Here is a 72089-nt window from a genome sequence, read left to right on the forward strand (position 1 = left end):
TAAATGTTGAAATGAATGCTCGCCATAATTTGATGAAAATATTTCATCAAACGCCACGCTAAATAATGGTAGAATGTCTGTCCCGCGACGGCACGTGAAAATACGACAATACGCAAACTGAAGCTAGATAATGAAAGTCATCCCAGAATTAACACTTCACTTGAAAATGATTTCCTGGTTACGCGCATCTCTAGTAACTTAATACGGCACCCGAGGCTGTTTGTAGCAGTGATACCGACGCGACGCGACTCCCGACACAGATGGCGTGTTATTCAGCGTCTGGAGAGAACTGGGGCCTTCTTCCTCGCGCAGCGTTCTTATATATAAAGCCGCGGTGCGGACGGCTGAGGGAACGCCTGATCAAATCGGCTCTCCCGACTAGCCGCTGGGCTAGTAATGTACCACATTAAGATACATAATAATTCATAGCTTCTCTTGCTGATGGCCGATGAAGCTCTTAATTTAAATGTGCACTCAGCACACAGGTAAGTATTGATAATAAAATTTTGACGTGGCTAAGTTAAATATTTTGGGCGAGAGAATTAATTTAATTATACTGCACGCAGTAGATGAGCTCTGAACTGGCCCTTTTTAGATCCGCTATCGCTATAATTTTATAGGTATTCAAAAGAAACTTTTCACATCTTCATAGTCATAGCGGACCTCCAACCTATTTAAATCTAAACATCTTAGCTTTATTTATTAGCCTACTTAATCTCTCTTGCTTCCTTCAGTTTTGAGACGAAAACCACAAAATCATGAATTTCCACTAAAATCTTAATTTGTGAAATCCAAAGTACTGTTTTTATTAAATCATTATGAAAGATGAATCTAAATATAAATTTTGAAGTCTCTAGCTCTTTTCTGTTGCGCCAATGATTTTTACAGAAAAACGTCCAAAATTCAAAATTGGCTAAAGTTATCGAACTGATATTCAACACATATTAATTTAGTATTACTTCTGACATACTAGAAATGTTTCAGGTTATTTGCTTGATTTTTAAAGTATTGCGCAACATTTATGACGTCAGAGCTAGTTACAACAGACTGGCTGGCATACAATTGCAAGACTGATATGAATTTACTACAGCGTGAGTAGGCTGCTTCCCTACAGCTTCCTGGAGGGCAGTAAATTCAGGAACTTTATTCCGAACACTCTGAAAATTTACTGCTAATATCTTGATAGCTGAAGTGTCTTTACACTGAGCGCGTCCTGATTTCCCTGCCTGCACGTCGACTGGTGAGTGTTCATCAGGACGCCTCGCACTACTGCCTAGCCTAAGGAACCCCCATGTGCACGCCACAAGTACTCTGCTACCCGAGTAGCCGCTTGCTTTGCGTAGAGCAATGGAACATCCCACATTGGGACATTTCACATTGTATATACTGATTTATGTAGAAGTGACATCTTAAGATCTACTACACAGCCAAAATTTAATCAATCAGCGTTGTAGGAATCCTCTGCGTACATATTAAATTAGTGTTTTCTAAGGATGGGTCTGTATCAGGGGTAAACACCGGTCAAGAAAGAAATGTTTTGTAGATCCAGTACTGCCACTGCCACAACCACCGGCGTTCTGCAAGTTGTATACCTCTGCAGTCGCATCAAGCCAGTCGGCTGTTAACTTGCTTCCAGAAAACCTGTTCTGTTGCATGAGTTGAACAAACGTTTGAAATAGTTTTCCTAACCCCATTCTCATACTGTGAAAGTCAGTATATATACACATCAACAAAAGTTTTGTATAACCTCGATATGCCGTGCAGGTGTGCTGCTAATGTGACTATTTCTGTTTGGAATGTCACCCCTGACATTGTTGGTAAACGTCTACACAATTACCATGAGCGCTACCTGCGGGTAGAACGCCGCACCGAATGGACTGGATCATGTCAGTTGAAAGTAAAACTGAACGAGGGACACATTGGAGACGTCTCTGGAAAAGCTGAGTTAACATCCATTTCGTCACGAAGGACAGTCGTGATCAGTGATTGGGTCAGCATCATTAAGCTACGCACAGAAGGCTTGTGAACCAGGGAAGTTGGTGTACGTGCACACAGGAGTCAAAGTGATGTGATGTCAACATGGAATTGTTTACAGTTGACGGTTAGTGTTGCGGGCGTACACCGCACAGACCGTCAATATTAGAGAGGTACACGGTTTGATGATGATACGTGGTTTGTGGGGCGCTCAGTTGCATGGTTATCAACGTCCACACAAATCCCCAATCTTTCCACTGTCCAGTTTCGCCACTTACACGATTGATGTTGAAATGATGAGGACAACACAAACACCCACTCCCTGGGCGGAGAAAACCCAAACCCGGTCGGGAATCGAACCCGGGACTCCGTGATCCAGAGGCAGCAACGCTAGCGACTAGACCACGCGCTGCGGAATTGAGTCAACGGAGCAATGTGATGGATGCTCCAGCACGCCTCCAACACTGTGTCCCACGTGTAGGACAGTGGTGGCGGAGAGATGTTCTGGAGCCACATTACATGGGGTCATGTGTTTGTTGAGGGTAATCCCACGGTAATCTACTGTACAGTGACGAGATTCTGCAACCAATAGTCGGACCGTATCGCCAAAATTTTCCTGACAATTTCACCTTGATGGAGGGTAGCTATTGCGCTCACGGTGTTGTTCCCGTGAATACTTTCCTTCGGGATGCTAGGATCATAATAATGGAGTGGCCTGCCTATTCCCCGGAAATGAATCCAATAGAACGTGTGTGGAATAGATTGAAACGGTCTGGCTTTGAACGTAAACAACCACCGCTTACTCTGCGCGACTTACGCAGAATCGCTGTTGAAGAGCTGAACAACTTGGACCTGGCTTGATGATCTCATCTGTGGTATGCCACGACTGATTCAAGTCTGCACCCGGAGCAGTGGGACGTTCCACCACGTGTCGCCATTGCTCAGGAGTGCTATACGATCCTCCTATCCCCACCCCTAGGTAAACAAACGGTTCTGTCATTATACATATTTTTTGTTTTTAATTGTCTGGACACATTGTAAATGAAAAATACGCATATCAAAAAAGTTTTGCATCACCCCAGTTCCCAAAACTCCTGCAGATAAACGCTGTATCACAGACACAGTCCGTTTGACTGTTCTGAGTTGTCACTAAACCCGCCCAAAGGTGTAAACAACCATGCATTAGCAGCGCCTATTAAACGGAGGGCGTCCGATAGCCGATCAGTTCCAGTTATTCCACCAGGAAGGAGGTATACGGCGCGTGTTGTCTGTAGTTCAACCATGCCTAGAAGGTCAATAAAGCGGTTCGATAGCGTCCGCATTGTTACTTTGTGTCAGGAAGGGCTCTCAACAAGAGAAGTGTCCAGTCGCCTCGGAGTGAACCAAAGCGATGTTGTTCGGACATGGAGGAGTTACAGAGAGACAGGAACTATGACATGGCTCGCTCAGGTCGCCCAAGGCCTACTACTGCAGTAGGTAACCGCTACCTACGGATTATGGCTCGGAGGAATCCTGACAGCAACGCCACCATGTTGAATAATGCTTTTCGTGCAGCCACAGGACGTCATGTTACGAGTAAAACTGTGCACAATAGGCTGCATGACGCGTAACTTCACTCCGGACGTCCATGGCGAGGTCCATCTTCGCAACAACGGCACCAAGCAGCGCGGTACAGATGGGCCCAACAACATGCCGAATGGATCGCCCAGGATTGGCATCACGTTCTCTTCACCGATGAGTATCGCGTATGCCTTCAACCAGACAATCGTCAGAGACGTGTTTGGAGGTAATCCGGTATGGCTGAACGCCTTAGACACACTGTCCAGCGAGTGCAGTAAGGTGGAGGTTCCCTGCTGTTTTGGGGTGACAATATGTGGGGCCGACGTACGCCGCTGGTGGCCATGGAAGGCGCCGTAGCGGCTGCACGATACATGAATGCCATCCTCCAACCGATAGTGCAACCATATCCGCAGCATATTGGCGAGGCATTCGTCTTTATGGACGACGATTCGCACCCCCATTGTGCACATCTTGTGAATGACTTCCTTCAGGATAACGACATCGGTCGACTAGACTGGCCCGCATGTTCTCCAGACATGAACCCTATCGAACATGCCTGGGATAGATTGAAAAGGGCTGTTTATGGATGACATGATCTGCCAACCACTCTCAGGGATCTACGCCGAATCGCCGTTGAAGAGTGGGACAATCAGGACCAACTGTGCCTTTATGAACTTGTGGATAGTATGCCACGACGAATACAGGCGTGCATCAATGCAAGAGGACCGGCTACTGGGTTTTAGACGTACCGGTGTGTACAGCAATGTGGACCACCATCTCTGAAGGTCTCGCTGTATGGTGGTACAACATGCAATGTGTGGTTTTCATGAGCAATACGGAGATGATGTTTATGTTGATCTCTACTCGAATTTTCTGTACAGGTGCCGGAACTCTCGGAACCGAGGTGATGCAAAACTTTTTTTGCTGTCTGTATATAAACATGTCACAGATCCAGATTTTGTTTTCTGTGCATGAATTTCGAAGTAAAGCAGAGATGGAAAGTTTGGTTGATGTATGTTGTTCCACTTAACCACACTCGTAGCGTTGTTGTTGTGGTCTTCAGTCCTGAGACTGGTTTGATGCAGCTCTCCATGCTACTCTATCCTGTGCAAGCTGCTTCATCTCCCAGTACATACTGCAACCTACATCCTTCTGAATCTGCTTAGTTTATTCATCTCTTGGTCTCCCTCTACAATTTTTACCCTCCACGCTGCCCTCCAATACTAAATTGGTGATTGCTTGATGCCTCATAACATGTCCTACCAACCGATCCCTTCTTCTAGTCAAGTTGTGCCACAAACTCCTCTTCTCCCCAATTCTATTCAGTACCTCCTCATTAGTTATGTGATCTACCCATCTAATCTTCAGCATTCTTCTGTAGCACCACATTTCGAAAGCTTCTATTCTCTTCTTGCCCAAACTATTTATCGTCAATATTTCACTTCCATACATGGCTACACTCCATACAAATACTTTCAGAAATGACTTCGTGACACTTAAATCAATACTCAATGTTAACAAATTTCCCTTCTTCAGAAAGGCTTTTCTTGCCATTGCCAGTCTACATTTTATACCCTCTCTACTTCGACCATTAGCAGTTATTTTGCTCCCCAAATAGCAAAACTCCTTTACTACTTTAAGTGTCTCATTTCCTAATCTAATTCCCTCAGCATCACCTGAGTTGACTACATTCCATTATCCTCGTTTTGCTTTTGTTGACGTTCATCTTATATCCTCCTTTCAGGACACTGTCCATTCCGTTCAACTGCTCTTCCAAGTCCTTTGCTGTCTCTGACAGAATTACAATATCATCGGTGAACCTTAACGTTTTTATTTCTTCTCCATGGATTTTAATATTCGTAGCGTACATAGCACTTATGTCGTGAGCCAAGTGCGAATACATTTTGTCTTGTCTGCGTAGGCCGACCTTCTTGCTGTATTTAACGATGGAGCCTGGCATGAGAGATTCCCAGTTGGCGGAGTTTACACTATAACAGCCGATTACGATCGATTTCCCTTTCAGTCTTAGCACATTTCTGGAACACTTCTGCAAAAAGCTTGGCTTTGCATAAAAATTTCTTTTACAAAAGCTGTACAACTTGACTAACATTTTTCTGTTTTTACTGTGAAATGTTGATTTATTCTACACGACATTGAGAAAAGGCTACCATAATGGTAATTTTTACACTTGTAAAAACCCGTATACGGTTTTTAAACGTCCATGTCATGCTGCTTTGGAGGGTTCTTAAATTTCTAGAGATATTACGCGGAATTTATTATTTGAAATGACTACTGGCAGCCTTTGGTAAGCGTTTACCATCAGCTTTGTAGAAGCAAGTAAGCTAGGGATCTACGTGCTTTTAACATGAAAGTGCGCTGTCTGTAGTGGATGTCGACGTAAGTAGTGTCGGTGTCACGTTTTGTGGCTGCTACCTACCGCTCTGCATTGCTTAACGTCTGACGTTGTGCTCTGCATACGGCCTACCTTTCAGGAAACGATTCATCGACATGGACCGCTACGACAGCAATTCTTCTCTACAAGCAAGTCATCGCACTCCATTGCCAAAATCTGTGGCTCACTTACAGCAACCGTAGTAATTTTATAGACAGAATTAAATCGTGGTTGCAATAAAGAACTAATAAATCCGTCTTTATTACAACCACGACTGGATTCTCTCTGTATCCTCTACAATCAGTTGCCATGTTGGTAATATCGGTTTTCAGTAACTGCTTTATAATGTAGGTTTTACGTATATATATCGTAACCGGTGACAATATTTATGACTTCATAATGCTATAACATTAATTGCGAAGCGTTTCGGGCCATTGGTGCTTGTCATCAATAATCAAGGGACGCAAATATTTAAATACTGCGAATGAACAGAATTATCGCTAGTTGTTATTCAGTTGCGAGTGTTTTCATTGGTTTGTGAACGTATGCTTCCTCAAATAGGAATAGGATAAAAACTTTATAAGCTACGAGGCTTGCCCAGAGACTAATGCACCGCATTTTTTTTCTCTGCTGAAAACTATTCTACGAATGCGAAAAGTCAAGTATGTATTATTTGAAGTCTCCTGAGTGAGAGCGCCAAGTTTCCGTTCCTTCTGACAGATGGCGTAGCTGCAGGACAGTTTCAAACTGGCGTCTGTAGGTGATGTGCGTTACAAGCGACATGCCGTCATTGAATTTCTCACTGCAGAGAAAGAAATTATGGCGAATATTCAGAAACGCTTGTGCAAAGTCTACGGAGCATCTGCTGTCGACTGAAGCACAGTTACCGGCCGCTGTGGCCGAGCGGTTCTAGGCACTTCAGTCCGGAAGCGCGCGACCGCTACGGTCGCAGGTTCGAATCCTGCCTCGGGCATGGATGTGTGTGATGTCCTTAGGTTAGTTAGGTTTAAGTAGTTCTAAGTTCTAGGGGACTGATGACCTCTGATGTTAAGTCCCATAGTGCTCAGAGCCATTTGAACCAGTTTTTGAAGCACCGTTAGTGGCTGAGGATGGAGGGTGAGGTCATCAGAAGGCAGTTCGGCGGAGCTCCACTACCTGCAGCGATCGGGAAGACCATCCATGGCTGTCACACCTGATATATTGCAGCGAGCTGATGTCATTTGTCATTAAAGGGTGCCATTCCCGGAAGACATTTTGAGGACGATGAGGAAGTGATTCACACAATGAAGCATTGGCTCCATGAGCTGATGTCATTTGTCATTAAAGGGTGCCATTCGTGGATGACATTTTGAGGACGATGAAGAAGTGATTCACACAGTGAAGCACTGGCTCCGCCACCAGGACAATGATTTGTACGGACAGGGCACACACGCTCTTGTTTCGCGCTAGAGGAAGGCCATGGAACGGGATGCAGATTACGTGGAAAAATAGAGTGTGTAGATAAAACACCATTCTTTCGTGTGTCTAATTCTCATTATGTTCAATAAAGACTTGTTGAAGAATAAAATTAGCGATAATTTTGTTAATATCTGTCCTAATAACGTAAGTAATATTTAATTACTTTGTATCTCTTGACCCCTGAAGATAAGCACCGGTAGCTCGAAAGGCGTCGCAAATAAATTAATGCCGGCCGGTGTGGCCGTGCGGTTCTAGGCGCTTCAGTCTGGAACCGCGTGACCGCTACGGTCGCAGGTTCGAATCCTGCCTCGGGCATGGATGTGTGTGATGTCCTTGGGTTAGTTAGGTTTAAGTAGTTCTAAATTTTATGGTACTGATGACCACAGATGTTAAGTCCCATAGTGCTCAGAGCCATTTGAACCAAATAAATTAATATTATAAAATGATTAATCCACAAATACTGTGAGTGCTTGCTGCATGTGCAGCTAACTGCTAGTACTTCCTCTCTTTGTGCAGCATGACGGCTACCTTCCAGGAACGCCTTTGTGATACACAGCGAGCAGCAACTACCAGACTTTCGCAAAACTTTACTCTCTGACAGACGAGCGTATGAGAAGAAGCTGAGCAAAGAGCATATATGTTAACGTCACAAACCATCGAAAGATATGTGGCCAAGTAAATGAAGGTTTGTCACAAAGTTTATCATTATCATCTCGAGAAAGTAAACTTAAATAATTGATTTATTGTTTGTTAGCAGCTGCGTGTGTGCAGTATCTGTACATCTGGAATCCTCACATCTCAGTTTAGTAGCACGCCGCTAGGGCAGACAAAACGAAATGGCACAATCTACTCATAACGTAGCATACACTCATGTTCAGAAAGAAAGAACACCTTGAACGACTAGAGATAGGACGTTCATGTTCACAGGACTTGTACATTAGTACATTCTGAAGAAACGATTAGCATTTGACCATGTCGAATAAATGGCTCCGAGCACTATGGGACTTAACATCTGAGGTCATCAGTGCCCTAGAACTTAGAACTACTTAAGCTAACTAACCTAAGGACATCACACACGTCCATGTCCGAGGCAGGATTCGAACCTGCGACCGTGGCAGTCGCGCGGTTCCAGACTGAAGCGCCTAGAACCGCTCGGCCACCGCGGCCGGCGACCACGTCGAACCCCCGACTAAAAGTCAATATCGATATCACGGCGCAACACCACGTGCCGGTAAAATGAACCTACGGCTCTCGTTGTTGCTGAAAACTGAAGGTAATAGACCAGTTTGACTTGAGCAGACGTGCAGGATGCCTCGCTGGAGTATGCGCGAATCATACAGTTAAATCAGTACCGTCTTTCATTCTGCTATTGGTCTTTACCAATTCTCGAATAAATGCTTTCAAACGAGACATTCAAAATCGTGCCTCAGAATACGGAAGAGATTCGCTTATTTAGCAAAGAACGCACCCATGAAGCCCGATTTCTCTTTTCGAAGTTAACGTTTTTCCATGTGAATGCAAATGCGGTAGAGATTCGCCCACTTCCACTAGCTCGTTTCAGCGGCAATACTGTGGCTCGTTAAAACATTCTGCCACTAAAATGAACTGCTCCAAACATCATCCGGAAAAAGTGACCGGCAATGTTGCCGAAGATATGTCTGCAGTCCGTGTGGCCGGCAGCGTCTCTCGGCAGCATTGCCGGGCTATGCTGTCAGCAATACATTTTTATGCTCCTTTAAACGTGCTTTAAAGCAGAAAAGCTGAATAGATGTTCTAACATCGACTCACCACCGCTTGTCCTTCTCCGTTATACGTCTTGCAACAGCCTCTAACAATTCCTTCGAACTGAATGCCACGCAACGGATATCTAAACGTGAATAATGCTTTAAAGAAGCTTTGAAAAGATAATACGTCGTCACATATCGACATTCAGACTAATCGAAACTGTCAGTCTCAGAGAGCGATAGAAAGCGCGTTGTGTTGTCAGATGACTGCCTGTCGGCGTCTTGTGTACCGTACGACTGTGAAGAAGGGCCGTTTTAGTTCGTTGCTGAATATTCGTACGAACCGCCCCGTGCGAAATAATGAACTAAATGTGACCCTAAATCCTACACTCACTGCCCCCTAGCAATGCTAATTACTTTGGTCGACGTGTGTTGAACATTCGCCACACTTTTGAGTCCTTTGTGTCATGCCATTACACTCCCGATTCTTTAAAGAATCGAACTCACACGTATAAAACGTTTTGAAACATCTGATTGCTTTACAAATGGTTAATGCGTTAAGCATGTAAGGATGTAAGCGGGTAAGCGAGTAAAAGTTTAGAAAGGGTTTGAAATTATGTTTAAAGTTTGTGGGAATTCGTTTTTTGCCGTCATTTGAAGCGCTGGAAGAGTTTAGTCTGCGCTCAGTTTTAAGTAAAACCTAGTTTTTCGCACATCTCGATGTTCATTATCTCCTAGATTATGTATCATACAATGGTTGCAACCAGTGGGCTGTCTTCACTAAAAAATAATAATAATTATATATATATATATATATATATATATATATATATATATATATATATATATTCACGGTTGCCGCACACATCTATGTTTAAAGTTGTATCATACAATGATGTAATTTTGCAGGGACGTTCAATTGCATATGTAGATACTGTAAAAATTGTAAATTTGTGGTAAGATCTTATGGGACCAAACTGCTTAGGTCATCGGTCCCGAAGCTCACACACTACTTAATCTTACTTAAATTAACTTACGCTATGGACAACACACACACCCATGTCTGAGGGAGGACTCGAACCTCCGACGGGGGGAGCCGCGCGGACCGTGACGAGGCGCCTTTGACCGCGCGGCTTGTAGATATTGTCTGCAAAATGTGTTGCGAATAGAATTAGTAGTAAAGAAATAATAAAGCGTAACGCCTCATGCAGAAGACTTACTGCATGAACAGCGAAAATCTAGTAAGCGATAAGCTTTTACCCTTTAATCATTTTGCTAGAGTTGTCAGCTATAAAAAGTTTCGTGAAGGTTTGAATTTATTAACAAAGTTTGTTGGAAATCGCTAAGTGCACTCATTCGCAATTTCTGGATGAAGACGACATGGATAGTCGGCGCACAGTGAATTACGCTGCGTCAAGACACAAACACAGTTTCTAGCTATTGTGACGTGTGGTGTAACTGTGCGTGCGTTGTGATGTACAAGTTCAGTTAGATTACAATAAAGTTAGTTACTTATTATTAATTTAATATGAGGTTTTATTTAATCACTGCTTTTCGCAGCTAATGAACGTTATTTTGTTAAAGAAATCTTCACCTGGGAACATGTAGCGATGATGTCTGTCAAGCAGTGTAAATGTCACTATGTTCATTCACAAAAGTAATCATTTATAACCAGCAAACAAGCTAAATGTATGATAAGTAATCTGAACTAAACAAGATTAATGATATTTATTAGTTTCAGTGCTGTTGTTGAAAAGACTCTTTGCTAGTTGCGGATCTTTTATCAAATTTAATGCTACTGTTATTCGACGTGGCAACACTTTTCTCTAAGCAAAATCAACACTCCTGTCACACAATACCACACGTACACAACACTAATGTATTTTCCTGTCAAAATATTTTATAAAAGTTGTTACGAAATTACCAGGCTCCATACATGAGCAGATAAGAATTTATGTGTAAGATGCTATTTGCATTCGTAGAAGTACAATGTATTCACAGTCTAACTGGGATTTATTACCTTAGAGTGGGTCTTCGGCTACCAATACACAATTATTACCGCAATTATAACCAACAACATTTATGTCTGTATAGAAAATCAATTTAAAACTGCCGTTGCAATATTTCACTATGATGGCAGCTGGCATAAAGCAGTCACTTATCGATTCTGCTTCAGGCTGTGTTTTATTTGTAATAAATAATATATATTAAATCTTTTCTCGCCTTCACTATATGCATTGACATTTGAAAATTTTCTCATTGTTTATTTATTTATCGTATCCAAGACATCACCATTTTACAAAAAAAAAATTATATTACAATGCAAGAGAAGCAGTTATAATACAATAATACATGGTTATAAGGTAAATTAACTACAATAATATAGAAAAGTATGTAACATATAATGATAATCGCTAAGGATGCGAAACAGAGCGATTTTCATATCCCACGTGAAGCCCAATACACTGCAGCTTGAATAGCCTTGTCATTTGCTTCAAATAGGTTTTGAGTCGAACACGGGTTGTTTAGTTTCCTGCAGACCAGTAGATGTTGTGGGTCTTGCTGTTCTCCACACTCGCAGGGCTCGTCTGCACTGATGTAGCCACATTTTTCCAAGTTTGCTCTGCATCTTGATACGCCTGTTCGTAGTCTATTCAGGGCTTTCCAGGTCGTATATGGGAGTTCAGAGCCAGCTGTGGGTTCTTCCCTGGGGCTATTCCCTGGTCTTCCTGGGTCCACATTGTACCACAGCTCTTCTCGTCGTGCTCTAGGCGATAAAAGAGTTGTTTCAGTTGTTCGTAGGAAACTCTTCCTTGATTTAAGTCGGCGAGGTTGAAGATTGTATCCGAACATTGGATGCCTGGGATCTGTCTCCTGTTTATGTTTCTCGATTTCTGCGGCAGTCCTTCTTCTGATGTCTGGCGGGGCTATGCCCATGAGGTGGTACAGCTGTTTTGTGGGAGTTGGGCGGAGGCATCCTGTCACGATGCGTCCAGTCTCATTCAATGCTATATTTGCTTGTTCAGCGTGGGTGGAATTTTGCCAAACGGGTGCCGAGTACTCCGCAGTGGAGAAACATAAAGCTAAAGCTGACGTGCGGAGAACTGTAGGTTGCGCTCCCCATCTGCTATTTGTTAGCTTGCGGATGATGTTGTTCCTGGCACTCACTTTCATCTTTGTGACCAAACAGTGTTCCTTGTAGGTGAGAGCACGGTCAAGTTTAATCCCAAGATATTTTGGTGTGTCGCAGTGAGATAGATGTTGTCCCTTCCAGCTTATGTTGAGTTTCCTCCTTGCTTCCTTATTACGTAGGTGGAAAGCACAAACCTGGGTTTTTGCTGGGTTTGGCTTGAGGCGGTTATTATCATAATAGTCACCCCGCTTTTCAATCGCTAAAGTTAATTTACTTTCTACCTCTTCAAAGGTTTTTCCCTGGGTGGCAACGACTGTATCGTCTGCATAGATGAAGGAGCGAGCGTCCATGCTGATCGGTTGGTCATTGGTATAAATATTATACAGCAATGGGGCGAGGACGCTACCTTGAGGTAGGCCGTTTTTCTGGGTCCGCCATCGGCTCTTCTTCGACTGCAGCGTGACAAAATACCGTCTATTCTGCAACAGGCACTGGATGAATTGCGCCAGTCGGTAGTCTTTTGTGGTGTTATATATTTTTGATATTAACTTAATGTGGTTTATGGTGTCGTAGGCTGCTGTAAGGTCGATAAAGGCTGCACCTGTAATTTGTTTCCGCTCGTATCCATCTTCTATGTAGTGTGTAAGGTTGAGGATTTGTCCACAGCATGACCATCCTGGGCGGATTCCTGCTTGCTCTTTAATTATATTCTTGTCTACGTGTTCTGAGATGCGGTTAAGGATCATTCTTTCTAAGACTTTATAGAGCTGACAAAGCAGGGAGATAGGCCGAAAATTTTTAGGGTCTGTGGGGCTTTTTCCAGGTTTTGGTATAGCTACTATATTTGCCTTCCGCCAAGTCTTGGGGATTTTCATTTCAAGAACACATTTGATCGTCATATCTAGTAACCACCGTCTGGTAACAGGTCCGAACATTTTTATTTGTTCTGGGCGTAGGTCATCTAGGCCAGCGGCTTTATTAATTTTCATTATGGAGATGGAATCTTCTAATTCTTTCAGAGTAAAGGGGGTGCCTAGGTGGTCTTTTTCTTGAGTGCCTCTCTGTAGTTTCTTTCTTGGGTGTTTCCTGTTGGTTTTACCATTCAGTAGAAGTTGATTTGCTATTTGATTTGGTGTGACCTTATACAAATTTTGTGTATTAGATGAGGGGTCATTATTGATGTTTTTAAGAAGTTGCCAGGCCTTTCGGCTATTCTGTTTCATGTCTAGGTTTGTGATTAGATTACACCATTTCATTGCTCTTGAGGCCGATATGGCCTGGAGGAGTTCTTCTCCCGCCATAGTTGTTTCCTCTGAAAAAGGGTTTTCCTCGAAGAGCTGTTGGTAATGTTCCAGAAGAACCTTTGAGTTTCCGTCAAGTCCAGGGATATAACTAGTTCTGCAGCCTCGGGGGATATTTCTTCGGGAGACAGTTTTAACTAATTCAATGAAAGTGTCATATTTTTCCGGGCTAGCATCAAGGTTCTGCACCACTTTGTCAAGTTCTTCAGAGAATTTGTCCCATAGGGCACGTTTAAAATTAAAACGTCTTTGGAAATGGGTGGTTGCTGGTTTAACAACTGCTTCAACCAGACATAATATAGCTCGGTGCTGTGTATGTGGGAGGGGTTCTCCCACATCCTTCCTGGTTTGATGTGCTACGTTTTCGCTGACAAAGATGTTATCTGGATTGTATCCACGGTTCCACCTGCTGCTGTTGAAGGAATATGGAAGTTTGGGGTCGTGTATTAATTTAAGGCCAGTTGAGTCTGCCCAGGTTTCTAGGTCGTCCCCACTTTTGTCTGTGTGCCTGTACCCCCAGGCTGATTCATGACAGTTGAAGTCGCCCATTACTATTTTCGTTGGTTGTGAGTTGAAGTTGGCTGGCTCACTGAATCTGAACTCCCTGCTCGGTGGCTTATATATAGACGTCACAGTGCAGGACTGTAACCCTACAGTCAAGATTTCGATGTCTTCTTGAGATGTCAGTTCTGCAGATATAATACCTACGCCCATTTTGGTGAAGATTGCGCTGCCATATTGCTCGTGTGGTCTTTCAATTACTAATTTCATTCCGTGGATGTTTGGTCTTCTATTTGTGGGGCCAATGTGGGTCTCTTGGATTAGTAAGAGATCACAGTTGTGAGTTTTACATGCTACAGCAAGTAGCACTTCTTTCTCATGAGAGAGCCCTTCAATGTTTATAGACATTATATTTAGCGCTGGCTTTGATACAAGCCTTTTTGTGGTGTCTTGGTGTTGAAAGGATTGGCCGTTAGGCACAGGCCTAACGTTGCCCAGGGTACGCCCGATCGTTGTCATGATCTTCGGGGAGGCTCCTTTCGTGTACCCCTTCTCATTGTTACAAGACACATTAATATTCATTATTTACCAATAAACTGCGCTGTAGATCAATAGCGCTGATAGCTGTGCTCTTTGGTGGCTAAGCAGGAAACTTAACCCTTATACAGGGCGAGAATTACAATGAAATAAAACTCCAAACAAAGAAGATTCATTTCAATAACACATAAAAGCTATTTTCATATATCAGTTAGCAACATAACAATACAGGGTGATTCAAAAAGAGTACCACAACTTTAGGAATTTAAAACTCTGCAACGACAAAAGGCAGAGCTAAGCACTATCTGTCGGCGAATTAAGGGAGCTATAAAGTTTCATTTAGTTGTACATTTGTTCGCTTGAGGCGCTGTTGACTAGGCGTCAGCGTCAGTTGATGCTAAGATGGCGACCGCTCAACAGAAAGCTTTTTGTGTTATTGAGTACGGCAGAAGTGAATCGACGACAGTTGTTCAGCGTGCATTTCGAACGACGTATGGTGTTAAACCTCCTGATAGGTGGTGTATTAAACGTTGGTATAAACAGTTTACAGAGAATGGGTGTTTGTGCAAAGGGAAAAGTTCTGGACGGCCGAGAACGAGTGATGAAAATGTAGCACGCATCCAGCCAGCATTTGTTCGCAGCCCAGGAAAATCGACTCGCAGAGCTAGCAGAGAGCTGCAAATTCCACAATCAACTGTATGGAGAGTTGTACGAAAAAGGTTAGTTATGAAACCTTATCGTCTGAGATTGGTTCAAGCACTGTCTGCAGCTGATAAGATTAAAAGAATCGATTTCTGTGATTTTATCCTTGCTCAAATGAAAACAGATGAATCTTTCGTTTCAAAGATTGTGTTTAGTGATGAAGCAACTTTCCACACTAACGGGAAAGTCAACCGTCACAATGTCTGTATATGGGGCACTGAGAATCCGCGGGAAACAACTCAGTATGAACGTGACTCGCCTAAGGTGAACGTTTTCTGTGCCATTTCAGCCAATAAAGTTTTTGGTCCCTTTTTCTTCGAAGGTGCTACTGTAACTGGACTACAGTATCTGGAGATGTTAGAGAATTGACTGTTCCCTCAGCTCGAACAAGAAGAACAACAATTCATATTTCAGCAGGATGGAGCGCCACCACATTGGCACTTATCTGTCTGTAACTACCTGAACGTCAACTACCCGAGGCGATGGATCGGCCGCCAGGCAGCCCGTGACAGAGCACTTCATCACTGGCCTCCAAGAAGCCCTGATCTTACCCCCTGCGATTTTTTCTTATGGGGGTATGTTAAGGATATGGTGTTTCGGCCACCTCTCCCAGCCACCATTGATGATTTGAAACGAGAAATAACAGCAGCTATCCAAACTGTTACGCCTGATATGCTACAGAGAGTGTGGAACGAGTTGGAGTATCGGGTTGATATTGCTCGAGTGTCTGGAGGGGGCCATATTGAACATCTCTGAACTTGTTTTTGAGTGAAAAAAAAACCTTTTTAAATACTCTTTGTAATGATGTATAACAGAAGGTTATATTATGTTTCTTTCATTAAATACACATTTTTAAAGTTGTGGTATTCTTTTTGAATCACCCTGTACTTTAGTACAGTTTTTTACAGACCTCTGTGTTACGAGACATCACATCCTGTCAGTACCACAGTTAGAACAAGAAGAACGATTTTTCTACATAAATCATAGTTAACGAAAGATTTTTATTATCTTTTTACATGGGCATTGTCTGAGATAAATTTTTTTACAATATATTAAATTATGTAGTTGACAATAATTATTCATTATTTTATTAACGATGAAGTCCTTTTTATTAGTATTACGGGAATAGGGTAAAAGTTCAGTCAGATTTCATGTACAATGTTGTCGTGAATATTATTTTGAATAAAATATAGGCCTGGATATTAAGCTATGAGAGGCCTAGTTGTCTTGCTGGGTTAAGCCTTTGACACAGATTATACCTCTTAATGAGCAGATTATGACAGCATTTAAATTTTTTCGAATTCGGTTCATAATTGTACGAAATACTGAAAATCAAATTTTTGTTGCTCCTCGAACCCATTAGATAGGCAACCTCGCTGTTGAACATTACACCGTGAACCATGAACCCAGAGTCGGGTTAGCAGTTTAGTAATATAGGTAGCGCAAACAAACCACTATACCTGATCACTAAATTAGTTATAGATGCATGGCATCGACAGGAAAATCTGTGCCAACCGTGGACTGGATCACTTTTATGCATTTCAATGAAAAAAATGCTCTTTTAAGAATAATTGTGTTACTGTAATGTCAGGCGGTTTACATTTCATTGTTCTCACTGTGGCTTCCATTTTGCCCCACAAAAAAAAACCTGCAACTGGCTTTTCTTCACGTCTGGCTTCTGTTCATACATGAGGAAAGAATAATGACTCGAAACCAAGACATGAATTTTTACTGCGTTTAATTTTTTATACGTCACCTGCTGTCTCCATCTCGATTATTCAAGTTGAAGGTCACACTTTTCTGAATGGCTTTTTCTACATAAATCATAGTTAACGAAAGATTTTTATTATCTTTTTACATGGGCATTGTCTGAGATAAATTTTTTACAATATATTAAATTATGTAGTTGACAATAATTATTCATTATTTTATTAACGATGAAGTCCTTTTTATTAGTATTACGGGAATAGGGTAAAAGTTCAGTCAGATTTCATGTACAATGTTGTCGTGAATATTATTTTGAATAAAATATAGGCCTGGATATTAAGCTATGAGAGGCCTAGTTGTCTTGCTGGGTTAAGCCTTTGACACAGATTATACCTCTTAATGAGCAGATTATGACAGCATTTAAATTTTTTCGAATTCGGTTCATAATTGTACGAAATACTGAAAATCAAATTTTTGTTGCTCCTCGAACCCATTAGATAGGCAACCTCGCTGTTGAACATTACACTTTTATGCATTTCAATGAAAAAAATGCTCTTTTAAGAATAATTGTGTTACTGTAATGTCAGGCGGTTTACATTTCATTGTTCTCACTGTGGCTTCCATTTTGCCCCACAAAAAAAACCTGCAACTGGCTTTTCTTCACGTCTGGCTTCTGTTCATACATGAGGAAAGAATAATGACTCGAAACCAAGACATGAATTTTTACTGCGTTTAATTTTTTATACGTCACCTGCTGTCTCCATCTCGATTATTCAAGTTGAAGGTCACACTTTTCTGAATGGCTTCCGGCAGTTTTACAACGTAGAATTAAGGACGTAATTGTTTTTGGCTCCGAGAGCTTATTCATTGTATTATTTAGTGCTAGTCGCCAAAATTAAATGTTGCATCAGTCGTCATTAAGTCGTATGTTTGCACTAACTGCACACTTTACGCTTTGATCTACTCTGCTTTCTATTGTGTACTCTTCATCAAGAGACTTAACGGGCTATCTCGTTTTCTTCATTTTATCCTTGTAGCTACTTTCCAGTAGTGAGTGCATTAATAGCAAGATAAAGAATTCGCTAGCCTTCATCCAGGACAATGTAGTCCCTATTCGCTTACAGAATCCATACATATTATAAAAATACGCCTAGTAATTTAGTAACTAGGTAGCACCGGGTCAGTTGTAATGAGCATTTGCTGTGACGGAATTTTGTGTGGATGGTGACCGTATGACTGCTGCTCGATGGGAATTTATACATCGTTGCACTGTACAACGTGATGGTCGCTTTACATTTAGCCACGCCATGGGTTTAGCACTAATAAAAATAATCCAACAGGAGGTAAGCGCACCCAGTGAAGCCCAGACAAATTGAAACACTTTGGACATCTCTCTGAAGGAGGTTAGGAAACGCGAGAAAGCATTAAACCGTCTGCCGAATACTTGACGGTGATTTGAAGTTCCGCCTTTACAAAATTGAAATTGTCAAGGAACTGAAACCTTCAGATTAATCTGCGTGAAAACATCTTTCTGAAAAAAAAAAAAAGAATTATGGATGGAATAAATGTGGCCCTCTCCAATTTTGTTGACAATCTATTCGTACATCATTAGGCGCATTTCATGTCATCAGGTATGTAAACAAGCAAATCTCAGACTCTGAGTACCTAAAAGCCCTTGTACGTTGCTCGAACGACTATTACGCGGCACAGAATTTTAGTTTGGTGGGGCATGTCAACGCTAGACCTGCTGAGACGTTACTTCCTTTAGGGGATGCAACGCCGTTAACATTGGAGCGATATGTCGATATGCTCGAGACTCTTGCTTCAGAACAGCTTCAAAACTTTGCCGCTCTTCATAATCTTAGGTTTCAGTTGGATGGAGCCATGGCCCGCTGATAACCGTTCCACAAATCTTTCGCAATTACGTAGTTTCACGATTTTGTGACATTCGTTGGCCATCGAGGTGGGTGTGTGATTTTTTCCTTGTGGAGTCACCCCATAACCAAGGTGTTCACCACTCGTCCTGAGTTGAGAAGAAGAACTAGAAAAAAACACTTCAGTTTCGGTGGGTAAATGTTCCAACACCCCATGCAAAATCTCAGGACTGGCTTACAAAAATGCCTACGTTTGAGTTGTCTGCGTCTCATAGACCTCATTTCCGCACAGTAATTTTTTGTTGTTGTGACACCAACTGTAGGTGATTTACTGTTTCGTTTCAACAATAAAACTTATAAATTGACTTTCTTTACTTTTGTGAGTGGCACTTCAAATTTTCGCGTTTCCTTGTGACATCTCGTATATCGTTCTCAGCTACAGCTGACAGGACCGTAGCTACGAGTGCAGGAAATGGAACGGCAGGTTATGACAGCAGAGAAGCTAGCGCGGCAGTGCGATCACACGGCCGTCCAGATAGGAAAAACGACGTGACAGAGCCGCCGTGCGTGTGAATCGCAATTTATGCGTGTCAGCTCGCGACAAATACGGTATGCGCGGCAGTAAACACCGGCGAGATTACGTGAAAACAGTTTGTCACAATCAGGCGCCGCTCGCCGTCCATTCAGGCCGTATTTACCCTGTCTGCTGTTTGCTGCGAGTTGATACATACAAAAAGTACACTGGGGCGCTGCGAATGAACACGGGATCACCATTAAAAAGGATTATCAGAACAAATACGGCGTTTACCCAGCGCTCCTAGCTCGGCGCACCGCTTTTGTTTCACTCCCTCCTCCGCCCCCGCCCCCCCTCCACGCGGCCGCCCGAACCCTGCCTCCCGCCCACGCGTGCGTGTGTGTGTGCGTTAGAGTGGTGCGTGTGTTTGCAGCGTGGCACGCATCGATACTCTGCAAATTTATTCATAGCGGGCCGCCCCGCAGTTTACCGGGCGCGACGCGGCTCGGCGTGGTGCTCCGCCAGTGACGGGACGACTCTGCAGACTTTGCACGCTGGTGATGATAAATAGGTTTTCAATAAATCCGTCATTAAACGTTCGTGGGCGAGAAGATGTATGGCGGCCCACGGCGGCGGAAGCCGTCGCGCTCCAGTTTCTGGCTGTCCGCCGGCGAAGAGGCGAGTGCCGACACTACCTAGTCGATGGCTGTCTGCTGCTGGAGCTAGGTCAAGTCATGTTTAGCTACAAATAGTAGAGACTGCACCTTCCGGAAACTGCTACCTGCGAACGACGTAATTGGCCTCGTCCCAGTATAAGAGAAATTCGAGAGAAAAAAAATAAAATTAATCTGCTAAATACTAGTGGACAAACGGAACAGCAGCGAAGTATCTGATTTATCAAAAATACACAGCTCAGAATAAATACTGAATCAATGAAGACGTATACAACACGTAATAGAGGTGTTACCTGAAGTTGCAATTATTCCTCCCAGCATTATTGCAGATCTCCGGATTAAATCGATATCCACTGTTTTATAATTTGTAGCCTCTTTACCTCTCACTCAGGAGCAATTCAAGAAGTCGGTCAAAGGGTGGTGCTAATCGCGGGGGGAGGTGGAATAACGCTAACAAAAGGAGAGGGGTCCTCCACCGACAAAACGGCAAAACTTGGTGTTGCTTAAAGTAGTTTTTGGTAACTGTTTTGGAGTTCAGCGTAAAACCGTCTCTACAGAATGTGTGTGCTCGGGAAAATAATGCGATTTGACCTATATCTGCGGCGATTTGCAAGTTTTTGTTTGAGGTCAGCAATTTGAGTGTTGGTAGGCATAACCGGCAAATTTAGCTTCCTTGATTATTGTAAGTGGTACTCGTACATTAATATACATCCAGTGTATATTAACAAATAATAAGACGCCCATTTTAAATTAAATGATATTCATTGGTTTAGATAGCAAGCTGTTTGCCGCTCTTATTCTTTTGTTAAAATGTCTTTGAAATACATATCAACCTATATTGTTACATAATTATGAAAAAAATTATTGTATCTGTTGAAGTAATATATTCGCTGGTTTCTGAAGTCATTTTATCCACGTAATATGATACACCATTAGGGGGGGGGAGGGTGGCTATAGCTCCCATAGCGCCCCCCCCCCCCCTCCCCCCGACACCGCCCCTGCTCTCACTCTTAAAGTCTACTTATTATCAAAACTATGTACCCACAAATTATTAACCAACTTAAACTGGTATGCTAATCTTTGACTAAACAGAACGTAATTTGAACTGAACTGCAAGTGATCTGAAAGCAACTGGCCTTTCTATTAAATGCGCAACTCAAGTAAAACAATTATCTGGCCCTAATCAATATTTCCACTTATCTCACGTCTTGACAACATTGTTGGAGATTTCTCGAAAGCACAACAGCAAACAGCAAGCAGGCAGCGGCTAAGCTAGACTTCTCTTTCTAAATAAAATTTCCAAACTATAACCAAACTGTTGCATACCACATGGTACAATGGGGTAATGCGCAATGATAAACAGTGGGATGGGCAGAGTAGCTATTCCTGTGAAATGATATTCCAAAAAAAGCTTCAAATGGCTCTAAGCACTATGGGACTTAACATCTGAGGTCAGTCCCCTAGACTTAGAACTACTTAAAGCTAACGACATCACACACATCCTTGCCAGAGGCAGGATTCGAACCTGCGACCGTAGCAGCAACGCGGTTCCGGACTGAAGCGCCTAGAACCACTCGTCCACCGCGGCCGGCATGATATTCCAAGACAACGCTTTTAGAATGACGTAAAACTTCGCGTGATCTTCACACGTAACATTGGTCTAAACAATACTATGCTTAACAAAGTTAACAATAGTTCAAAAAGGCTACATTATTAACAGAGATTTTCTGTTTGATAGCTGAAATGTTAATGCATGATTCAGGGAAGTGTAGAGATCTTTGAGCAAGTGAACAAAGTTAACTAGTTGCCAATAACCATCCCTACAAATCAGGTGCGCAGTGCTGCAGTCTTACCTCAAACTTCCCCTGTTCAAAAAAAAGTTACATCATCAAAATTTATATTACTTTCACGTTTCAATGTATACATCATATCCATCCTTGCTGTTCTTTGCAATAAATCTTTTTTAATCTAACAGATATCACCACAAGTCAACACAACACTACTGAATACGTCCGTCATCTGTCACACTTCAACTAAGAATATATTAGACGGCGCACAGGCAAAGATTGTACTACGACAGGACCAAAGATTGTTTAACAGTAATGTAATTTGCTCTCTTTCTCTGACATGCACATTGACAACAACAAAAATCAAAATGGCTTGTCCACTTTACAAATTAGCTTTCTCTTAATCATGAACGTAGATTATTGCGAGTAACTATCAGTCCGTTGCTCTGGAGAAGACTTCGTGAACGTAACACTCGATAATCGTACCACAAAATACCTCAAAACACTTTTACGATATATTTATCGTACTACTAGATATAATTGTATACTAATGTGAACTATCTGGAATCGACGGCCTCCCTTTCTCCTGCCAGTATTAATTACCAAAAATAAGTTTCGTATACAATACGTGACTCAACCAGTTAAGCTAATCTCCGATACGCTCACAATAGCGTCACTAGCACCGGTCTGTACTTCAGAATGTCTTTGACGCCGAAATAAACAATTTTCACATAACGTAGGCTACTTACAACTCCAAAATTATCACGAAATTGTTAATATAGGATATTAATGGATTTAAAGAAACAGAACTTGACGTCTAATCCAGAGATGTAATATGTTGTTAAGTCAACGGCAATAAACTTCGCTAAACGCAACCTCTGGTATTCATTTATCTTCTTATTCCTTACTTATTACTGTCTTCAGACAGAAAATTAAGTTCAGTCCTTTTGAAAATTGTTTAAAATGTTCTCAAATAATATCCACCTTTTACGTTAAGTCAATACTTCAATGAAATATCTTTTTTCTCGTTTAATGACTTGTAGCATAGGATCTATTAACTGCTTCTTTGCGCTTTAATCTCTCTGTATCAACAACTGTGAGTTCGGAGTCAATATCTCACCTCTGACTTTGGCGAGCTTCTGCTACTTGTAAAACTGAATTGCATTAAATTCTTTCCTTTTTGAAATGAGTTATAAAACGATTCATACAGTTGAATGGAAATGAAAACTCGTGAGACTTTAGATTTTACGTGCTATAGTTCACTTTCTCTCTTTTTCAGTATTATTTTTTTTTTTTTTACAGTAAACAAACGTCGTAATATGAAAGAGTGACAACAAAATTCTATCCCCGGCCTAAGTGGGATGAGCAATCAAAAAAAAACATAATTAAACAAAAAACCTACACACCACCAACACTTTAATTCTCAACTTAAAAGCAGATGTTCAAAAATTCAGCATTCTCAGGTGTTGTTTTATCGCGTCCCAATTACAAAATTCTAATTTAATATCTCCCGTCACGGTGAACTTCTAAAATAATGGTAACAGTTTGGATTTCCCCGTTAGAATGGTTCAACTAGAGTACAACTACAACAATTGCCACGTCATCATTATTCTTAACGGGCGAAATACGCTGACTATAAGCATGAATTCCGGTACGCTTGTTTCTGTGCTTGATGCACTGATCAATTAGAACTCGAGACTACAGCTAGACAAACCACCACTCAATACACAACAAATGTTACTACCTTGTAGTACAAATTTAGATAAAAATACGCTAACGGCTAACACTCAACTACCTCAGAGCGTGCCTTTCTCAACCGTCAGTTACAGTTTGCAACTACCAATCTACTGGCGTGTGCACAAACAAACATACCAACCACAAACAGACTCAATCAGAAACATACTGAATTCAAAATTCAAGACTGTCGTATCTCACGATTCACTAAATTTCCTACCAGGTACCAAAATCAGCGGACCAGAACCACCGGATTAAGCCCGTACACAATCTCACGTCATATGACTTTCCATCATACACAAAATAAAATGCGAGGAGCCCAACTGTGAGTTAAATTTGTATATAATTCCAGTTGCACCCAAAATAAGTTTCTGCAACACTTCAACTCTTTCCTTCCTTTACTATTCAACCAAGAACAACGAAAATTACAGTCACAGTAAAGTACGCGCAAATTCTCAGATCCACGAAATAGTAAATCCATTTCCCACTAAATGGATATCGATTCCGACACTTCCAAATGCGTCCCAGTTATCATTCAGAAACGAGCCCTTAGTTTTACTGACCTTGCCTCCCTGTCTCTTCAACTCTGAATAGTGACTGACTCTACTCTCACAGGAAACCACAGGAGACCATTCGTTTGGACACATGTAGAGCGCTAACATTATTATTAGCAATTACAAACGAACATTTCGTGGTCGTAGGTTGTTCTTCTAGCGACCAGCTGGGCCAGAATGATCTCTGGCGCGCCCAATCGCTGCTGCAGCCGACGACGCAAGAATGATCTTTGCCTTCTCTTTTGGAATGCTTATGTGGCTCGACATTGTACTGGCTTTCTAGAACATAGGTGTTAACATGGACATTAGTTGTAAAAATATGACGTATCTTCTCGTGTAGCTCTTCGACTTAACTTCATTCCTGGAGGCACTAAAGGCAACCAAATTTATATGACACGTTACAAGATGAAAGCATATGACATCGGAGCAAAGTAATCAGTCGATTTGGATTTCTTGAAAAACCACTACACAAGTCACAGCAGGAAGTATCCTCACGTGAGAACAAAAAAATGGTTCAAATGGCTCTGAGCACTATGGGACTCAACTGCTGTGGTCATAAGTCCCCTAGAACTTAGAACTACTTAAACCTAACTAACCTAAGGACAGCACACAACACCCAGCCATCACGAGGCAGAGAAAATCCCTGACCCCGCCGGGAATCGAACCCGGGAACCCGGGCGTGGGAAGCGAGAACGCTACCGCACGACCATCACGTGAGAACAGACTTGTTTCGGACGAAAAGTGGCTGTGTTTAATACATACTTCGATATACGAAGTGTTCTTCTCAAGTTTTGCACTGCACGTACTATCTAAGTGAAAAGAAAAGGCGCACCACAGAGGAGTTACGCAAATTGGTCACAAATTGATATTGTGAAATTAATATGGATGTCAAAATTGTTAAGGCTTTCGTGGCCACTTGTTGACAAACTATCTATTGGCTTCTGTCTCGGGTTTTTCGGCCGACGTTCATTTAATGATTTTACTGACGGTTCGCCAGCAAGAGTGGCTGGCATTGTCAAAGCTTCACCCTCCATTACCGGTGGTGAACTGGAGCCCAGCTCGCGGCCGCAGACTACATGTACCTGGCACGCCAACGTCTGAGGGCTTCTCCACGGTCATTTCCGGTGCGGTTCTCCTCTTGCTACCTGCGACGGTCGTTCGCTGCAGTACGGAAAGCCAGGATCCGTTTACCTTAAGGCTTTCCTCTTTCTTGTTGAAGCTGTTCGCGTGTTTTTGTATTTCTACAGCTTCTCTGAACAAGCGCGTGTGATAGTGCTTCTCTACAGCCAGAACTTCCGTGTCGGCGAATTTTATTACGTGGTCGGTCTCACTCAGTGCGTGCTCTGCAACGGCATATTTCTCCACCTGCCCCAACCTGCAATGTCGCTTATGTTCTCTGATCCTGGTGTCGATTGATCATCCAGCCATTCCGAGATAAACTTTTCCGCATGTGCATGGTATACCGTATATTCGCGACGTTGCAAATGTGTCCCTTTCCTCCTTTGCCGATCTCAGACACGCTTTGATCTTCCTTGTCGGTTTTAAAATCGTCTTTACGCCATGTTTGCGTAATATACGGCCGATTCTGTTCGTCACTCTGGGAATGTATGGCAGAGAGGCAGTACCCGACATTTCTTTTTCTGATTCCTCACTTCGCCGAGTGTTTGGCTCTTTTACACTTCTAATATAATTTGTGGAGTACCCATTGTTCTTCAGAACACTTTCCAGGTGTTGCATTTCTCGTCTGGGGTGCTGCGGCTCACATAGTCGTCCTGCTCGCGTTACGAGCGTACTAATCATGCCTCTTTTCTGGCTCAGGTGGTTGTTTGATAGTTTGTGCAGGTAATCGGTCCGTGTGTGTCGGTTTTCTATACACGCTGTGTCCCAGGCTTTCGCCATCGCTTGTGACCAGCACATCTAGAAATGACAGTTTTTTCTCCTTTTCTGCTTCCATGGTAAATTTTATGTTTGTATGGAGGCTGTTCAAGTGTCTTAGGAAGTCAGCGAGCTGTTCTTCACCGTGGCTCCACACAACAAAAGTATCATAGACGTACCTGTACCACACCTTAGGTTTGCAAGTCGCCGAGCCCAGTGCCTGTGCTTCGAATTGTTCCATGAAGAAGTTGCCCACCACTGGACTAAGAGGACTACCCAAGGCGACGCCTTCCAGCTGGTCGTAGAAATCGCCATTCCACGTGAAATAGCTAGTGGTGAGACATACATGGAAGAGCTTTGTGATGTCTTGCGGGAAAATGGAACCGATGTGCTCCAGAGAGTCACTGAGTGGCACTTTCATAAACAAACAACATCAAAGCTGACCAGGATGTTGTTTGGTGCAAGTTTCATTTTCTTCAGCTTCTCAATTAAGTGTCCTGAGTCCTTTAAGTATGTGTGGAGCATAAAGGCCAAGTATTTTGCCAGTTGTTACGTCGGTGAGCGCTAACAATCGGTCTTAGTGGAACGTTGTTCTTATGGATCTTGGGTAATCAATACAGCCTATGTGGTCGGGCTTCTGTGTTGCGCAGGTTTTTATGTATGTCCGACGGCAGAGAAGACGCCTTGATTAATCGATTCGTATTTCGTGAGATACGCTGCGTCGGATCTGCGCTTGGTTTTCGATACGTCGTCGGATCTAATAGGTCTCGGATCTTTTGGTCATAATCTTCGGTCTTCATTAAGACGGTCGCATTCCCCTTATCGGCAGGCAGTACCAATATACTCTTGCCGGCGTTGAGATTCTTAATGGCTTGTACCTCTTCTTTTTCAGGTTGCAAGCTGGTGGTTTTGCTAGGCGCAGTATCCTGGCTGTTTCAGTGCGTATTTCCTCTGCCCTTTCACAAGGAATGGTCCGAATGGCCGCTACGGTGTTGGCAAAGATGTCCTCCATTGATATAGTTCTCGGGATTATAGCGAAATTCCCTCCTTTTTGAAGAACAGACGCCGGCCGGTGTGGCCGAGTGGTTAGGGCGCTTCAACCTGGAACCGCGCAACAGCTACGGTCGCAGGTTCGAATCCTGCCTCTGGCATGGGTGTGAGTGATGTCCTTAGGTTAGTTAGGTGCAAGTAGTTCTAAGTTCTAGGGGACTGATGATCTCAGATGTTAAGTCCCATAGTGCTCAGAGCCATTTGAACCTTTATTTATTTATTATTATTATTTTTTTTTTTTTGAAGAATAGACACTTCCAATTCGGTGCAGCGCTCGAGTTTGTTCTGCATGCTCCTGTGGGGGATGCTGTCCATCTTGTCCCAATCGTGTCGATGCATTCTGCTACTTAGTTGATAGAAAATGACTGGACGATCAATCAACACCAGGATCAAAAACATAAGCGACATTGCAGGATGGGGCAGGTGGAGAAATCTGCCGTGGCAGAGCACGCACTGAGTGAGACCGACCACGTAATAAAATTCGCCGACACGGAAGTTCTGGCTGTAGAGAAGCACTATCACACGCGCTTGTTCAGAGAAGCTGTAGAAATACAAAAACACGCGAACAGCTTCAACAAGAAAGAGGAAAGCCTTAAGATAAACGGATACTGGCTTCCCGTACTGCAGCGAACGACCGTCGCAGGTAGCAAGAGGAGAACCGCACCGGAAATGACTGCGGAGAAGCCCTCGGACGTTGGCGCGCCATGTACATATAGTCGGCGACCGCGAGCTCGGTTCCAGTTCACCACCGGCAATGGAGGGTGAAGCTTTGAAAATGCCAGCCACTCGTGCTGGCGAACTGTCAGTAAAATCATTAAATGAACGTCGGCCGAAAAACCCGAGACAGAAGCCAATAGGCAGTCTGTCAATATAGATATCGTCGGAAAATGTAAACTTATAAACTTTGGCGTTCGTTGGGTGAATGTGTGATGCTGCAGCACAATTCCACCACGCAGCGGGGATAGTAGACCAGGGGACATTCCGCTATTAATTACGTTTACTTGGCATTGCTTATTGTGGACAATAGATGGAAGAAGGAAGGAGGGGGGGGGGGAGATTACAACAACATGCAACAACTCTGTCAATCAATGCCAATCAAAATAACTGCTTGCACAAAGACCAGAGGTGGACCGAAGCGTTATTGACTTGCTCAATTTATGAAGTTCATTCTCTTGATTAAATCATCCAATTTTTCTAAAAATGTAATAGCTTGTGTGTCTGTACGAGTACAGGATGATTATAGTTAAAGTTAAACTTTCAAACCGCTTTGGAAATAACACCACTGATGACGTCAAATTGCTACGGGATATTGTCGGAGAAGGGGGAAAACGTATGGCAGAAGAAAAGTAAATATTTACAAAATGTAGCAATAGATGGCGCTGTAAGCATCATAATTTAATAGTGGTCGACTAGAAATGACAAATGAATCATGCAACAATGCCTAAGGTGTACGTTTGACGTTAAACAAACTGTACTACTCAGTGTGCATGGGTGTACAGGTGTGATATCGTTAGTTACGTAAGCCCATTCACCACGGCAAAGTCATATCACATCGGATGGGAAAAATCGGTTTTTAATTGTGCTGAGACCAACAACCGCATAAAAAGCATCAATCAAGTCGGTTTTTAATTGTCCTGGTAGCGAAAACCGTGTAAAACGCATCAATCAAGATCAAATCATATTATTAATTTCCGAGTGACTGGCGCAAAACACGTTCAATATGCTGTCCACCGTTTTCTGCAACAAGATGAAATCGATAAACAGCACGTTCCAGAACTGATCAAAGTGATTCCGAGGTCACGTTCAGAATGCGATACGCAATGCGTGCCTTCAATGCAGCAAAGTTTTCGATCGGAACACTGAACACAATATCTTTCAGATGGCCCCACAGCCAGAAGTCACACTGAATAGCCGGCCGGAGTGGCCGAGCGGTTCTAGGCGCTACAGTCTGGAACCGCGCGACCGCTACGGTCGCAGGTACGAATCCTGCCTCGTGATGACTGGGTGTTGTGTGATGTCCTTAGGTTAGTTAGGTTTAAGTAGTTCTAAGTTCTAGGGGACTGATGACCTCAGATGTTAAGTCCCATAGTGCTCAGAGCCATTGAACCACACCGATTACGATCAGGTGATCTGGACGGCCATGCTATAGGGAAATGGTGGCTGATATTCCTAGCATTTCCGAAATGGCGCTTCATCAACTGCTTAAGTGGATTTTCAATGTGCGAAGGTGCGCCATCTTGCATAAAAATGATGCCATCCGCACATCCAAGCTGTTGGAGAGATGGAATAACGTGGTTGCGCAAAAGACGCTCATTGCGCTTACCAGTGACGGAACAGGTAACAGGACCGGAAACACCTTCTTTGCGAAGAAATATAGCCCTATGATAAATGATGCAGTAAATCCGCAGGACACAGCGACCTTTTCAAGATGAAGTGGTACTGGCTGATTTGCGTGTGGATTGTCCGTTGTCCATATCCGCCAATTCTAAATATTGACATATCCTGTCAGATGGAAGTGGGCTTCGTCTGTTCACAAAATTTCCACGGCCAATCATTGTCCACTTCCATGCGAGGAAGATGGAAATGGGCTTCGTCTGTCCATAAAATATTCCACGGGCAATCATTGTCCACTTCCATGCGGGGAAGAAATTCTAAAGCAAAGGTCTCTCTTGCTGGCAGGTCAACGGGAAGCAACTCGTGCACATGGGTAATTTATTGATTGGCGACTCCATAGTGTCCTGTGCACTACGACCAGATAATGGGTATACTTGGAAGGAGAGACAGCATTGGTCGTATATTTTTGTTTATTATCGCAAAATCGATTTTCGGTCACTTCGTGACCATCTTCAGTGCTGTAATATATAACTTAAATTAGTAAGCACTGGTGTCAATAAGCATTACGGCGATCAGATAGACTCTATGTGATCGCCGCAATGCTTATTGACACCAGTGCTTACTAATTTCAGTTATATATTACAGCACTGAAGATGGTCACGAAGTGACCGAAAATCGATTTTGCGATGATAAACAAAAATATACGACCAATGCTGTCTCTCCTTCCAAGTATACATGGGTAATTTTCAATGGATGGCAAATAAGGATGTTTCTTAGGATTTTACGCACCGTGCTCACGGGTGTGTCCAATGTTCGGGCAATTCTCCGTGCACTACACGTTTGCACACCTCTACTCGTCTCACCCTGCACTGCTGTGGCCACTGCTTCCACTGACGTCGAATCAATTCGTTTCCTCCCTCTACCACGTTGCACACCAAAAGAATTCGAATTTCCGAATCATTTTCTCCAGACCCTCAGCAGTCATCCGACCAACGCCCTTTTTCAAACCCTTCTGAAGGGCGACATTTGCAATGTCATCATTCTTGTAATACAGCTTTACAAGCTGAGTGCAATCCTGCATTGACTCAGTTATGGAGAACGTCGCAGACGCGAAAGGAGGAAAAGCCGTGTACCCGGCGTGTTTATACCAACTTCAATGGGTCGTGCGCATGACAGGTGTTTTCATTTACGTATTCTGACACATACAGCGCCATCTATTGATCAATTTTCACACAATGTTTTTTCTTTTTGCATGTTTCCCCCCTTCTCCGATAATATTCTGTTGCAATTTGACGTGGTGTTATTTCAACTGCGTTTTGAAAGTTTAACTTAATTATAATCACCCTGTACATCACATCTATAGATTTCCGTCCCATTTGGATACTTACTTTGCGGTTCGTCGTATTTTTTTTTGTATTGTTTATTTACATCCCTCCCCTCACTCCCCCCCACCCCCCACCACCCAGTGATTTTTTTGGTATGATGTTACGCTGACATCTGACCACGTCTTCTGGGCTCTCGATTTCCTTTTGTCAGGCGGTGTACACTACTGACCATTAAAACTGCTACACCAAGAAGAAATGCAGATGATAAACGGGTATTCATTGGACAAATATACTAGAACTGACACGTGATTACATTTTCACGCAGTTTGGATGCATAGATCTTGAGAAATCAGTACCCAGAACAACCACCTCTGGCCGTAATAACGGCCGTGATACGCCTGGGCATTGAGTCAAACAGAGCTTGGATGGCGTGTACAGATACAGCTGCCCATTCAGCTTCAACACGATAACACAGTTCATCAGGAGTAGTGACTGGCGTATTGTGACGAGTCAGTTGCTCGGCCACCATTGACCAGACGTTTTCAATTGGTGAGAGATCTGGAGAATGTGCTGGCCAGGGCAGCAGTCGAACATTTTCTGTATCCAGAAACGCCCTACAGGACCTGCAACATGCGGTCGTGCACTATCCTGCTGAAATGTAGGGTTTCACAGGGATCGAATGAAGGGTAGAGCCACGGGTCGTAACACATCTGAAATGTAACGTCCACTGTTCAAAGTGCCGTCAATGCGAACAAGAGGTGACCGAGACGTGTAACCAATGGCACCCCATACCATCACGCCGGATGATACGCCAGTATGGCGATGACAAATACACGCTTCCAACGTGCGTTCTCCGCGATGGTTCCAAACACGGATGCGACCATCATGATGCTGTAAACAGAACCTGGATTCATCCGAAAAAATGACGTTTTGCCATTCGTTCACCCAGGTTCGTCGTTGAGTACACCATCGCAGGCGCTCCTGTCTGTGATGCAGCGTCAAGGGTAACCGCAGCCATGGTCTCCGAGCTGATAGTCCACACTGCTGCAAACGTCGTCGAACTGTTCGTGCAGATGGTTGTTGTCTTGCAAGCGCCCCCATCTGTTGACTCAGGGATCGAGGCGGATAAGATGCCTGTCATCTCGACTACTAGAGATACGAGGCCTTCGGGATCCAGCACGGAGTTCCGTATTACCCTCCTGAACCCAACGATTCATATTCTGCTAACAGTCATTGATCTCGACCAACGCGAGCAGCAATGTCGCGATACGATAAACCGCAATCGCGATAGGCTAAAATCCGACCTTTTTCAAAGTCGGAAACGTGATGGCATTTCTCCTCCTTACACGAGGCATCACAACAACGTTTCACCAGGCAATGCCGGTCAACTGTTGTTTGTGTATGAGAAATCGGTTGGAAACTTTCCTCATGTTAGCACGTTGTAGGTGTCGGCACCGGCGCCAACCTTGTGTGAATACTCTGAAAAGCTAATCATTTGCATATCCAGGCATCCTCTTCTTGTCGGTTAAATTTCGCGTCTGTAGCACGTCATCTTCGTGGTGTACCAATTTTAATGGCCAGTAGTGTATAAGGGAACCCCGTGTTAATCAAGTGTCTGGATGTGCGATGGCGAGGAGCTGTGAACGCCGGCAGAGTGTTCGCAGTCTTCGCCCATTCGCTGCCAGCAGCAACAGTAGGGCGCATGTGTTGCCAGCGGCGGCGGCGGCAGCAGCAGACCGGCAGACCGGTCTCCGCCGCTCCGTAGAGCAAGGTCGGGGCGCCCTCCGCTCAGCTCCCTGGCCCGCCCCCGCCGCCCCCTACGGGTATTTTGGGTTTTTATGAGCGACCGTCTCCTTGGCGCGTCCCCACTCGTACGGCTTCCACGGGCGCCGCCGCCGCCCGCCACCGCGCCTCTTTTGTTACCGACGCCCGCAATGTCTGTGCCCGTCTGGCGAGGCAAATAATGGGTTTTGCTGTTCCATTTCGTATCGTGGCTCCCCTCCTTCGTGTATGCCGCAACACCCTGCTATGTATGAAATTGCATTTGGAGAGAGACACGGCACTGTTCTCGTAAACGTGGAAATAGAAGGAACATCCAGTCCCATCCAGTAAGTATTTTCTCCGTCTAGCACATTTCAGGAGAAGCACATCCAAAGAGACAGAATAGCGTAGAAGGCAACACCGCGGCCAGAGTGAAGCAAACAGAACAAGCCTCCGTCCTGTTTTTAGAAGTCAAAAGAAAAGTGCGTGGTACCTGACAGTGCGCAAGGAAACTACGAAATTGCGAATGTTGTCGTTTATTACTTATGTTACCTCTGAGTAGACTGCACTAACATTTTATATGCACCGTCTCTTGACTGCGTCAGTACCTTTCATTTAAATACTGCAATTCCAGTCCCCAACAGGACATTTACTAGTAGAAGGTAAAGGCTGTAAAACTTAGTTTACAATCCATATTCTTGTGTTTTAGTACACCTATTCCTACAGAAAACTTTCGGGGAATAATAATCATTTTAGAGACGAGCGTTCCACAGAAAGATTATTTTAATTTCGATTGTATGTATCAGTCATTTCACATTCAAAGAAAAAACTGTGTTGCAATGAGCCGGGAGACACCATCCGAAATAGCATATTATGATCCAAGACACGCAAACGTTTTTGGTTGATGGTCAGTTTCTTAAAATAATACCCAATATACAATCTTGTATTTATCATGAATCAGATTACGCTGCTTACGTATAGTTGCATAAACAGCAAAATTTTGCAACGTTACGTAGGAGACCGCTGATAACCTCGCCGTTGAGCGCCGTTAAGCACCAAACGAACGTAGCAGATCTCCCTTTACAATTTTCGTTGTTTGGCTCAAATGGTTCAAATGGCTCTGAGCACTATGGGACTTAACTTCTGAGGTCATCAGTCCCCTAGAACTTAGAACTACTTAAACCTAACTAAGCTAAGGACATCACACACATCCATGGCCGAGGCAGGATTCGAACCTGCGACCGTAGCGGTTCCAGACTAAAGCGCCTAGAACCTCTCGGCCACACCGGCCGGCTTTTCGTTGTTTACTTGTGATATATATACATAATTGCATCAAAACACTTGGAGACTCGCCCATTAACTAATATGCATTTTCTGAAGTTACCCTGGTGTTTTATTTTTTATGATGAAAAGTGCGTTAAATACGGAGAGGTGCAGTTAAATAAGGGGCGAACATAGACACTACGATTTGATACAGGTCAGCCTCACCGCAACGAAGATTTCAGTGTGTGGGAGGTGGTTGACGGAGAGGGGAGTGGGACGTCCAGTATCACACTCCAAAGCCTGTGACTAAACTTCTACATTTCGATTTCTAATATTAAGCATCAGATTAATTTACGCTTTGCAAATTAACGCATTATACTTTATCCACGCGATTATCGAAACTTAAAGTTTAAAATATGTAATTAACGGTTGTAGATGCAAACTTTGGAAAATGGCTATCCGTATATAAAATCACACCAAGAATGAATCACAGAGTAATTTGTACTTCACACTTTGCATATGAAGGGCTGCCATTATTATTTGAAACTGCAATTTAACTTATGCCGGTGGATTTACACCTTTGTGTCGGCATCGTCGACAGAACGATTCCCTTTCGTATCCGCGTACTCTTTTTAACCGCCACTAGGCGGCATTCAGTAACGACCTGAGTAGTGGTCATAGAGTTCTGTCTCAGCAATGTAGGTGGTACATACCTGTTTGTACGGCTTACGACTGCGGGGAACCTGAATGAACTGTGGTCCATATAGTGCAAGAGTGCCCAGCGACGATGTGTCAATGACAACAAGAGATATGATCGAAGCAAGCGATTCTGCCGTTTCCTGGTTGACGGTATTGCAAAAAAAATGGTTCAAATGGCTCTGAGCACTATGGGACTCAACTGCTGAGGTCATTAGTCCCCTAGAACTTAGAACTAGTTAAACCGAACTAACCTAAGGACATCACAAACATCCATGCCCGAGGCAGGATTCGAACCTGCGACCGTAGCGGTCCTGCGGTTCCAGACTGCAGCGCCTTTAACCGCACGGCCACTTCGGCCGGCGACGGTATTGCACTCAGAAAGCTAATAAAACGGGTGTTTCAGAAAGAAGTTGAAATGGTATTGCATTAATTTGAGGTGTAAGCGGTGCTGATATTCAAGACCATAAAAGTGGGTTAAAACCTGAGAGCTGTCTGGGGAAGTTAACCTTGCATTACTGCGCAACTGTTTCACCAGGTATCCAGTCTAGCTTACCAAATTCCCCACCAGACTAACATTAATTATAATCTTTTAATAGTCATACGACTAACTAACCTAAGGAAATCACAAACATCGATGCCCAAGGCAGGATTCGAACCTGCGACCGTAGCGGTCTCGCGGTTCCAGACTGCAGCGCCTTTAACCGCACGGCCACTTCGGCCGGCTGACTGCATAAAACACTGCATTCATAAAATAACACACAAAGAACGTTGAAACATATGCAAGTGGTAATTAACCACAACCAACCGATTCAATTTTCACCCAAAGAAGTTACGTTCGTAGAGCAATCCTGTCCTTCATGAGATTACCACACACTGGTATACTAAATTCATACTAACTCTCTGTGAAATCTTCCCGAAAAGAGTAGCTGAGGGCTACTTTGATGCTTACACCACATGCCTCACGTGGTCAACTTGGTTTACACAAAGAGTGTAACTCCACAATAATTTTGATAATTAAAATAAATTACATCGAAACGCAATTTACTAAAGAAAAACCTCGAACTGGTTACTATCGTCTTACTATTAACCTGATGGGTCAAACAATTGTATAAGCACGTGGTACTGGTCTCACAAAGTACACCCCACGTGGGTTGAACATAAAGAAAAGTTGCTATATTGAAAAATATTGTCAAGACGGGACGTTATAATCTCACGCACATTCGCATTTAAGACTGATGATCTTAGTTAGAGTTACTGATCAACACGTGGTTCCACTTTACTCACAAAGTAGTGACAAAGCAACTACCGGATGATATTCTGAACTTCACACGCGAATTACACTGCGTTGCAATTTAAGATAACATTGGATATTTTAGAGCTAAACCTGAAATAAAGACGATTAAATTTTCAGTTAGGCTGAACTTAAGAAATCCATTGTCCTACAGACTTAGCAGACACGCGCTTAGCCGGAGATCTTACCACTTCAGACGCTCGCCGCGGACCGACTGCCATGGTCCCTTCCTGAGGGTGGCTCACAAATACAAACGGAAGTGGCCAGAGGGGCAGCTTCCCATACCAACATGACAAGGAACGGATAGGACCATACTAAGGATAGAAACCTCTTTGCTTTCAGAAAGCGTAGCTACCTGTTCCGACGTTGGTCCTACTGTTCTCTAGCAGACAGGCTTGTCTGGTACCATTCAGCATGCAACTAGAAATACATTTGCTCATTCATCCTCTCACACAGAAGGGAAGGGGGATGACAGTATCTTATCATATACAGTATATAAAAGAAAGCGGATGTAGGTTCCGTATGAGACTGTGTGACATGAACTACATATAAACTGTGTTTTAAAGTGTAGTAATGTGACAGATCGTTCTTGTTTATGTGTAAAAGTAACACGTTCCACTGCTCAGTCTCCTCCCAGATAGTCAGAAACCCACAGTAAATTTAGAAGAGGAATTTATGCCGTAAATGACAACATATTTAAGGAATTAACATGAAAGGAATCCAACAGAGACCTTTCAAAGTACAGACTTTTTGGGACTGTATGCTGGAAATAGGCAATCATTACAAGTATACGAACTTGAGGTCACTGACGCATATTTACGACGGCAGGATACCTTAAAAAGCCATCGGTCCGCCTGGTGGTGGAATAATCGGGTGTACTTCTCCGTAAGACTGGATGTGTAGTCATTTGATTTCGTTGGTACCCGTATCCTAACGAGGAAACTCTGTACTAGGTCCCTTAGTCCTCATTCGGTGCTGTGTACCTCAAGTGAGCTGTTGTTTCTGTACTTCGCTTCCACCTTAACGTAATTTATAATCAAGTGTTGTAACAAAGGTAAAGTAGCATGTTGCAGGACAGTGGTATCCACTTGCAAATGTCAAAAAGATCATTTACGCTGTGTTAACATTCGCAGCACATGGAAAGTTTCGCTTGGAATGAACTTGTAGACATCCACTTGGCCTTTGGAGCTGCACGAACTATGGAAGGAGCACGGTGCTGTACGAAGAACGTCATCCAAACAGACGAATATCAAATCAGAGAAAATTTGCTGCTGTGCATCGTTGTTGCTATGAAAGGGGCACATTAGAGGGAAATTTCCACACTCGAGGTAGCAAACATGGTTTCGAGGAACGAGTACTACAAATGTTCAACTACAATCCTTCTGATAGCGTTAGATTCGTTGCTCATGCTCTAAATGCTGGTTCTAGCAGCGTGTGGGGAACTTGGCGTCATGATCATCGTCATTCCAATTCGCAGCGACTTTTCCGTATGGTTTTTGAAGCAAAGAATGCTAACTCCCGACTCTGCAAACATTGTTTTGTGGACTGATGAATCGACTTTCACCCGCGAAGGAATGTTGAACAGTCGCAACTATCACGTATGCTTTCAGGAAAACCCTTGAGGTATGGCTATCAGCCGGCCGCGGTGGTCTAGCGGTTCTTGGCGCTCAGTCCGGAACCGCGCGAATGCGCCGGTCGCAGGTTCGAATCCTGCCTGGGGCATGGATGAGTGTGATGTCCTTAGGTTAGTTAGGTTTAAGTAGTTCTAAGTTCTAGGGCACTGATGACCACAGATGTTAAGTCCCATAGTGCTCAGAGCCATTTGAACCATTTTTTTACGGCTGTCCGTCATTTTCAGGAACGATATCCAGTTAATGTCTGGGCTAGAACTATACACAACCAAGTATTGGGGCCTTACATTCTTCCACGCCGTCTGTGTTTATCGCGTGTTTCTCCAACATGTACTTCCCGGTCTTCTCGAAGATGTGCTGCTTCAAACCAGAAGATGAATGTTCTTCCAACATGATACGGCACATCCCCATTTCATGAATCGAGTGTGAAGATTCTTGGACACTATACCCTGGACACTGCGTTGGACGTAATGGAACTGTTCATTGGCCTGGAAGATCCCCAGATCTCGCACCACTTGATTTTTATGTTTTCAGCCACATGAAAGCTCTTGTGTATCAAACAGTGGAAGAAGTCGTAGCTCGAACTGCTGCTGCAGGAGACGTCCGAGATTAACCCAATGAAACATTACCCCATGCCCACCGTTGTGTGGTTCGACGCTTGAGTTATGCAATGCCAGCAAGTCAATGGAGCACGCTTCCAGTAATTATTGCAGTAATCACAATGTGCACTAAGTCTCCTTCAGGCAAAACGAATGCGCTTTGGCGTTCTATAGCGCACTATGAGTCAGAGACCCAACGGTTGCATACTTAAAATGATTGCCTACGTTCAATCCAATATCCCAAAATAATTCCTACTTATTTCTGACAGGCCCAGTATAATTGCATAATCCCCAGTGATACATGTTATACACTGAAGAACCAAAGAAACTGGTACATCCCCTAATATCGTGTAGGGCCCGCGCCGCAACACGACTTGGCATGGACTCGACTAATGTCTGAAGTAGTGCTGGAGGGAATTGACACAATGAATCCTGCAGGGCTGTCCATAAATCCGTAAGAGTATGAGGGGTGGAGAATTCTTCTGAACAGCACGTTGCAAGGCATTACAGTTTTTCTTAATAATTTTCATCTTGGGGAGTTTGGTGGCCAACTGGAATGTTTAAACTCAGACAAGTGTTGCTGGAGCCAGTCTGTAGCAATTCTGGACGTGTGGGGTGTTGCAATGACCTGCTGGAATAACGCAAGTCCGTCGGAATGCACAATGGACGTGAACGGATGCAGGTCGTCAGACAGGATGCTTACGTACGTGTCACCTGTCAGAGTCGTATCTAGATGTATCAGAGGTCCCATATCAGTCCCACTGCACACGCCTCACAGCATTACAGAGCCTCCATCAGCTTGAACAGTCCCCTGCTGACATGCTGGGTTAATGGTTTCATGAGGTTGTGTCCATACCCGTACACGTCAAACCACCCAATACAATTGGAAACGGGACTCGTTCGATCAGGCAACATGTTCCCAGTCACCAACTGTCCAATGTCGGTGTTGACAGGCCCAGGTGAGGCGTAAAGCTTAGTGTCACGCAAGCCCATATCGATGAGGCTTCGTTGAATAGTTCGCACGCTGACACTTGTTGATGGTGTCCGCCCCTGGTAGCTGAGTGGTGAGCGCGACGGAATGTCATACCTAACGGCCCTGGTTCGATTCCCGGCTGGGTCGGAGATTTTCTTCGCTCAGGGATTGGGTGTTGTGTTGTCCTTATCATCATCTCATCCCCATCGACATGCAAGTCGCCGAAATGGTGTCAACTCGAAAGACTTTCACCAGGATAACGGTCTACCCGACGCGATGCCCTAGCCACACGGCATTTCCGTTTACTTGTTGATGGTGCAACATTGAAATGTCCAGCAATTTGCGGAAGCATTGCGTATCTGTCACGTTGAACGATTATCTTCAGTCGTCGTTGCTCGCGTTCTTGCAGGATCTTTTTCCGGCCGCAGCGATGTTGGAGATTTGATGTTTTACGGGATCCCTAATATTCACGGCACACTCGTGACATGGTCGTACGGGAAAATCCCCACTTCATCGCTACCTAGAAGATACTGTGTCCCATCGCTCGTGCACCGACTGTAACACCACGTTCAAACTCACTTACATCTTGATAACCTGTCATTTTAGCAGCAATAACTAATCTAACAACTGCGCCAGACATTTGATGTCTTATACGAGCGTTGCTGACAGTAGCGCCGTGTTTTGCCTGTTTACATATCTCTGCTTTTGAATGCTCATGCCTATACTAGTTTCTTTGGCACTTCAGTATGTTTTACTTAAGTATAACATGTGTTATAACAACATGTACTGTACTCTATCTTGCAATGTAACAGTGATGTACGTGGAACAAAGTCAGTACGTAATCGAAATAAATAAATAACAGAAATCGTGTAGATTGCAAAAATGACAAATCTGCATAAATCATGGACGGCGCTAGTGCCATGAAAGAGAAGTCCAAAACAACAAATTAACCTGCGAAATCTCAAAATGAGAATACTACGAATAGTCTGCAAATATTGTAGAAGACTTCTTTGCGGTTACCAGAGAGAATCATTTTTGATGTGGGGCCAAAAATTATTACGAGAACGAACGTTCTTGACACGGAGCAGATTGCTTTGCGAAATGAGCTATTAAACGAAAGACATCTGCGAGCGCAGAGCGGGCAGCTGCTGAGAGGGAACTAAGTCGGATGCAGATCGCGCTAACGTCTTTACAGTGAAAACATTTCCTCCGTCGCCGGGCGAGAATATACGATTTGTCGACGCGGCCCGGCTAAACAACGGGGGCCTTAAAATATTCGCGCCAGTCCGGTCCGCGGTTCCTTTCTTCTTTTGTTCGCAGCACTTGTGCATCTCCAGAGTGGGAGGCGGTAGGCGGGGAAGGGGAAGGCGGTTGTTTACTCCCAAATGGTGGATTAACGCAATCAAATGCAAATAAGGTTTCAGAAGGGGAGGAAGCTGGTGCTGCAGGAGGGGGAGAGATTGTGGGGGAGTGGGAACAGTGATGGTCGCTGGGAGTGGGTGGGGGGGGAGGTGGTGGCTGAGAGGTAGGGAGGGGTGTCGCCAGAGCTGGCGTGGCTTTTTGGAACTCAGAGCAGGCAGGCAGGCTCGGTCGGGACTTCTGCAGGGCGCGCTGACGAGGCGACGGCCGCAGAAGTCACACAACAATCACCCGGATCCGGCGCCAACACAAACAGCGTAATCAAGTAGTCCGCGGGAGGGAGCCGCGCAATTTGTCCTGCTCTCACTTCCCGCTGCAACCCATATTACCCTCCCCCCCACCCCCGCCCCATCCGTCCCCTTTTATACTCGCACGACTTTCAGACATCTCTCCCCTGTGTGTGTATGGTCTCCACAATTCCACAGGATTACTCCACCTTCTAGCTATAAAAATGACTGTAACCCCGATCAATAACGCCTTCATCTTGGAATTTGTCAGCCGACTGTTTTTTGGGAAATGGGGAAGACGATGAGCACAATCTGTTCTGCGCATCGTATTACCACCACGTATCATCTCCTTTGATCCGGCCGCGCTGGGTAGCCGAGCGGTCTTGGCGCCTTGTCACGCTCCGTGCGTCTCCTCCCGTTCACTAAAGAGACAGCTTACACTACACTCGTTCGTCCTCTGTTAGAATATTGCTGCGCGGTGTGGGATCCTTACCATGTGGGATTGACGGAGGACATCGAAAGGGTGCAAAAAAGGGCAGCTCGTTTTGTATTGTCAGGTAATAGGGGAGAGAGTGTGGCAGATATGATACGCGAGTTGGGATGGAAGTCATTAAAGCAAAGACGTTTTTCGTCACCAACTTTCTCTTCCTAATGCGAAAATATTTTGTTGAGACCAACCTACATAGGTGGGAATGATCATCAAAATAAAATAAGAGAAATCAGAGCTCGAAGAGAAAGGTTTAGGTGTTCGTTTTTCCCGCACGCTGTTCGGGAGTGCAATGGTAGGGAGATAGTATGATTGTGGTTCGATGAACCCTCTGCCAAGCACTTAAATGTAAATTGCAGAGTAATCATGTAGATGTAGATGTAGATGTCCTTAGCATAAGTTAGATTAAGTAGCGTGTAAGCTTAGGGACCGATGATCCCAGCAGTTTGGTCTCATAAGACCTTACAACAAATTTTCAAATTTCCTGTGATTATGCGGATATTCAACAACTCTTCGCTACGGTGCTTCGAGCGATTCCACAAAAAGCATTAGCTGACAGTTTCCGAATGCGTTACAACTGATGTCAGCAGTATGTTATAGGTAATGGTGATTGCTTTTAAAGCCAGTAAATGTATTTTTTATAACTTTTGTTGTAGATCGCGAGAAACTACATTGAAGAGCCAAAGAAACTGGTACACCTGCCTAATATCGCGTAGGGCCCCCGAGAGCATGCAGAAGTGCCGCAACACGACGTGGCGTGGACTCGACTACTGTCTGAAGTAGTGTTGGATGGAATTGATACAATGAATCCTGTAGTGCTGTCTGTAAATCTATAACAGTACCAGGAGGCGGAGATCTCCTCTGAACGGCACGTTGCAGGGCATCACAGATATGCTCAATAATATTCATGTCTGGGGAGTTTGGTGGCCAGCGGAAGCTTTTAAACTCAGATGATTGTTCCTGCTGCTACTCTGCAGCAATTCTGGACGTGTAGGGTGTCTCACTGTCCTGCTGGAATTGCCCACGACCGTCGGAATACTCAACGGAAATGAATGGAAGCAGGTAATCAGACAAAACGCTTACGTACGTGTCACCTGTCAGCCGGGATACCATATTACTCCAACTGCACACCCCGTACACCATTACAAAGCCACCAACAGCTTGAACAGTCCCCTGCTGACATGCAGGGGCCATGGGTTCATGAGGTTGTCTCCATACTAGTACACGTCCATCCGCTCGATACAATTTGAAACGAGACTCGTCCTACCACGCAACACGTTTCTAGTCATCAACAGTTCAGTGCCGCTGTCGACGGTCTCAGACGAGGCATAAAGCTTCGTGTCGTGCAGTCATCGAGGGTACACGAGTGGGCATTCGGCTCTGAAAGCCCATATAGATGATGTTGCGTTGAATGGTTCGCACGCTGACCCTTGTTGCTGGCCCAACACTGAAATCTGCAACAATTTGCGGAAGGGTTGCGCATTTGTCACGTTGAACGATTCACTTCAGTCGTCGTTGGTCCCGTCATTGCAGGTTCTTTTGTTTGATGTTTTACCGGATTCCTGATATTCACGGTGCACGCGTGAAATGGTCGTACGGGAAAATCCCCACTTCATCGCTGTCTGCAGTCCCATCGCTCGTGCGCCGTCTATAACACCACGTTCACACTCATTCACATCTTGATAACCTGCCCTTTTAGCAGCAGAAACCTATCTAACAACTGCGCCAGACAATTGTTGTCTTATACAGGCATTGCCGACCGCAGCGCCGTATTTGTCTGTTTACGTATCTCGGTATTTTAATAAGGATGCCTATACCAGTTTCTTTGGCACTTCAGGGTAATATGGCAGTCTTTCGATTCATTTGTAAGATATTGCTTATAAAACATTGTATAGAAAACATAAATAAAAGCGAAAAATTGCAGGAACGGATTCCTAACTGAAAATGGAGGAAAAAACGTCCTGTAAACATGCGTCCGGAAATGCATCGTGCCACGGTAGATGGCGCTGACGAATGAAAGTTCCTCTGACCGCGTGCTGTTTGTTCCTTATGTGTTGCAGGCTATGTGATTGACACAGCGTACGTTAAGCAACAGAATGGTCTGGTATTCATGTCGGGAAAAGCCGAGATGGTGGTTGTGGACGGCCAAGCAGATGGAAACGGTTGAGAGGCAGCACGGCTGTACCAAAAGAAGTACCCTCACAGACACCAACCACATCACACAACATTTCAAGCCGTTTTTGGGCGTTTGTGTCATCATGAGTCTTTTCAGACAGACGAATACGCAGGGAAGCGGCGGACTCTGTGTACGCCAGTTCTAGAGGATCGTGTTCTACAGGATACTGAGACGAACCCAAGTACAAACTCCAGGCAAGTGGGTCGCCAACATGGTGTAATCCATGAACTTCTAAAAAGGGCTTCCGACATGAATAACATTCTGCTGCTTACAGTACGCTACGTCCATCACACAGCCTACAAAATACAAGGAACACACGGCACATGATCAGAGGAACTTTCATTCGGTCCGTGGTAACGACGAATTCATAGGACCTTTTACAGTCAGGAATCCGTCTATGCAGTTTGTCGGTTTTATTAACGTTCACCCTGTATAATGAAATACTGATCTACCACAAAATGAACTCACTGGAGATATCAAGGCAGGCCGGAATCTGAGGGTGATGATATGTATATCCCCGTCACCCCCTCCCCCTCCTCCCAAAGATAGGAAAGAAAATTTTACAAGTAAGTTTATATTTTTGCGTGTATCATGTTCCATATTTCACAGTCAACTATCGGAGAATAAAGTGTCATGAAAAGTAAGGGTCTCGAAATTGGAAAAGTGTAAAAAATTACTGGGTGCTTCTCTGTTGCTTGCCTAATGTCCTCCTGACGTGGATTTTTTTTTTTTCATCCTGACCACCTACACAGACCATTCCAGACTCATAAGGGGGCACTATTGGAACATTGACTGAACATATCTGATGCCAAGAAAAAAAAATCCGACACTCTTCTTGAGTTCACAGCTAGAGCAGACAAACCACTGAAAGCTGAGCAAACCAAGCCGGAAAGAGGAAGACACTTCACTGCGACAAAAAAAATTAGAGATCGACTTTAAAAAATGTATAATTATAAAAAGACATGAACACGTAAAATGATTTATTTATATTTTAAAATGTGACGAATTTCGATTTGTGTGAGATAGTCTTCAGACCAATTACTTCATGATGACTGTTGGTGGCGCGGAGCAGGAACCACTCTGGGAAGGCGCGAAGATCAACTGCTCAAGCAATTACCGAACTCTGAAAGCGAATGAATCGTTTATAGTAGCCGTGTATAATTCATGTCTGTAAGTTCCTGCGCCGGCCGGAGTGGCCGAGCGGTTCTAGGCGCTACAGTCTGGAACCGCGCGACGGCTACGGTCGCAGGTTCGAATCTTGCCTCGGGCATGGAAGTGTGTGATGTCTTTAGGTTAGTTAGGTTTAAGTAGTTCTAGGGGACTGATGACCTCAGAAGTTAAGTCCCATAGTGCTCAGAGCCATTTGAACCATTTGTAAGTTCCTGTAATCTTCGACGGCCAGTCGTGAACTATAAACAGTGGTTCATCTAATGTGAATACACTGACGAATATGTACAGTTTATAGCCTCCAAATCCCATGTTCTGTGAAGAGTCGTGCACGTCTAATCACTTGTGGCCCAGTGGAAGTTTCACTGTCGCTCGACCACTTCCCGTACATGCCTACTACAGTAGCACGTGAACATTCGACCAGCTACGCCGTTTTCGAGAGACTCTTTCACAGTGTCTGGCCAATAATAATATCACCTTGTCATAGTCTCTTACGTCAGTAGATTTCCCCATTTGCGTCCCTTGTCGTCGCTAGAATGATTCCACATCCGTCTTTGATCCACTTACACACTTTCCTTCCCGGCCACGAGTCCGCAACGCCACCAGACGACATCCAACCTCGCAGTGGGCAGTGGTCATAATGTTTTTGTCTTATCACTTATCAGTGTATTTAACCACCGAACCACGTATGTAGTAACACTAGAGGATCTTAAAAATTCTGAGTGAAGCACCAGACAGCAGGCAGTTGTATGTTACGTAACAAGCAGTCAACAAAAAAGTGCCTCATGCGCATAGCTCATACAAGACTTCGAATCGATTACAGTACTAAATTTCGACCATCTCCTTCTCATCTCGGAATTTTTAAGATGGCTCTGAGCGCTATGGGACTTAACATCTGAGGTCAGCAGTCCCCTAGACTTAGAACTACTTGAACCTAACTAACCTAAGGACATCACACACATCCATTCCCGAGGCAGGATTCGAACCTGCGACCGTAGCAGCAACGCGGTTCCGGACTGAAGCGCATAGAACCGCACCGCCACTCCGGCCGGCTCAGAATTTTTAAGATCCCCTAGTGTTAGTACATACGTGGTTCGGTGGTTAAATACACTGATAAGCGATAAGAGAAAAACATTATGACCACAGCCCACTGCGAGGTTGGATGTCGTCTGGTGGCGTTGCGGACTCGTGACCGGGAAGGAAAGTGTGGCTGGCTCTGAGCACTATGGGACTTAACGTCTGAGGTTATCAGTCCCCTAGAACTTAGAACTACTTAAAGATAACTAACCTAAGGACATCACACACATCCATGCCCGAGGCAGGATTCGAACCTGCGATCGTAGCAGTCGCGCGGTTCCGGACTACAGCGCCTAGAACCGCATGGCCACCACGGCCGGCAGGAGAGTGTGTAAGTGGATCAAAGACGGATGTGGAATCATTCTAGCGACGACAAGGCGACGCAAATGGGGAAATCTACTGACGTAAGAGACTATGACAAGGTGATATTATTATTGGCCAGACACTGTGAAATAGTCTCTCGAAAACGGCGTAGCTGGTCGAATGTTCACGTGTTACTGTAGTAGGCATGTACGGGAAGTGGTAGAGCGACAGTGAAACTGCCACTGGGCCACAAGTGATTAGACGTGCACGACTCTTCACACAACATGGGATTTGGAGGTCTGTAGCATCTCTGCCGAAAGAGCACAATGCTTATAACACTAGCCTGTCGTTATACGTCACTGTGCCCTGACAACCGATCCTTTAGTCCTGTCACAGGAAAAGCCTTGTATAACACTAACTTGCCGTGAAACAAGCTAATGTTATCCTCTGAGACGATTTTGAATTTTGACCGCGCGTGTGTCTGACGGGTAAAGGTATCGGACTATAACTTTGAATATGGTGAAATTAACAGAAAAACTAAACAGACTTTAACCTTGGGAGTTAATCAAAGTGGTAAAATTCATATGTAAATGAAGAAATGAACGGTCGCCAGCCCAATTAGGCACATTAATTTGGAAATATATGTTTAAGAAAATTGAACATTGGTTATCAAATTTACTATCGTTTATATTTCCCTTTGAATAGCGCACAGGATACAAACTGACACGGGGCACTCTGATCTGTGTGTAGCAGCAGTTACCAATAACGTACACACCAGTAATTATAGAAAACAAGTTTGTACCAAGTTCATACTAGTATCAGCTACACTCAAGACCATTCCTTAAAACAAAACTGAAATGTTACTGCATGAAGTGCAGAGCTAAATTTGGACATCTCGGAGATTCTATCTTAACTGACATGTAAAAACACAAATAAAGATATATACGAGGGCGGTTCAGAAAGTAACCTCCGACTGGTCACAGTGCGGGTTGTGGGGGGAGTAGCGACGCCATCTGTGCGTTCACGCACTCAACAGGTCAGTCGGCATCAAGCTGTGGTCGAGTGAACGTCGTACCTGCGCTAGTTTAGTTTTTGTGGCAGTTTGAAATGTGTGCTGCAATAGAAAACCCCGCCAAATGTGAAGTGCGTGCTGTCATAAGGTTTTTTACAGCCAAAGGATATTCTGCAGCAGCTATTCATCGTGAGCTTTGTGCCGTGTACGGACCAAGAGTTATGAGTGAAGGAGTTGTCCGTGAATGGGTACGTTTATTTAAAAGTGGACGAGAAAACGTTCATGATGAAGAGAGGAGTGGTAGACCATCATTGGTGACTGACGAACTCGTTCAGACAGTTGATGCAAAAGTTCGTGAAAATCGACGTTTCTCAATGTCGGAGTTGTCTACTGGTTTTCCACAGATTTCTAAGACTCTCTTGTACGAGATAGTGACAGCAAGATTGGATTACCGTAAGTTCTGTGCACGATGGGTGCCCAAAATTCTTACCGACCACCACAAAACTCAAAGAATGGCCTCTGCATTAGACTTTCAGTCACGTTATGAGGACGAAGAAGAACCATTGTTAAACAGAATCGTGACCGGTGACGAAACCTGGATTAAGTACGTGAACCCTGAGACAAAAGAACAATCAAAGATGTGGGCACATTCAAATTCGCCTACCAAACCAAGAAAAGCCTCGCAAGATTTTTCTGCCAGAAAACTGATGGCAACGGTGTTTTGGGATGCCAAAGGGGTGTTGTTGGTTGAATTCATGGAACGTGGTACGACCATTAATCAAGACGTGTACTGTGAAACAATAAAAAAGTTACGACGGGCTATACAGAACAAACGCCGTGGTATGCTGACATCCGGTATCGTTTATTTGCATGATAACGCCCGTCCTCACTCTGCTCGCAGAACAACGGCCCTTCTTGAGTCCTTCAAGTGGGACGTTATCAACCATCCACCTTACAGCCCAGACCTGGCGCCAAGTGATTATCACCTCTTCATGCATTTGAAGAAATGGCTCGGGTCACAGCGGTTTGATGACGACGAAGAGCTCAAAGATGCGGTCACAGGCTTGCTCCAGGCACAAGCGGGTGATTTTTATGCAGAAGGAATTTCAAAGCTTGTGAAGAGATACGATAAGTGCCTCAATCGCTATGGAGACTATGTAGAAAAATAGTGCAAAGATGTAGTTGTAAGATGTATATATTAAAATATTTTTATTTAACTTGGTGTATTTTTTTTAATCAACCGGAGGTTACTTTCTGAACGGCCCTCGTAATATAAATACACTGTTTATACTCCTCTACACATATCAGTTTTCCTTAGCAGTAGTAATAGTCCAATTATCTTTCTAATATTTGGATAATATGAAGGGGACCCATAAACTAGTATAGTGTCACTAGTCAAACTCTATGTTTATTTCACTAAAAAGGAATAATTCAAACAAAGCTAATCCTCCGTCTCACTTGGAGTAGTTCATAATTTACTTTGAAAGACAAAAATTCAACATTGAGCTCAATTAACGTCAAAAAAAGAACCATTCACAATAGAAACAAAAATACCACTATTTTTAAAATGAGCTTAACGTATTTATCTTTTTTACCACCTGTGAAGCAGGCGTTTTAAAAATAACATTTACATAATATGGCACTGCATTCCTGCAAAACTATACTTTGCAAGAAACTAAGAGTACTTTAGCAAAATCCTATCTAACTTCACTTTTGTGGTTTTAATTTTAACTTTTGCTACTCCTTTTACATTTGACGAACAGAGAGAAACAAAAAACACACACACACACTTTGTAACACTTGAATGTAAGAATTGTTCATTTAAAACAGGATACTCGCTTTTAGTAGTACTTAGGAGAGGACCCTGCACAGGTTTGAGATCAGGATAAAAGATATGGCTCCGGTCACAGATTTGTAGCATTTGGATTATAGTTAAAACCACACACACACAAATTAACTGGTCCATGCCCATATACATAGCTGGATGTATGAAGTTAGTAAAGCAGTGGCGAAGAGACTTGCAGTCTGGAACTGCGTGACCGCTACGGTCGCAGGTTCGAATCCTGCCTCGGGCATGGATGTGTGTGATGTCCTTAGGTTAGTTAGGTTTAAGTAGTTCTAAGTTCTAGGGGACTGATGACCTTAGAAGTTAAGTCCCATAGTGCTCAGAGCCATTTTTGAAGAGACTTGGCGGATAACTGTACTCACGGCTCTTGATGTTCGAATGCACTATGAAATCTCTTCTTGGCGTCGGATTTTCAACATATTGGAGCCAATCCTTTTTGCCGAGAATACCAAGTAAAAGCCAGATCCACATCCGAGGCAAAAATCCTTTGCAAAGCAGCTTCCAATTGCCTGCCTTGGCACCGTCGAAGTGCACCGTGCTACGGCTAGCCACATACTGCGTACTGTTCACGCCAAGGAGCCACCCACTTCGACCGTCAAAACCACCTTTTACATCGCGCCATGCCACTTTCGTCGCGGAGGGACTTCCCTACGTCTTTTATATATTACAAATACAAGTGCTCTAAGCATGAACCAGCTTCCAATGAACATTGTCTTTCTTATAAACACACACATGTTATAAAATTTATTCTTTTAACAAATCATTTTGCTTTTTTCATATATACGAGGCTCGTCCACAAAGTAAGTTCCGTTTCTATTTCTATCCGCGGCAGCGCTACGATCGCAGTTCCAAGCATGCGCTGCAGTTACTCTGACTCAAGGAGAAGACTTGTACGCCATTTTCAGATCGCTGCTGCCGACGTGTGCTTTGTAGTGCTGCTTTATAATGTCAGCCGTAATTGAAAAAGACGCCGTTTGTGAAATTAGATCTGTGATGATTCGTTTTCTAAATGCAAAGAAACTTAAACCAAAGGAAATTCATCGGCAAATCTGCGAGGTTTACGGACAAAATGCTATGAGTGATTCAGTGGTTAGAAGATGGGTCAGACTGCTCAGTGAGGGACGTGATCAAGTGGACGATAAAGAACGAAGTGGACGCCCGTCTGTGGTTACTGATGAACTGGTTCACACAATTGAAGAAAAGATTAAGAACAACCATAATTTTACACTTAGTGCCATTGCTATGAAAGTTCCGCAAATCTCACGATCACTAATTCATGAAATTGTCACTGAAAAACTGAAATTTCGAAAAATTTACTCACGTTGGATACCCAAAATTCTTACTGAACAACACAAAAAACAACGGAAGGGCATTGCACTTCATTTTTTGATACGCTTCAATGAAGAAGGCGATGGTGTTCTTTCTCGGATAGTCACAGGGGATGAAATTTGGGTATTGTACGACACCCCTAAAACAAAACGGCAGTCAATGGAATTGAGGCACACTTCATTCCCAACGAAGGTTAAGCCTAAGCAAATCTTGACACCTCGAAAAGTCATATGCACCGTTTTTTTGGGACAGAAAAGGCATTTTTCTGATTGGTTTCTTACCACGAGGCCAAACAATCAATGCACATGGTTACTACGAGACCATTAAGGAATTTCGCCGGGCAATACAGAACAAGCGGCGAGGATTGCTGTCAAAAGGTGTTGTTTTTTTTTTTTTTCACCGATAATGCCCGACCTCACGCGGCGAAAGTGACGAAACAGCTCTTACGGGAATTTCACTGGGACGCGTTTGATCATCCTCCGTACAGCCCGGACCTCGCTCCTAGCGACTTTCATCTCTTCTTACACCTAAAATCTGTCCTTGGTGGTCAACACTTCAACGATGATGACGAGCTGAAAGAACGTGTTACCACATGGTTAAATACACAGGCGGCAACATTCTATGAAGAAGGTATATAAAAACTTGTGCCACGCTATGACAAGCGCCTACAAAATTTCGGAAGCTATGTAGAAAAGTAGCTTAACAGTTGTAGATTTTTGTACAATACGTATATTTTCTGTATCTGTACAAGTTTGTTTTATATAACCAAACTGGACCGTGGATCAATAGAAATGTGTTGCATCGTCGGATGAATAACATTTTTGCTACACGAGGTCAATGGTCGTCTCCAAAAACGCCGTCATCCACGCGAGCGAAGGTTCGAAATGTGCACCACGTCAAGGACCTATGGTGGTGGGGGCAGTATTGTGCTATACGAGACAGTCTCCTGCACTTTTATGGGACCCCTGGTAGAAATCTAGGACATGCTGACAGCCGTGGACCACCTGCACCCCTTCGTGCTTGATACTTTCGCCAACGTCGATTTCATCTTTCACTAGTATAATTCTTCGTGTCTTGGAGCCAGAACCGTGTTGCAGTGGTTTGGGCAGCATGATAGTGTACTCACGTTGATGTCTTGGTCACGAAATTCACATGAAGTGAATCCAGTGGAATTCACTTGGGTCGCTATCGCACACGAATTAGCAGCTCGCTGTTTAAGGAAATTACATGACTTGTGCGTGAACATCTGGTGCGACATATCTCTACAAACCTTCCAAAGAATTGTCGAATTCATGTTACGCAGAATCGGTGATGTACTGTGTTCCAAAGATGGACCAACAAGCTATTAAGCAGGTGGTGATGTGGTGATACTGTTTTGAATCGTCAGTATAAACATGTATCAAGCAACAAATGCGAAAGTGGAGGAATGCATCCATAGTGGGCCATAGGATTTTTTGTCTCACCTATTCTTTTCTTCACTTCTGGTGACGATCTTTTGATGTAAAAAAAAATGCTAAGTTGTTGTGCATTCCAGAGTTCACGTTAAACTGTGTACGTTCCTCTGTACAAAACTGAGCAAGTCAGTTCAAAAACTGTGGCATGGTCAGTACATACCGCCACCAAAAGCACTGTGCCCCATAACGTATTGTGGTGTTCCAACCAACCTTCGGTGTGTGCAGATGTATTTATAATATCTTTACAATGTGGTCTTGACCCTAATGGTTTGAGAAACCATGTAATTTTGGATCGTATTAACAACGTACCACAAAGTAATTGCCACCTCTTTGTGGTTTCAAGACTACTCCGTTCATGAGCCCCATGCATATTCTTTGGAATAAACTAGAGCGTTGGTTGAGTGACCACCCATTCACCTGTACCTGTAAGCCTCATGGTTCAGAAAGAAAGTAAATAAATTCCATCTTCATTGTATTAGAACTTACTGTAAGGTTTTCCGAAATATTAAACGCTGCACCAATAGTGAAAGCATTCGGTGTTAGATACACGGGAAGCGTTGTAGAAAACTCTCAGCAACGGTTGTGTGCGAATCTAGCCTATGTATACCGTATACATTTCCGTTTTTTTGTACATTTTTTGTAATATTACATGTTTCATCTAAATGAATGTATAAAATACGGCGTGAAATAGCACTTTGATGTCTGGAATGCCGGAATCTGGGTTGTGCCACATAAAGAAGGTTAATACATATGGATGGTGGTTATCGCTGAAACAACCGGTTTTCTTCCATGCCAGTTTAACCTGACTATTATAACTGCTCAAAATAACCGGTTTCTCACCTACTCGATTTTCGGTTTTCTTATTCCTATTATTTCCTGTAATAAACATATAAACTGAACAAAAATTGAACAATTTTGATTCCTCAGTTTCAAAATACGTAGAATCAAATTATTAAATTAAATAAGCAAATTAAAGAAAACCTGGTCCGTTGACCGTTCGCTGCTTTTCTCGGAAAGTGGTAAGTGGATGAATATTACAAAAATCACCAGTATTCTCCAATTGTTTCTAATTTTTTGAAATTCTGTTCAAAAATTATGTTGTAATCGGGGGTCATACCACTATTTGGGCTTTACGATTAGTTAATGCTGAAGGATGAAAAATGAGGGTGAAGTTCTATTTCTCCTGTTAATTTGTCCGTTTTCAATGGCTACAAGCAGATAAAGGCGTATTTTGTAAACGTAGACAGAAGATCAGCTTTCTTCTATTTTTATAGTAAACTATGAATGAATTGTTATGTTTTTACTTTATTATTGTTATCAAAATTTCCTTCCTTTTTTATTACTTCATAAAAATGACAAACATATATTGCATCTTTTAAAGCAAATGAAGCACTGTACTTCATTGATACGTCACTTCGTAAAATATTTCCAGAATAGGGTTCGTGCCATTACGACGGGTGTCCCGCGACAATACTGAGAAAATACTTTATGGACCAGAAGGGGCAAGTCCTGCACACTGCATGTACACGCGTACCATCTGATAGACCACGCCACTTGGACAGCTGTATTGTTGTCTCAACAATGCTGTACCAATTCTTAAGCCATGACTTTGTTGCTCTTTCTGTCCGCATTGTAATTAAAACAGCCCTGATCGCTTTTCCCATTTTCTATAAAAACGCAATATTTCAAAGCAAGGCAAATTTTACGAATAAAAATTACTGTTTTCCTACAAAAAGCTTTATTTAGAAACGAGAATAATTTACGCTCCTGCTATGTATGGTTAACCGATATTTCATTTCTTTTACCCAGCTGTTAGTAAGAAACAAAAGAAATCTGTTATAAACGAGACCAAATACTGAAAAATACCGGTTGTTCGAAGGCATGAAGTTCACATTGACTTCCCGCTACCCAGACGAGGAATACGATCCACGCGACGTCGAATAAAGAAAGCTAAAGTGGGAAGATAAATAGCTTAGCCAGGTGGCTGTCCAACGGACAGGTACAAATTATCCCCAAGTAATTACAGCTCAACGATCATTTGCAAAATTCCATGAAAATCCTTCTCCAGTCGCCACGTTACGGCTCTGCTTTCGCAGCTGTCAGCGTCTAAGATTAATTATTTCCTTTGTCGCTCGAAAGCCGCTGTGCTTAAGCTTCCCGCGATATCAGCCAAGGAAGCTGTGTCGCTCAAGATATTAATGCAGCCAGATCTCCAGCACTTATCTCCAGATTGTTATTAAAAAAAGAGAGTAAAATAAGACACTCGTTGGGCCAAGAGGTTATATTTTACGTGTACGGCATGATTATAAAAATGGTTCAAATGGCTCTGAGCACTATGGGACTTAACATCTGAGGTCATCAGTCCCCTATAACTTAGAACTACTTAAAACTAACTATCCTAAGGACATCACACTCATCCATGCCCGAAGCAGGATTCGAACCTGCGACCGTAGCGGTCGCGCGGTTCCAGACTGAAGCGCCTACAAACGCTCGGCCACACCGGCCGGCTGGCATGATTATATTTTCGTATGAAATCTTCTGCTTCTTTCGTTGCGAAGCGTGTTCTCCCACCTGTCCGAAAAAATTCGTAACTGTCTGACCCCTCTTTACTTATTTAGAACCTCTGAAGTTTCCAGGATACACTCAAGACGGCTATATTTTTTTAGAGTCTGTTGGTTGTAGGAGTTGCCTATACTTACGTTTACCCCCGATTTAACAGCCTGTAAAGTAGAATTTCGCTTTATATTAAGGTATTTAAATTATAGTTAAGCCCTCGAAAGTACGTTAAGACTTAAAAATGCGATGCTGACATTTTATTCCGATCAGCCGGGTTGGCGAAGTTTATCGCAAAATGTAATTTAATGCAAGGCATGCCCCTGTATTCCACATCTTGTCATTACGAGAAGTGATCCAGAGCGTTGTACGTGGAGGGTAGTGTACCTAGAACACATGATGTTTCCTGGTCTGTGCTTCAATCTTAGTGACCGATTTTAGAATCACGTGAAAGAACATGTACTAGAGACCATCATAACCAGTGTCCGTCATTTTCTTCTTTTTCTTTTTTGACATTTACGGCTGTGTTTTTTGCAGCGTTTGTAATTATTCTGCATACTCAAGTGATGTATCACTTGTTAAAGCTATCTGGAGGATGTTGTTAGTTCTTCGGTAACAGAGTTTTATGGTGAGTAAAATTCCGTATATTTTAAAACTACGAGGGTTGCCCAGGAAGTAATGCATGTTTTTTTCTGCAATAATTCTTTATTGAGCAGAATGAGAATTACACGAAAGAGCGGTGTTTTACCTACACTCCCTATTTTTCCACGTAATCTTCATTCCGTTCTAACGCCTTCATCCAGCGCGAAACAAGGTCGTGCACGCCCAATCCTTGTCCTGGTGGTGGAGCCAGTGCTTCACTGTGTGAACTTCCTTTGCTGATTGGCAGATGCAGTGCCAACTGCCGAGTCGTAATGCGTCTGTCCACCCGAGTGACAACATCAGCTCGCTGCAACATGTCAGGTGTGACAGCCGTGGATGGTCTCCCCGACCGCTGCAAATCGTGGAGCTCCGCTGAACCGACTTCTTACGACCTCACCCTCTGTGCCCAGCGACTAACTGTACTTCTGTCGATAGCAGATGCTGCATAGACTTCGCACAAGCGTTTGTGAATATTCCCGAGAGTTTCTTTCTCTGCAGTGAGAAATTCAATGACGCCACGTTGCTTGTAACATACAACACCTACAAACGCCATTTTGAAACTGTCCTGCAGCTACGCTATCTATCGGAAGTGACGGAAAATTGGCCCGCTCACCCAGGAGACTTCAAATAATACACTCCTGGAAATTGAAATAAGAACACCGTGAATTCATTGTCCCAGGAAGGGGAAACTTTATTGACACATTCCTGGGGTCAGATACATCACATGATCACACTGACAGAACCACAGGCACATAGACACAGGCAACAGAGCATGCACAATGTCGGCACTAGTACAGTGTATATCCACCTTTCGCAGCAATGCAGGCTGCTATTCTCCCATGGAGACGATCGTAGAGATGCTGGATGTAGTCCTGTGGAACGGTTTGCCATGCCATTTCCACCTGGCGCCTCAGTTGGACCAGCGTTCGTGCTGGACGTGCAGACCGCGTGAGACGACGCTTCATCCAGTCCCAAACATGCTCAATGGGGGACAGATCCGGAGATCTTGCTGGCCAGGGTAGTTGACTTACACCTTCTAGAGCACGTTGGGTGGCACGGGATACAGCGGACGTGCATTGTCCTGTTGGAACAGCAAGTTCCCTTGCCGGTCTAGGAATGGTAGAACGATGGGTTCGATGACGGTTTGGATGTACCGTGCACTATTCAGTGTCCCCTCGACGATCACCAGTGGTGTACGGCCAGTGTAGGAGATCGCTCCCCACACCATGATGCCGGGTGTTGGCCCTGTGTGCCTCGGTCGTATGCAGTCCTGATTGTGGCGCTCACCTGCATGGCGCCAAACACGCATACGACCATCATTGGCACCAAGGCAGAAGCGACTCTCATCGCTGAAGACGACACGTCTCCATTCGTCCCTCCATTCACGCCTGTCGCGACACCACTGGAGGCGGGCTGCACGATGTTGGGGCGTGAGCGGAAGACGGCCTAACGGTGTGCGGGACCGTAGCCCAGCTTCATGGAGACGGTTGCGAATGGTCCTCGCCGATACCCCAGGAGCAACAGTGTCCCTAATTTGCTGGGAAGTGGCGGTGCGGTCCCCTACGGCACTGCGTAGGATCCTACGGTCTTGGCGTGCACCCGTGCGTCGCTGCGGTCCGGTCCCAGGTCGACGGGCACGTGCACCTTCCGCCGACCACTGGCGACAACATCGATGTACTGTGGAGACCTCACGCCCCACGTGTTGAGCAATTCGGCGGTACGTCCACCCGGCCTCCCGCATGCCCACTATACGCCCTCGCTCAAAGTCCGTCAACTGCACATACGGTTCACGTCCACGCTGTCGCGGCATGCTACCAGTGTTAAAGACTGCGATGGAGCTCCGTATGCCACGGCAAACTGGCTGACACTGACGGCGGCGGTGCACAAATGCTGCGCAGCTAGCGCCATTCGACGGCCAACACCGCGGTTCCTGGTGTGTCCGCTGTGCCGTGCGTGTGATCATTGCTTGTACAGCCCTCTCGCAGTATCCGGAGCAAGTATGGTGGGTCTGACACACCGGTGTCAATGTGTTCTTTTTTCCATTTCCAGGAGTGTACATAAGTACCGTTTCGCATTCGTAGCATTGTTTACGGCTGAGAAAAAAAAGCGCGGTGCATTACATTCTGGGCAACTCTCGTAGTTACACAACGAGTGAACAGTTAAGCCATATTTCTTCAGTCTGGTACCTTGAAAAGGAAGGTATTCTATCATGGAACGCTTGGTATTTGGAAATGACCTGAATTTGTTGAAGTCCTTAACAATATTAGTTCTCCCGTAAATGAAATTTGTGTTAGTTGCCGATGGTTTCTACTTAAAAATATTTTTAACTTGTAAATGGTTTTTAATAATACTACTTATTTTAATTTCATTTACTGGTTACTTGTGTGTAGTAGAGTAATAATATAATACATAGACTATTAAATATAGTAAAGACAATATGTTCTTGATTGCTGCACATTTAAATTTGAGTAGAATATTTGTTCCTAGGTACATATGAACATGTCGTACCTCGGAACAGTTTTTCACTTTTGGAAAAGCAACCATACTTTTCTAGAGTATTTTTTGTAATTTCAGAAAAAGACTGCAACGCGTATAAAGTCAATGCTATTATTTCAAAATAGAAGGAAGTGTATTAGATTTCTATTACAGGCGAATGTCTGAAAAGTTTTCCCTCTCTGATAATATTGTTCGTTACTGCGGATCATGAATATTCGCATCCGTTACGCTTGAGATAATACAGTAGGTGTTTTGGGTTCTCCTTACTTTTTCGTTATTACACTCTGAGGGGGAAAAAAAGGCCACGCACCACGGAGGAATTATTCGAGTGGGACGGGAATGGATGGATGTGACGTACGTGTGGAAACGAACAAATGATTACAATTTCAGAGAAATTGGATGATTTATTCACGAGAAAGAGCTTCACAAATTGAGCAAGTTAGTTATGCGTTGGTCCACCTTTGGCCCTTACGTAACTAGTTATTCTGCTTCGCACTGGCTGACAATTGTTGGATGTACTCCTGAGGCATGTCGTCCCCAATTCTGTCCAATTGGCGCCGAAGATCGTCGAAATACTGAGCTAGTTGGAGGGCCCTACCAATAACACTCCAAACGTTTTTAGCTGTGGCAAGATCAGGGGACCTTGCTGGTCAAGGTAGACTTTCGCAAGCAGAAAGACAAGCTGTAGAAACTCTCACCGTGTGCGGTCGGGCATTATCTCGGTGAAATGCAAGCCCAAGACGCACAGCTGTGCTGTAAGGGTGCCGTGGATGACAACAAAGGAGCCCTGCTATGAACAGAAATGGCGCCCTAGACCATCACTCCCGGCTGTGGGGCCATACGGCGGGCGACAGTCAGGTTGGTGTACCAGTGCTGTGCGGCGCGCCTCCAGACATGTCTTCACTCGTCATCGGAGCTCAGTTCGAAGCGGTACTCGTCACTGAAGACGACTTCAATCAATGAGACTCCACCGTCTTCAACAGCCCCATGCTGATATGCAGGGTCCATAGATTCAAGAGGTTGTCTCCAGACCCTACACGTCCATCCTCTCGATACAATTTGAAACGAGACTCGTGCTACCAGACAAAATGTTTCCTAGTCATCAACAGTCCAACGTCGGTGTTGACTGGGCCAGGGGAGGCGTAAAGAGTGTCTGGAGAGAGTGGCAAGAATGATTTCTTAAATGCCTTTGTGCGCGCTTGACTTTTTAAATAAACTTTTCCGGTATAGTTTGCTTCTATTTTCAAGAGATTTTTACTTGAGCATCAGGTCCGTGACACTCTGCCATTGGAAAACAAACCTGTGATCATTCGTGCTTTCCTTCTTTGTATATGCTTGATGTCCCGTGCTAGTCCTCATTCATATCTGTCCCACACAAATTTTACACTGAAGCGCCAAAGAAACTGGTCTAGGCATGTATATTCAAACGCAAAGATATATAAAAACAGGCAGAATACCGGACTGAGGTCGGCAACGCCGATATAAGACAACGTCTGGCGCAGTTGTTAGTTCGGTTACTGCTGATACAGTGGCAGGTTGTATAGATTTAAGTGAGTTTGATGTTATAGTCAGAGCACGAGCGATGCGACACAGCATCTCCGAGGTAGCGGTGAAGTGGGTATTTCCCTTACGACCATTTCACGTGTGTACCGTGAATGTCAGAAATCCGGTAAAACATCAAGTCTTCGACATAGCTGCAGCCGGAGAAAGAACCTGCAAAAACGGCACCAACGACGACTGAAGAGAATAGTTAAACGTGACAGAAGTGCAGCCCTTCCGAAAATTTACGCAAATTGCAATGCTGGGCCATCAAAAAGTGTCAGCGTAGTAACCATTCAACCAAACATCATCGATATGGGCTTTCGGAGCCGAAGGCCCGGTCGTGTAACCTTGATGATTGCACGACGCCTCCCCTGCCCCCGTCAACACCAATGTTGGACTGCTGATGACTAGGAAACATGTTTCCTGGTAGGACGACTCTCGTTTCAAATTGTATATAGCGGAAGGACGTGTAAGGGTCTGGAGACAAACTCATGAATGTATGGATCCTGCATGTCAGCAGGGGACTGTTTAAGCTGGTGGCGGCTCTCTAATGGTGTGGAGCGTGTGCAGTTAGAGTGGTATGTTTCCCTTGATACATCTAGATACATCTCTGACAGGTGACACGTACGTAAGCATTTTGTCTGATCACCTACATCCATTCATGTCCATTGTGCATTCCGACGGACTTCGGTAATTCCAGCAGGACAATGCGACCCTCCACACGTCCAGAATTGCTACAGAGTGGCTCCAGGAACACTCTTCTGAGTTTTAAAAACTTTCGCTGGCCACCAGACTCCCCAAAATGAACATTATTGAGCATATCTGCGTTGCCTTGCAATGTTCTCTTTAGAAGAGATCTCCACCCCTTCGCACTCTGACGGATTTATGGACGGCCCTACAGACTTCATGGTGTCAAATCCCTCCAGACATTAGTTCACTCCCTGCCATGTCGTGTTGCGGCACTTCTGCGTGCCTGCGGGAGCACTACGAGATATTAGGCAGGTGTACCAGTTCCTTTGGCTCTTCAGTGTATGATGAGTCGCACGAGTTTCTTTGTAAGTAACGTCCTTTGTAGACTCTCCCGGGCCATAACTGTTCTTGTCAAACTCGCTTATGTCACTGGATTTCCTCATCAGCGAGCCGTACTGTTGCTTCAGTGATTCCCCATTCCTCACTCCTCCGCTGACATACTTTTCATACAGAATCGTGTTCCCGCAACATCTACATTCGGTTCCCTCGCTAGACACTCGAGCCGTCTATTCCTCGGGCCAAACGTATCGGGGAGTACTGCCCACTCCACCCAAGCCGGACACGAAATGCATGCGGGGAAAGAATACATGGTGCGTGACAAAATATATTTGGTACTCTATGTGACTAACTCCCCTCAGAATAATAAACTGGAGGAAAACGAAGGCTTGTAGGGAGCACATTGTGCTCATGTGGGAGCGATCTAGAAACACAATAAACTGGTAGCCAAGATCGCAGGAATTCTTTTTATTCCATGATTACCGGTTTCTTTGAAACTGAAGCCGCCATCATGGGATTAAGATCAAGATCCGACGATGAAGGCTTTATCTTCACAGAAACCGGTAATCATGGAATAAAAAGAATTCCTGCGATCTTGGCTACCAGTTTATTGTGTGAAAACTACAGTGGCAGCACGAAGCGTTCGTGGAAGAAGACAGACGAGAGACGAAACTTTTCCATTATTCTGAATCCGTTGAGGATAACGAATTGGTGGGAACGAAATCTACCGACTCATCCCGAAACGGGCACGAGCTGTGTGTCGGGAAGAAAACGCCTGAGTGACGAAACCTTCCAGACAATAACAAAACGTTACTTCAAGACTTGTGGCATATATGTTATTCTGTAACGAATAAATACGATACGCAAAGCCCTATGTCACTCAGAAAAACAATGCGTTAATGGAAACAAATCACAACAGGTATGATACATTCAGAAATTGTCGTCCACATTGACTCTGGTAATCAGCAGCTGATGGAGCAGAGCACTCATGCTCTAGGAGACATGTATGAATTATGAACAGGACAGGTGGTGTGGGCAGACTCTATGGTGGCTCTTTGTAAACAACTTGCTGTCAGTCATTTAATTATTCTGATTGAAAAGCAAATGTTTAGCGTTCCTTTCATTGTTTATGTTGCAACGCTTCTTTAGAATAGAGGAAAGTGGCCAAAACCGTCTCCCTCATCCCCCTGCTTCTTTGCTCTACATTCTCCTGAACTGTAGTGAGAACAGGTGTAAACAGCCACAGTAGTTTAGGCTGCTACAAATCTGTAGCAGAGTGCTCAAGTAGCCGGCCGGAGTGTCCGAGCGGTTCTAGGCGCTACAGTCTGGAACCGCGCGACCGCTACGGTCGCAGGTTCGAATCCTGCCTCGGGCATGGATGTGTATGATGTCCTTAGGTTAGTTAGGTTTAAGAAGTTCTAAGTTCTAGGGGACTGATGACCTCAGAAGTTAAGTCCAATAGTGCTCAGAGCCATTTGAACCAGCCAAGTTCTCAAGTATGTGCTTCGCTTCTTCCTGATCAGTTCATCAGTATATGTTTTGCCGATGGACTGGTTTGTTGTTTGGTTTGGGGACAGGGGACCGCGAGGTCATCGGTCCCACCGGATTAGGGAAGATTGGGGAAGGAAGTCGTCCGTGCCGGCTGCTGTGGCCGAGCGGTTCTAGGCGCTTGAGTCCGGAACCGCGCTGCTGCTACGGTCGCAGGTTCGAAACCTGCCTCGGGAATGGATGTGTGTGATGTCCTTAGGTTAGTTAGGATTAAGTAGTTCTAAGTCTAGGTGTCTGATGACCTCAGATGTTATGTCCCATAGGGCTTAGAGCCATTTTTTTTAAGTCGGCCGTGCCCTTGTAAATGAAGTATCCCGGCATTTGCCTCAAGCGATTTAGGGAAATCAAGGAAAACCTAAATCAGGACGGCCGGACGCGGGTTTGACCCATCGGCCTCCCGAATGCGAGACCAGTGTGCAAGCCATTATGCCAACCTCACTCGGTGTTGCCAACGAAAAAAGTTTTTACATTATGCTACATACTTCGTTATTTCTCCTAGATATTTACGGATAAGCCTTAAAACGCGTATGTGTCCTTCAATAGTATTGTTTAAGATTAATATTCATGACTAAACGGTTTGATTCAGAGGTTTGATGAAAAATTTATTTGTTTAACAAAACGTAGGCTGTACTTGCACAAAATTGGTCCCCCTACGGTTGCTTAAACTGGACCTTTTACTTTACTTAAAGTCTGCCTGTATTAGTACAAGTACTTACTATCGTGGAATTTTTTTGCAGAGGATAACGGGGAAATTTGATCAAAGAAAATGGAATCCTTCTAAAATGACAAAAGCTATTGATTAGGTTGAGAAAAGGAAGATGCTTACCCAGAAGGCAAGTTACTGTTTAATGTTCCAAAAACAGCATAACGGAAAAATTTTGGAAATTTGTGGTAAGTTCCTGTGGGACCAAACTGCTGAGGTCTTCGGTCCCTAGTCTTACACACTACTTAATCTAAGGTAAACTAACTTACAAAAAGGACTGCACAAACACCCATCCTCGAGGGAGGACTCGAACCTCCGACGGGAGAAGCCGCTTGAACCGTGGCAAGGCGCCCTTGACAGGGCAACTACCCCGCGCAATCGAGCGTAACGTACGGTACTCCAGAGGATGTAGCGACAACGAAGTAGGCAGAAGTACAATTCTAGGTAAAGATCTTGAAGGAGAGCAGATTTAATATTGTCTTGCTATGGAAGTATCTTTTTTGCGCCTACTCGTTATGACTTATGGAAAATGGCCATACAATCGGCAGAGAGAAATAGCATTAAACACTCTATGAAAGACGAAATTGGGCTAGTCTTGTTCTTAAATGCCACAAAAACAAACTGTCAAAAGGAAAGCCTGTAGGAAGATCCTATAGCAGTGCTCTTGGGTTCAGCAAAGGAATGACAGAGAAATTTTATTACTTTGTGGAAAATGTTATAACTTCTTTGAAACTAAATTATGTTTTCTCGGATTTAATATGTTTTTCCAATTTAGTTAGGTGTTTTTTTAATTTTTTAAAGAAGGGATTCGATTTTACCAACTATCAATCTCGCTAAGTGTAAAGTTTTTGAATATTTTTTAAAAATCTATTGATGAAGTTTCGGGTGAGTGAAATGTAAATGGTGCATAATGTTTTATAAAATAAATATTATATGCCTTTAAATCGTGTTTCTTACGATTTTCTATTTTTTAAATCAAAAATAAAATGAGAGTCCAGTTTTGGGCACTTTCTTATAAAATGTGCAAAGCTCAATCAAGGCAAAGTGTTGCTTGGAATGTCTGGCATATGACATGTATTAGGAAAACTGAGAGAAAATTTTGGCTTCATTTAAAAAACTACACGAAACCTCTTGAGTACAATGAGAGTGCTTTCGCCCTACATATAACGTGAAACTTACATCGTGAAAAGCTATAAGCTCCAAATTTTCCGTCATGTAAAGTCACGAAAGAAAATGAATATTTTAGAAGAGATTGTAGTTTTTGGTATTGACCTTACCTCAATCTGTCAATGTCCAATACAAGTCTTTCGTCACATCTTTAATGTTCAGTTTGTATTTTTCACAAGGGTATGTCTGTGATATGCTACCACATCTCTGTAGAAATATAATTAACTTTTGAAATTGCGTTCAGTAGCATCGTGCATAATTTTGAAGCACGAAAATTAAATGTACGCTGTTCTAGCATGCAAAGCAAAAAAGTATTAATTACTAATTACTCACAGCCGAGTGCAACTGAGTGCCCCATACGCGGCTTTAGCGAGCAGTAAAGATAGAGCCTCCACAGAGTTTGGAATGTGGGGGCAGAGGCGGTTAAAGATATGAGGCGTGTGTGGACGGTTTTGTGGCAAGAGTGTCGCAAGCGGGAGGTGGCTGTCGGGGTTCGAGTCCTGTCTGGCATCACTTGCCGTAAATAAGTACTGAGAACATCTGACTACAGGTAATAATGTCCGTCACTTTCTATTAGTTTCGCAACCATCACATTCCATTAAACACAAAAAATAGCAATAACTGGACTCTAAAAGTCACTGCGTTTGTAAATACTCGTAAGTAAACCTTATAAATTAGAACAGTCAGTTCTTCTACGACGTGTCGTCCCCGTAGAATTTACCCCTGAGCCACATGTTGGTGAGAATTTCAAAATTCACCCAAGCTTGCTGAAAAATGTGAGCCAGCCGGTGTGGCCGTGCGGTTCTAGGCGCTTCAGTCTGGAACCGCGTGACCGCTGCGGTCGCTGGTTCGAATCCTGTCTCGGGCATAGATGTGTGTGATGTCCTTAGGTTAGTTAGGTTTAAGTAGTTCTAAACTCAAGGGGACCGATGACCACAGATGTTAAATCCCATAGTGCTCAGAGCCATTTGAACCAAGCCATTTGAAAAATGTGCAGAGAGCTGGAAGACAGTATGCTATTTGATATTTTATTTCAGTATAGAAGTATCTTTCGGCTTTATTGACTTCACCAGCACATCTGGGAACATTCGAATTTATTTATAATTTACGGTATACACAATTTGTAAAGGTTTTTCGTATTTGATGATGTACTCACGGGCTGACGTTTTAGATAGACATCTGTTAACTTTAAGTAAACCATTATCACTCTCTGCAGTTGTTGGATGTAATATTTTTTTAGTAATATTTTAAAGTTGTTCGATAATTTGCTGTTACACGTATACTATAATAGCTTTTTGTTATTTGACAGTTGTAGAAATTCAAGTTTGACAGCTAGTTTTTTACTCAAATTTGAATTTCTACAACTGACAGATAATAAAAAAACGTATTAAAATATACGTGCTACAGCAAATTATCCAACAACTTTAAAAAGTTGCTGAAGGAAGCATTACATCCAGGAACTGCAGACAGCAATAATGGTTTACTCAAAGTTGACAGATGTCTGTCTAAAACGTCAGTGCGTGAGTACAACATCAAATACGAAAAACCTTCATAAATTATATATTATGTAAATTATAAATAAATGCGATTGTTTGCAGATGCACTGATGAGGACAATAAAGCCGAAATAATCAAGAGGATCCATAAACATTAAGTGGGACACTAGGTTGAAGAGAACGCCTGACGGCACTTTCAAACGCTCTTACCTCACGTGCCGCCACGTTACAAATGGCTCCACTGAAGAAGGACTGCTGAACTGGAGAGAAGAGAGACAGAGAAGGCAGGCAGGACGGCTCCAGAACGCCTCTCGTGACGCTATTGATCACCAGAGGATCTCCGTACAGTGGCCGAGGACAATGAGGGAAGATCTGTGGTCAGGTATAAAAGGGGCGAAATATGTTAATGGGCTCCTTTCTTTCCGGCTCTCCGGCCATCACTGCGAACTACACTGTTTGAAATTCCCCTGGAACCCAATAATCTTTGTCTTCCAAATTAAAATCAGGCGGCCGAATACATTGGGCCACTTTACGATGCGAGAAGCGTCATTTAATACCAGCAGAAGGAAAATTTAATTAAAGGGATGATTCTGCCTCGCAGCCCGTCCTTTCTCAGGAACCTGTCCGAAGGATTTATCTAATTAATAAAGTTAAGATTCACCTTTCGCACTGCCTGCACTTTACCCAGGTCACGTTGAGTTACACTTCACGTCTCTTTTTGACAGTGAGCCTCTGTCCGTCGCATTATGTTGTTAACACGTGTGACGAACATCTGAACAATCCATACAATGCGTCACTAGAAAAGTAGTGAGAGTACGTAGCTATGTGAAGTATAATTAGTGTTCGCTTAAACTTTATTTTATTCCTTCACTTCTCATTGGAAGTTACTTTTCAAAAGACGTTTTTACTGTACAAAATCACGCGATGCGTCAATAAAAAGTAGAGAGAGTATATAGTTGTGTGAAGTATCGTTATGCTCCCTTCAGTTTTATTTTAGTTTATTCTTTCACTTCGTAACAGAAGTTATTTTTCGTTGACGATTGTACAGTCTGATATGAAGTGTACTTAATGACATATAATAGCAGATCTTTTCTCTAAAAGTCAAGATGATGTCTTTAGTGGTAGCTAAAGTAAAATATGCCCTTCTTTATTTTACGAAAAAATTAGGCACTGAATTATGAGAAATAATTCACTTTAATTTAAACTGAGTTTGCAGCAGTCATTATCTGTAAAGAACAGTATCCGTCTTTACGCATGCAGCACTCTATTGCACATTCAGTCCAACGTTAAATGCTGTCTGCTAGATAAAACTTTTGGCTGTACAAAAGTTATATAAAAAAAGATTTACAATGTGCTTGGAAACTTTTATGAGTTCTGGATGAATCTGAACTGGTTTGTCAAAGGTAACGTAGAAACGATAATTAGAATAGTTATTGACAATAATAATTATAACTATTTGACAGTAACAAATCGATAAAGTTAAATCCTTCTGCAGTTTTAACCTACCGTCGTTCTGTGCATAATTGATTTAGCCATCAGCCCTACTAAATGCAATTTTTTCTACTTTAAGGGAAGCCCCATTTAGCACAATCTGTCTGATAAAAAAATGGTTCAAATGGCTCTGAGCACTATGGGACTCAACTGCTATGGTCATAAGTCCCCTAGAACTTAGAACTACTTAAACCTAACTAACCTAAGGACAGCACACAACACCCAGCCATCACGAGGCAGAGAAAATCCCTGACCCCGCCGGGAATCGAACCCGGGAACCCGGGCGTGGGAAGCGAGAACGCTACCGCACGACCACGAGATGCGGGCTCTGTCTGATAGTGCAATTGTTACATTAAAGCTAACCACTTGTTATTGCATCTGTTTACCATGCACCGACGTCATTTGGGGAGAAGAAATCAAATATTTTTTCCACACACTGTACAAAATATGACATGACGTTTGTAAATGTTATGTTGATGGCCGGCCGGTGTGGCGGTTCTAGGCGCGTCAGTCTGGAACCGCGTGACAGCTACGGTCGCAGGTTCGAATCCTGCCTCGGTGATGGATGTGTGTGATGTCCTTAGGTTAGTTAGGTGTAAGTAGTTCTAAGTTCTAGGGGACTGATGACCACAGATGTTGAGTCCTATAGTGCTCAGAGCCATTTTATGTTGATGGTGTATGACATAAGTTCCGGACACAATTAATTATTTACACAGAAATACAGTTAAGGTATGACTATGTTTTCGAAACTTCGTGTTTGACGGTGTGGTGATATTTGCTACACTGTGCACATGTGAATACTTGGATATCTTTGTCCCTCTTCTTCCTTCATTATTTATTTTTATTATTAATTTGTAATGTGAATACTGTAACAGTGGTACGTAATGATATGTTTTAGACTATAACTAGATGTCACTGAGAAAGGGATGTTTAAAAATATATTTTCCGCTGAGGAGCTATTGTCGAGTATGACAAACCTCAGTGCTGTTACTCCCATTCAATTTCCGCATTAGATGGAAATGAACGTAATATCCGATCGAGTGCGGCTCATGTCAGCTGTGTAGTTAGTATCGTGTATACCCAGTGGAAGAGACCCAGATTGAGATTTGCATTATGCATTAGACTTTAATAACTGTTGATACTGGGTGAATAAACATTTTGTGAGGATAGTTTTTACACACAACGGATGCAATAGAAAAGATCGGCATTCTGTGAGAAGAGGTAATGCCGTTCTAGCTCAGCTTTAAAAGTTTTATTACGGACGGATAATATTTCATCATAGATGAAACTTCTTATCCAGCATTTATATTCTTGCAGATCCCATGGAACTATAATGTGACGGTGTGCAGTGCACGTTGCGTAGTTTCAAAGTTTCTGTTAGGCACTAATCAATTGGAGAACTGTAAATATTTACCTGTGCTATAAAACAGAAGACTGTCTTGTACGGGAAAAGTGTTATCGTAGAACGATGGGCTTTATTAGCAACTTTTATTTGTTTTAATTTTGTAAACTTTAATGTACAGGCATAACACAGAAATTATCTGCTAGATATGGCAGTAGATGGCGTAGATCTGAAGAATCATGTATTTTCATGACGAACATAGCACAGGGGATTATTAATACCTATATATTTACGGAATTTATCAGAGACAATAATAGAAAATTCGATCCTGAAGTTAATCTTAGATGGCAGACGTGTGTATTTGAGACGGAGAAGGGAGATAATATAGACCATGTTAGAAGAAGGAATCACACTTACATTGGAAAAATTGCTAACGTACGTGAGGTAGCTGGTTCGTATGTGTATCGTGATCAGCACTAATATTTGGCTGACAACGGGGAAGTAGTGCTAGTGTCAGTTTCACCAGACAGTTCCCTGAATGTCATGGGTGACATTATACGAGGGTGAGTCAAATGAAAACCTTAAATATTGTTTTAAAATAAAATTTATTGTGAACTAGCGGTACACAGCTGTATCACTTCTCAACATAATCTCCCCCACGCTCAATGCAAGTCCTCCAGCGCTTACAATGTGCATAAATCCCTTTAGGAAAAAAATCTTTTGGTAGTCTGTGCAACCACTCGTGCACCGCGTGGCGTACCTCTTCATCAGGACGAAACTTCTTTCCTCCCACTGCGTCTCTGAGTGGTCCAAACATATGGAAATCACTTGGGGGCAAGCTCTGGTGAGTATGGCGGATGAGGAAGTCACTCAAAATGCAGGTCTGTGATTGTTGCAACTGTTGTACGGGCAGTGTGGGGCCTTGCATTGTCATGTTGCAAAAGGACACCTGCTGACAGCAATCCACGTCGCTTTGATTTGATTGCAGGCCACAGATGATTTTTTAGGAGATCTGTGTATGATGCACTGGTGACAGTGGTCCCTCTAGGCATGTAATGCTCCAAATTGACGCCTTTTTCGTCCCAGAAGAGAGTCAGCATAACCTACCCTGCTGATGGTTCTGTTCGAAACTTCTTTGGTTTTGGTGATGAGGAATGGCACCATTCCTTGATCGCTCTCTTCGTTTCCGGTTGGTGGAAGTGAACCCAGGTTTCGTCCCCAGTAACGATTCTTGTAAGGAAGCCACCACCTTCTAGTTCAATGCGCTGAAGAAGTTCTCTCATTTCAGGAGTCAGCTGCCGTGGCACCCATCTTGCAGACACTTTGTGTAACTGGAGCACATCATGCCCAATGTGGTGTGCTGGCCCATGACTAATCTGTAAACATGCTGCAATGTCATTCAGTGTCACTCGGCGGTTTTCCTTCACTATGGCTTCAACTGCTGCAATGTTCTGTGGAGTTCTGACCTGGACCAGGAGCATCTTCCACGGTAGTCACACCTTTTGCGAACTTCCTACTCCATTCATAGACTTGCTGCTGTGACAAACATGCATCACCGTACCGAACCTTCATTCGTCGGTGAATTTCAATAGGTTTCACACCTTCACTACGCAGAAACCGAATAACAGCACGCTGTTCTTCCCTGGTGCAAGTCGCAAGTGGGGCGGCCATCTTTATACTGATACTGCCACGGTATGTGTGCATCTGCACTATGCTGTCATCTACAGGCCATTCTGCACGCTGTTTGTAGCACGCTTACCAACTTACAGGATAACGGAGCGAAATTTCGATTTGTTATTACAAATTTAAGGTTTTCATTTGACTCACCCTCGTAAATCACTTCTCAATGTATTATGGAATGAGAGACCGTCAAACAGATCCTGGCCATCCTGCTGTCAGGTGGAGACGTTAAGCTCAGCAGTTCCCTTGATACAGATCGAGAGCCATAGGCTATATCCGTCCTCAAGTTTCCACCCCCTTTTCCATTTCAAACTAATCAGAAACACCTTTCCCAACAACCCTTAAGCCACCTGGCACAAAAAACGATGAACTAGCGAAGCATCGTCAAGCCGAAAAGCACTGAGGTGACAAAAGTCGTGGGATACCTGCTAATATCGTGTCGGATCTGATTTTGTTTGGCGTAGTTCAACAGCTCAATGTGGCATGGACTCAACAACTCGTTGGAAGCACCCTGCAGAAATACTAGGACATGCTGATTCTATAGCCGTTCTTAATTGCGATAGCGTTGCCGGTGCAGTATTTCGTGCATGAACTAACCTCTCAATTATGCCCCATAAATATTTGATGGGATTCATGTCCGGCGATCTGGGTGGCCAAACACGTCTCTCGAATTGTCCAAAACGTTCTCCAAAACAATCTCGAACAATAGTGGCCCGGTGACACGGCGCATTTTCATCCATAAAATGAAGTCCAGACGGCCTTCAAGTTGCCGGATGCAAGCATTTCCAGTCAATGACCGGTTAAGTTGGACCAGAGGACCCAGTCCATTCCACGAGAACACAGCCCACACCATGTGGAGCCACCACCAGCTTGCATAATGCCTTGCTGACAACTTGGGTCCATGGCTTCGTGGAGTTAGCACCACACTCGAACCCTGCCATGAGCTCTTACCAACTGAAATCGTGACTTATCTGGCCAGGCCATGGTTTTCCAGTAGTCTAGGGTCCAACCGATGCGGTCACGAGCCCAGGAGAGGCAGTGTCGTGCTGTACTTTGCCGCCATAGTCCATTACCTCCAAATTTTGCCGTCCTGTCGTATCGGATTCGTTCGTCGCATGTTCACACTCATTTCTGCGGTTATTTCACGCAGTGTTGCTCGTCTGTTAGCACTGACAGCTCAACGCAAACGCTGCTGCTCTCGGTCGTTAAGTGAAGGCCGTCGGCCATTGCGTTGCCTATGTTTAGAGGTAATGCCTGAAATGTAGTATTCTTGGCACAGTCTTGTCACTGTGGATCTCCGAATATTGCATTCACTAACGATTTCCTTTAAAACTGAAGAAACTGCAAAAAAGGTGGGAACTTAAGGAGGTGGGACCTGGATAAACAGACTAAACCAGAGGTTGTACAGAGTTTCAGGGAGAGCATAAGGGAACAATTGTCACGAATGGGGGAAAGAAATACAGTAGAAGAAGAATGGGTAGCTCTGAGGGATAAAGTAGTGAAGGCAGCAGAGGATCAAGTAGGTAAAAAGACGAGGGCTAGTAGAAATCCTTGGGTAACATAAGAAATATTGAATTTAATTGATGAAAGGAGAAAATATAAAAACGCAGTAAATGAAGAAGGCAAAAAAGGAACACAAACGTCTCAAAAATGAGATCGACAGGAAGTTCAAAATGGCTAAGCAGGGATGGCTAGAGGACAAATGTAAGGATGTAGAGGCTTATCTCACTAGGGGTAAGATAGATACGGCCTACAGGAAAATTAAAGAGACCTTTGGAGAAAAGAGAGCCACTTGTATGAATATCAAGAGCTCAGATGGAAACCCAGTTCTAAGGAAAGAAGGGAAAGCAGAAAGGTGGAAGGAGTATATAGAGGGTCTATACAAGGGCGATGTACTTGAGGACAATATTATGGAAATGGAAGAGGATGTAGATGAAGATGAAATGGGAGATACGATAATGCGTGAAGAGTTTGACAGAGCACTGAAAGACCTGAATCGAAAAAAGGCCCCAGGACTAGACAACATTCCATTAGAACTGACGGCCTTGGGAGAGCCAGTCCTGACACAACTCTACCATCTGGTGAGCAAGATGTATGAGACAGGCGAAATACCTTCATATTTCAAGAAGAATATAATAATTCCAATCCGAAAGAAAGCAGGTGTTGGCAGACGTGAAAATTTCCGAACTATCAGTTTAATAAGTCACAGCTGTAAAATACTAACGCGAATTGTTTACAGACGAATGGAAAAACTGGTAGAAGCGGACCTCGGGGAAGATCAGTTTGGATTCCGTAGAAATATTGGAATATGTGAGGCATTACTGACCCTAAGACTTATCTTAGAAGATGGATTAAGGAAAGGCAAACCTACGTTTCTAGCATTTGTAGACATAGAGAAAGCTTTTGGCAATGTTGACTGGAATACTCTCTTTCAAATTCTGAGGCTGGCAGGGGTAAAATATAGGGAGCGATAGGCTATGTACAATTTGAACAGATACCTGATGGCAGTTATAAGAGTCGAGGGACATGAAAGGGAGGCAGTGGTTGGGAAGTGAGTGAGACAGGGGTATAGCCTCTCCCCGATGTTATTCAATCTGTATTTGAGCAAGCAGTAAAAGAAACAAAAGAAAAATTCGGAGTAGGTATTAAAATTCATGGAGAAGAAATAAAAACTTTGAGGATCGCCAATGACATTGTAGTTCTGTCAGAGACAGCAAACGACTTGGAAGAGCAGTTGAATGGAATGGACAGTGTCTTGAAAGGAGGCTATAAGATGAACATCAACAAAAGCAAAACGAGGATAATGGAATGTAGCCGAATTAAGTCGGTGATGCTGAGGGAATCAGATTAGGAAATGAGACACTTAAATCAGTAAAGGAGTTTTTCTATTTTGGGAGCAAAATAACTGATGATGGTCGAAGTAGAGAGGATATAAAATGTAGACTGGCAATGGCAAGGAAAGCGATTCTGAAGAAGAGAA

The sequence above is a fragment of the Schistocerca nitens genome, chromosome 7 (assembly GCF_023898315.1).
Source record: "Schistocerca nitens isolate TAMUIC-IGC-003100 chromosome 7, iqSchNite1.1, whole genome shotgun sequence".
Taxonomy (NCBI): domain Eukaryota; kingdom Metazoa; phylum Arthropoda; class Insecta; order Orthoptera; family Acrididae; genus Schistocerca; species Schistocerca nitens.